This window comes from Leucopleurus acutus (assembly GCF_964270905.1).
Source record: "Leucopleurus acutus genome assembly, chromosome: 7".
NCBI classification, from domain to species: Eukaryota; Metazoa; Chordata; class Mammalia; order Artiodactyla; family Delphinidae; genus Leucopleurus; species Leucopleurus acutus.
In genome coordinates this window covers 74847182-74919270 of record NC_139150.1, presented here as the reverse complement: position 1 = coordinate 74919270, position 72089 = coordinate 74847182, and the positions used below count along the sequence as shown (strand labels likewise).

At 36.2% G+C, this 72089-nt stretch overlaps 3 protein-coding genes across 5 annotated transcripts in view; 2 read left to right on the top strand and 1 right to left on the bottom strand.

The window, feature by feature from the left end:
• Positions 1-28570, bottom strand: part of IFT74 (intraflagellar transport 74) — a 78161-nt gene extending 49591 nt beyond the window's left edge. Inside the window, exons 1-8 of one of the 3 annotated variants that reach the window (XM_082843277.1) lie at positions 28514-28570; positions 23633-23771; positions 20011-20146; positions 17783-17831; positions 16098-16196; positions 15871-15931; positions 13436-13495; positions 11969-12030 (exon numbers count right to left, since the gene is read on the bottom strand). In XM_082843277.1, the coding sequence (XP_082699403.1) occupies positions 11969-12030; positions 13436-13495; positions 15871-15931; positions 16098-16196; positions 17783-17831; positions 20011-20146; positions 23633-23752 (587 nt within the window). In that variant the 5' untranslated portion in view covers positions 23753-23771; positions 28514-28570. The other 2 variants (XM_082843279.1, XM_082843278.1) reach the window with 2 other exon arrangements.
• On the top strand, positions 3225-7110 carry LRRC19 (leucine rich repeat containing 19; the record flags this gene model as incomplete). Its single annotated transcript, XM_082843280.1, has 4 exons — positions 3225-3305; positions 4556-5069; positions 5724-5912; positions 6436-7110. The coding sequence occupies 4 exons, from the start codon at positions 3225-3227 to the stop codon at positions 6762-6764; spliced, it is 1113 nt and encodes a 370-aa protein (XP_082699406.1). The 3' UTR covers positions 6765-7110.
• A 2536-nt stretch (positions 28571-31106) lies between the features above and the next one.
• On the top strand, positions 31107-69588 carry PLAA (phospholipase A2 activating protein). Its single transcript, XM_082843549.1, has 14 exons — positions 31107-31345; positions 37650-37843; positions 46413-46513; positions 46601-46721; positions 48979-49146; positions 49833-49968; positions 52038-52207; positions 55698-55855; positions 56536-56755; positions 58834-58905; positions 61774-61842; positions 64346-64447; positions 65975-66139; positions 67170-69588. Exons 1-14 carry the CDS (start codon positions 31197-31199, stop codon positions 67733-67735), a joined length of 2391 nt encoding a protein of 796 aa, XP_082699675.1. The 5' UTR covers positions 31107-31196; the 3' UTR covers positions 67736-69588.
• Positions 69589-72089: the final 2501 nt, after the last annotated feature.

Genomic DNA, 72089 nt, shown 5'->3' with positions numbered 1-72089 from the left:
GCAAGGCATGTGGAATCTTAGCACCCTGACCAGGGATTGAACCTGCACTCCCCTGCATTGGAAGGCCAAGTCTTAACCACAGGACCGCCAGGGAAGTCCCTATTTATTTATTTTTTAATAGATCTTTTTAAAATTAATTTTTATTGGAGAATAGTTGCTTTATGCAGCAGTTTCTAATGTTGACTTTAACAAAACAGAAATAAAAATAAGAAATATCAAGGTCATGAATAAAATGACTAAATGGAAAGTACTTATAGTAAGAAGAATTACTGAAATAAATGGCAGTTTCCAGTTAAACATGGCATGTTGAATGTACCCACTAACTTTGACTCCTGTCCAAAACCCTACTAAAATGAAAATAAAAGGTAATTTGAAGTATATAAACTCATAAAGACAAAAAGAATGGAAGAGGAAACAACAGCAATAAAATCTAGAAACTAGAAAGCTAACAGTTAAGGGCAAACTGACTGGGAAAGCAAAATTCTCCCAAGCCAGCAGTGGGGAAAGCTGAGAAGCCACTTGATTTACACTGCAGAATCCCTAGACGGCCCAGAGATTGGCAGTACCAGATATTCTAGAAGTAGAAAAGGAGGGGCTGAAACATAGTTGAAAGTCTTTCTCCCTGACACTGCCCAGCCAGGTAAAGGTCCTCTCCTACCTAAGCAGAAAAATAAGGCTTCTGTTTTTTTGCTCTGGGGAAAATAAAACAAACAGAATCTGGGCACTAGGCACAAGTGACTGCAGGGACGTTATGCCAAAAGCAGGGAGAGTAAGTTAAAGTTTACATACTAATTACTGAGGTAAACTCAACTTTTCCACCACTGAGCTCTCAGAATGCTGGCTACTTGGCCTCACCTTTTTAGGCAGATTAAAAATGTCATTTTGGGGAATCCAAGCAGCCCAAGAGAAACAATCTAAAGATAATGACATTTAGGGATTCCCCCAAAAAACAGTCCATTAAGGTCACTCTACAGTAAGATCTAAAGTTAATAAGAACTGGGAATTCCCTGGTGGTCCAGCGGTTAGGACTCCACGCTTCCACTGCAGGGGGCACGGGTTCGATCCTTGGTCAGGGAACTAAGACCCCAAAGGCCATGCGGCGTGGCCAAAAAATAATAGCGAAGTTAATAAGAACCACACAAACGCACAGTTTCCCATCAGCTTTTTTGTTTCCCACTCTTATATGTAAGTCCTAAACCAAATATTAACAGATACACAAAGTTCAAAAGAAAACCTCTAACATAAAGGATACTTATAAAAATAAACTGGAAAAACACAACTTGAGAGTACAAAGGCTATTCAAGGAAAAAGAAAACAAGAGATACAAGAAAAAAACAAGGAAAAAATATATTCATACCACAGTATACTAAAAAAGTAATTTTCAGAATTAAGAAGATGACAGGAAAAAGAAAACTTTAACAGAAGAGTTTGATGATAAAGTTCCAGAAAGCAGAGCAAAAACACACAGAGATGAAATGTGGAAGAGCAAACATAAAAAATTAGAAAATCATACCAGGAGATCCAACAACTAATTAAGGGGGTTCTAGAAAGAGAAGTGAGTTTTTTTTTTTTTTTTTAAATGAGGAAGAAAATTATCAATACCATCAATCAAATAGTTCAGAAAATTTCCCATTGTTTCCAGATTGAAAGTGCCCACCAACTGCCCAGTTTCATGAATGAAAACAGACTCTCATAAAGGATCATGAAATTTCAGAATATCCATATTAAGGCTATATTGTACAACTCAGAGAATATAGCCAATGTTTTATAGTAACTATAAATGGAGTATAACCTTTAAAAATTGTGAATCACTATACTGTACACCTCTAACTATATAATATTGTAGAGCAAAGAAAAAGCTTTGGGGTTAAGAAACGGCAAGTTACATAAAAGGATAAAGAATTAGAACGGCATAGCATGACAGTTCTGAACAGTAATACAGTCATGGTTGGTTGAATCCACAGATGTAAAACCCGTGGATACGAAGGGTCCACTGTATTCATTATATTGCACCATTTTATGTAAGGGACTTGAACATCTACAGATTTGGTATCTGTAGGGACTCCTGAAACCAATCCCCTGCTGATACTGAGGGACGACTATACTAGAAACCCAAAGACAATGAGGCAATGCCATCAACCTTTTGAGGGAAAATTATTTCCTACTTAGAGTTCTATTTCTAGCCAAAATATCTTTCACGGTCTAAAAAAAATTCTCTTCTATGGACCTTCTCAGGAAGCTCCTGCAGGAAGCTCCATGGAAAAAAGGCAGTAATCCAAGACAGGGCATTCTAGAAAACAGGAATCCAGTAACAAGGGCAAAAGGGAGTCTTTACAATGAGGGTGGAAGGAGAGTGGAAGTCAACGGCTGTGTAGAGGGCCTAGTGATCAGCTCATCTAGATCAGAGCATGGCAGCAGGCTCTGGGAGAGACTTCTTCAAGCAAATGAAACAAATTAAACTATCTAATATACATAAACTATTGAGAGATTTGCTAGGGAGAGTTTGGGTATAAATTAGTGAGAAAAAAAAAAAACCCTAAGCACATGAAAAGAAAACCAGGACAATTAATTAGAGGAAAAACAGTGTGCAGGAACAGAATAATAATCCTGTTAACAGGGCTCAGTCATTGACAGCTTTATACATTCCTGATAGTATAAACACTGAGTACTCATCTAAACAAAATTACAAGTGACTATGCTCGGAAAGTAAAGAGACAGTAAGTATATATTTGATGCATTGAAGATGAAGGTAGGGAGTGTTTGAAAGAAAGCTGAGGACTCTCATCTCCCAAAGTGTTAAGTCAAAGGATAGTATCAATAGATAATGCCTAAAATTGAAAAATCAAGAAGTAGCAATATAAGCATATACTTAAACGTGTATATATACATAAATATATATCCTTCTGGACTTGCTTTTGTGCACATATATTAAAATTTTAAAATGTACAACCACTTCAATTGTTTTAAAGTTCCTTTCACTAGATCTAGGAACTAAAAAGACACCCTGAAAATTACTGTCTTTCATTCTCCCCAGGAGCTTTCCAGTTTTTTAAGATTAGAGTGCAGGGAGGGTGAAGGGATATTTACTTGTTTCATATTTTATATATTTTAAGAAAAAATAGATTTAAAAGGAGAAAAATGGAAATCAAAATGTCCTAAAAAATCTCTAATGTTCTAGTCTCCTAATGAGATATAAATACTCTCTTTTCTGTCAGGCTTGCAATATGAAAATCACAAGCATCACAATCTTGTTTTGGCCACTCTCCATGCTATTGTTATCAGATGAAAGCCAGACGTCTAAAACCGTAAGTTTTTACAATCAAGCTAGTGAAAATATTTTCAAAGGTACACTTTGTGTAGATTTAGTAAAATATTGAAGGCAATAAAAGAAAGAAGAAAAAAAATCAAGCTATCAAAACAAACTCTTTAGTTAGCTGTGTATATTCAAAACATGTGATCTCTGAGCCAGATTCTAATTTGACAAAAGCGGTCTTCATTTTTTAAAAAACTGAGTTCTTTAAAAGCTGACAAAAGGAGAAATACGTAAAATTTCACTACAAAACCGGAGATTAGTTAAGACATAAAAAACACACTTTAAAATGTAGGAAACTTTTTAAAAAACCACGTATTTATGAGGGAAATTGCTGTTGTTACATTATTATTATTATTGGGGGACATTTCAACTACAAAAACAGTCAAAACAAGAACTATTTCTTTGGATTTATATCCACATAAGGAAAGCACTTCTTCCTGTTGCCTGACTCTTTAAATTCAACACATGGCTCAATTTCTGTTACAAGATATTTTCTTTTAAAACACCAAATTTTGAGCTGTTAACCCTATAGAGATATATATTGAATATTGTTTCTTAATTATTTAATAGTCCTAGATGTAGTGCTGGTAGCTCTGATTTTTAAAAATTACATTTTTACATTATTTTCTCATTATAAATGTCAATCTTGCACACTGAAATACTAAATAAGTTAACAGAATTATTATTTACCATTTATTTCCACATATATAAATGGTAATATACCAATATTTTCTTTCTGTAATGATTATTTAATAACAGTTGCAAGATACTTGTATGACAAACTACAATCTCCTTCCTCAATTATATATATCAGAATTCCTTAATCTTCAACATTCCATCCCAATAAAAAAAAAAGTATTTGCTTTACCTTTTTCATATTTTAACATAAAAAGATTAGATAGTAGGGCTTCCCTGGTGGCGCAGTGGTTGGGAGTCCGCCTGCCGATGCGGGGGCCGCGGGTTCGTGCCCCGGTCCGGGAGGATCCCGCGTGCCGCGGAGCGGCTGCACCCGTGGGCCATGGCCGCTGGGCCTGCGCGTCGGGAGCCTGTGCTCTGCGACGGGAGAGGCCGCGACAGTGAGAGGCCCACGTGCCGCAAAAAAAAAAAAAAAAAAAAAAAAGATTAGATAGTAGATTTTTTTCTAAAAGTATTTCCTTCTAATGTCTAATTGCCTGCATATGAAAATTTGGGAAATTCTGCTAGCATTTTTCCTTATTAATGCATTTCTAATTTTCTTTTTAGGAAGTCAAATGTAATTTCACTGCAAAGAATTATGCTTTGATTCCAGCAAATATCAATAAAAATGTTACTATACTTGACCTCAGTTATAACCAAATTACTCTGAATGTTACAGATACAAGAGTTCTACAGACATATTTTTTACTCACCGAGCTCTATTTGATTGAGAACAATGTCATTATCCTACATAATAATAGTTTTGGTAACCTCTCCAATCTAGAAATTTTAAATATCTGTAGAAACTCCATCCACATAATTCAACAGGGTGCCTTTACAGGCTTAGATAAACTAAAACAGTTATATCTCTGCCAAAACAAAATAGTTCAACTGAATCATGATATATTTGTGCCTCTAAAAAGCCTGATACTATTGAATCTGCAAGGCAATTTGATAAGCTATCTTGATGTACCACAACTGTTTCATCTGGAATTCATAATTTTATACGGAAATCCGTGGAACTGCTCTTGTAGTCTACTGAATTTGCAAAACTGGTTGAACACATCGAATGTGACACTAGGTAAGCAATCATAATTTAAATTAGTCAAAACCAAAATGTGATTGATTTTGGATTGTTCTACCCCAGAAAAGTCTCTTGTTTCATGTCTAAAAGAAAAGGAAACCTCCTGTTTAAGGGAAACAAGAAGAAACACTGAAAAGAAATTGCTGAGTACAAGCTCTCCCTCTGCCTCTCCAGAAAAAAAGAAAAAGAAGAAAAGAAACTTAAATGTTCTATATATATGAGATGAAACTGTCACTTTGTATACTAAGTTTGCAGTTTCGATATATAAGACTAATTTTTAAAAGCACTTCCTTTTCTTAGGATAGCTTGTCAGAGAGTAGGTGAAAACAGGTGACCCACTTTCTAAACTACATGCCATGTTCCAGATGTTCACCATAATCTAAATCATAACATTTTTACATTACTAACACAGACAAACTAAACAATAAACAGATACTGCACTTAAGCTACATTTATAACATAAACAGAAATGGGCATTTCGCTTGTTGTGTTGCTAGGCAAATACAACAGTTTCTTTTTTATAATACCTTTAATGATGACAGATAAATATGTCAAAAAATTCTAGATAAAAAATTATAAAATGTTAACCATAATAATTAACCATAATAATATTATTTTCCATAATAAATCTTATTCTTTCTAATTTACTAGAAAATGAGAACATCACCATGTGCAGCTATCCGGATACACTGAAGTGCTACAATATCAAAACAGTACCTTACAAGGCTGAATGCTACTCAAAATTTCCTTCATCTATAACTGAAGATCTTTACATTCATTTTGAGTCCATTAGCAATTCAACATTTAATAGTTTTTTGAACAACTTAACAAGAAATTCAGGTAATGTACTGGTTTTGAATAATAATATTGCTGAGGATAGCATACCAAATAAACCGAGATAGTTTTCATTATTTTTTTGTATTTTAAATTTCTAGAAACTATGTAAAAGAACAATTCCTCCACCCAAGAAAAGACTGACAAAACACTGGGTTTCTAAAGTAGGCTCTGCTAGCTATCAGTCAAATGCCGTTATGCAAATTATTGATATTTAACTTCTCTGAGCCTTGGTATTAACTAGTTAAGTCACAATTCTTAACAGGTATAAATCAATAATGTTCCTAGGTGAACGGATAAACAATACCTGCAAAGACAGGTAGATATTTTGAAAAAAGGTATTCTTTCACCACACTATGAAATATCTTTATTTTTGGCAGTTTTAGTAACTTTTGCTTAAAGAAGATTATGTACATTTATTTCTAATACCAATATTGGGGAGTTATTAGGACATGTAATTATGATTATTTTATTTTTGTCAATTTAACAAAACTACCCCCACCCTCTCTTTCTCGGTATTCCATTTAAGAACGTGAATCTCAAGGAAAAAGCTGGACTTTTCTTGTCAGTGTGGTAGTCACTGTACTGATGACTTCACTCCTCGTTTCAATTGCTATCAAATGTCCAGTATGGTATAATTTTCTGCTTAGTTACAAGCATCATCGCCTGGAAGAGCATGAAGCAGAAACCTATGAAGATAGTTTTACCAGAAACCCAAGTCCTCCTCCACAGATACCAGACACAAGCTCCGAAGAAACTATAGTAATATTTGAACAACTACGTCAATTTGTGGTAGATGATGATGGGTTTATTGAAGACAAATACATAGATACTCATGAATTACGTGAAGAAAATTAATTTCTTTCAATGTTTGATTCTTTAAAAAATGTTAACAGCTCACTCACAGTTTAGACGTGGAGATTTTGATACATGACATACTGAACTATAGCTAGTAGACCATCATATTAATTGCAACACACATATATATCATAAAATTATGCTCTTCTCATTGGCATTGTGCAAGTAGGTCCAAATACAGTAACTGCCACTCCTTGTTAGCTAACAGTTAAAATACTAGCATTCTCAGCAGTATTCAGGGGACCATACATAACAGTAGGAAAAGGCCTAAAGTAAATTATTCATTAATTAAAATGAACAGATTTTCATATTAGTCAGATATGTGATGTAATACATATTAAAGTTTTACTGATTGGAATCAGTAAAGAAATAAAGATTATGGAATTTTATCACAAGTCAAAGTGAAGAACAGAGATAGTTTAAACTGACAACACGCTAAGGTTGATTTTATGCCCATAGAATGAATTCATGGAATTGGAAAATGCTTTTTAAATTTTTTTAAATTTCTGAAAATTTAGTAGCGACTTAAAGCACAGGTTCAATGTCCAGGCACAATCTCTTGATTTTCGTTACAAAGAAAGACTGTCATCAAAATGTATGACTGTCACAATTGAATAATATGGTGGCTTCCAAAGTGGGAATCATCTATGAATCTTGTTTTTTAAAATACCTATTTCTGCCTCTCTTTAGATTTTTATTCAAATGATTCTGTGCTGTGGCTGAGGAATCTTCAGTTGGTCCGTGGTCAGTTCTTTGCGATGCTGTAGATAGAGCAATGTTTCCCAAATTGTCTTCTAGAACATTAATTTCCAGAGAGACATTCAGAAGTATTTACAGGGTGGGGGATTAAAAGGTACATGGACAAACTACTATAGAATTACTAGGAAATACTGGGTTTAAACAAAGTCAAACAAGTTTCTTTACTATAGGACCTACCCAAGGCTTTACTAAACTGCTCTCTGCTCTTCAAGAGCGAAATATTAAGAATTTGCCAAACTTCCTTGACAACAAAACCTTTTCTTTGATGTATGGCTGCTAATACCTCATAGGACAACAATGGTCCAAAGAATACTGGCCTTGAGACTATTATAGGAAGAGTCTAAAGTGAATTATTTGCCAATTCCTTATAATCCATTGGCTACAATCATAATTTTAACAACTTAATGCAAATAGTGGCATTAAAAACTGTAACAAAATCTATCATTTTTACCTTCCATATGTGAGGAAATTTAGTATACAGTATTCATATCTTTTAGAGAAAGGAATATCTCTAAAACACTGAAATATATTTATGGATTAAATAATATGGGGTTTTAAATTTTCTTCATCATTATACAGGGAAGGCAACAGTGTCTAGTGGTCTGGATGGAGCAGGGTTGGATAAAAGCTGATGGAGATGGGTGCATAGGGGTATAATACACTATTTAATTTTTGGGTATGTTGAAATTTCTCTATAACATAAAGTTTTTAACACATGTACATACCTGATAATTTCTTAGAAAAAAGAGACTAAAAATAATGTAGATGTACATTATATCCTAAAAATAGTCATTTTTAAGGTTATATCAATAGTAAATTCAGTTCAAATGTCTACTGAGGAAAATAAAAACTGTTTTGGATGATATACCCTGTGAAATAAAAGAACTGACTCATTTGTAATGTGTATTTGTATTTATAGGAACATGTTTTCAATAAAATATATTAAATGTTTTAAGTGTAATATTTCCTAACAGATAATGTAAATTATACGTTATGGTTTTAAATCTCAATTATAAGAGTGAGATAACTTTAAAAATATAAGTCATCTTTTTCTAAATAATCTATCATTTTACCAAAATATCATTTCTTAATTTGAGGCAAATATTCATATTTGAGAAATGTAGTAAAATGAAATATAATTATGAATGAGCAAAAACTACCTTTCATCTCTTACATTCAAAAGCCTCTTATAATTAAATATTGGGTATTCAATAGATATCTGACTAAACAAAGAAAAATAAATGGGTTTAAAATTATAATTTCATATATTTTTAACGGATAAATGATTTTTAGCTAACACCAAACTAGTTAACTGTAGACATTAGAATTGGAAGAGAATCATTAGTTCAAGCAGGCACATGAAACTGAATTAAAGCCACAGGTGTCATAGTAACATATTGAAGCTATATACTATAACCAATTTATTAAAAATAGGTGTTCCATAATAAACTAGATGGTCTCATACCACAGTAAATGGTGGTACTAAAAGAGAAGAGAATAAAAACAAGATTTTTATACCTGCTTTCTCAAGGTATGACATTTCCTGCTCCCTTTGAATGTACAGAGTCAAGGTAAAGTCTCATGTTATTAAGATGTTGGCTATCTGATTAACACATGAAATAAATCTATCCTGTGATGTATAAAAATAAACTTTATAAAAATAACTTGTTATTAATTTAAATTTCCTCTTAAAGGGTCAGTAGAACCTATTTCACTCAGCCTTAGTTACAAACTACAGATATTAAGTTTTGAAACTGCTGACATTTTCAGGAGAAAGTACCTTATTTTAAGAACATTTTCCTTAATCAAATGAACCAAGTAGACATAAAAACCTATGAAATTCTTAAATTTATAATCTGGGAGTTATCTTTTTGGATAAAATATCTATAAAACATGTACATATAATATTTATAAATCTGACCTGGGTATCATATAACTTTTCAGATAAATGATGAAATAAATGAGGACCTAAATGTTCTAAACTATATAAGGTCCTCAACAGGGTATAGCTTATTATTTCTTATTCTTTAGGTACCTAGGAAAGTATTTTATATGTAGTAAATGATAAATATGTGCTAAATGGTCTAAAACCAGAACAACAACAAAAGGAAGTTTTCAAGTAAGTGCTTGGTCACCATGAATATGGAATTTTCTTTGTAAAAGGGAAGAGACTTCCAGTATATTTGTAATTTTTAAGATAGCACTTTAGGGACTTCCCTGGTGGTCCAGTGGTTAACACTCCGCGCTACCAATGTAGGGGGCCTGAGTTCAATCCCTGGTCAGGGAACTAGATCCCAGATGCCGCAACTAATACCCAGTGTAGCCAAAAAAAAAAAAAAGATAGCACTTTACAGTAGCATCAAATGATAGATGGGGAAAATGAGATTCCTTTGTTTTTCATCAATAGAAAATTACATTTATCTTTCAAATAGTTCATCCTTATATTTAAAATCCTATTCTTCATCAAATATTTACTGTACATGCAGAGGTAATATGACAGTATGTTTGATGTTACATAATTTTGGTTAATTATTATCCTTGCTCTCAAGGAAATTGATATTGATAAGTTTATGGAACAAAATGTGTGCAGTATTAGTATGTACAAAATAGCTCATCTTCTGTTTGCACTGCTTTAGACAGTAATTAAGATCAAAAAGTCGATAAAGAATAATTATGTTAACTAATGCTGTTGTCTGAATATTTGTGTCCCTCCAAAATTCATACGTTGAAATCCTAACCCAAAGGTAATGGTATTAGCAGGTTGGGGCCTTTGGGAGGTGATTAGGTCATAAGGGTGGAGTCCTCCTGAATGGGATTAGGGTCCTTATAAAAGAGATCCCGCAGGGCTTCCCTGGTGGCGCAGTGGTTGAGAGTCCACCTGCCGATGCAGGGGACACGGGTTCGTGCCCCGGTCTGGGAAGATCCCACATGCTGCGGAGCGACTGGGCCCGTGAACCATGGCCACTGAACCTGCGCGTCTGGAGCCTGTGCTCCGCAACGGAGAGGCCACAACCGTGAGAGGCCCGCGTACTGAAAAAAAAAAAAAAAAAAGAGATCCCACAAACCTCCATAGTCCCTTCCACCATGTGATGATACCTTGATAAGGTGCTAGGTATGAACCAGTAAGAGGGCCTTCACCAGAATAGGACTATACTGGTGCCTTGATCTTGGACTTCCCAGCCTCCAGAACTGTGAGCAATAAATTCCTGTTGTTTATAAGTAACCGAGTCTATGGTATTTTGTTATAGCGGCCCAAATGGGCTAAGATAACTACACTACATCCATTTATTATCTTTGTAGTCATTACTGTCACTGCCACATTTACCTTATAACGAAACTCAAAGTTACTTGGTATTTGGTCTTTAACCAGGTTATATATAAAGATGCACAAATAATCTACATCTATGATTAGATTACTAATATAACAACTAATTATCAATTAATAATTGAATAATGAAATAACATAAATAGCCCACTGAATAATAATGTGCATTTCATTAGACTGGGGCTTAAATCTCATAATTCGAATTAGTTAAAAAGCTCAGGTTAGGGACTTCCCTGGTGGTCCGGTGGTAAAGAATCCATCTTATAATGCAGGGCGGGAGGGTTAGATCCCTGGTCGGGGAACTAAGATCCCACATGCCGCGGGGCAACTAAGCCTGCGTGCCACAACTACTGAGCTCACGTGCCTCAACTAAAGCCCACATGCCGTAAACTAGAGAGCCCACGTGCTCTGGAACCTGCATGCCACAACTAGAGAGAAGCCTGTGCGCCACAATGAAGAGCCTGCATGCCGCAATGAAAGATCCTGCATGCCTCAACAAAGATCCCGTGTGCCGCAACTAAGACCCGACGCATTAAGCTGGGACAAAGTGAGAGAGCGGCATGGACTTATATACACTAACAAATGTAAAATAGATAGCTAGTGGGAAGCATAGCACAGGGAGATCAGCTCGGTGCTTTGTGACCACCTAGAGGGGTGGGATAGGGAGTGTGGGAGGGAGACGCAAGAGGGAGGAGATATCGGGATATACGTATATGTATAGCTGATTCACTTTGTTATAAAGCAGAAACTAACACACCATCGTAAAGCAATTATACTCCAATAAAGATGTTAAAAAAAAAAGACCTGACGCAGCCAAAAATAAATAAATAATAAACAAATCTTTTAAAAAAAAGAGTTCAAGTTAAAATTGCAAATGGTAGAGATGAAGATGTTCTTATCCATCTTAGATTTTAAACTCCAAGACGTAGAAATTTTATTTCTCTGAATGAAGATACATAAACAATACAATTTGTATTGCAAATATTCAACTTTTTAAAATAAAAAATACATCAGGGAAAACCAATTAACAAAATTGTAAAGAAATAAATGGCTCAGAAGTTAAACTACCTTATACGAGTCACTTATAAATCTGTTTGATTTCTAAACGGAGTGTACTCACGCTTGTCTTTCAGTAAATATAATATCCATACTTTGTGTTTCTCGATCATTTTGAGCTTTAAGCTGAATAAAGAGTTAACACAAAAGTTATTGATAAAAATTACCATTAGGCCAAACTATCTCTTTAAAGGTTGTTCTGATTATGAACCAATTAGAGATTATTATAATAATCATAATGCCACAGGCAAAGTTTTAAAAAATACAGTATGCTTCATTTAACAAACCACTACAAACACCAAATACAAATAAATGGTCTTTTTCACAGGCACTGTAATCTCACACCAAAAATATTCACTGTTTACTGATCTGTCAAGTAATCTAATGTAAACTTCATTAATGTAAACAGAATTTCAAGTTTTTTTAAGTATTCAATAGTTGATTAGTAATATGTTAAATTTACACCCAATGCAAGTTGCATTCTTAAATCATTTAGGATTTTACCTGAGTACTCCTAGTTGACTCTACCTGTGCATATTCAGCCTAGAATTTGGACCCATCCCAAAAAACTAAGAAAACACAAAGATTCTACTTTTTTACATTTGGCATTAAAAATACAGTTTTTAAATTGGGAATTCTCCTGTGTTTTAAAGCTAAGAATAATTTCACTACATTATCATTGTTTTTATTAATAGAATCCCAATTTAGAAAAGTCATTTTATAAATCCTATGCTTTTATAAAATAGTCTTTGATTGTATAAATAAATTATAAACTATGCTATAAGTTGTATGTTATTTTTTTCCAAATATTTATAATCAATTAAGCTAGCAATTATCATTTTACTGTTTTCTACCAAATAATCCAAGACCACTGAACATAAATTCTCATTTACTAATCAAAAGTAGTATTATGTCTGGCATCATATGGTAACTATTCATTTTCTCCCTTTCTAATAAAACTCTTCATTGAGTACTCAGCTCCATTTGCACAAATATTAAACCAGAAGTATTGCAAACTAATTTATATACAATTAGTATATATATATACTAATTTATATAGAAACTAATTTATATACATAATATATATTATGTATATAATATACATAATTATGTATATTATATACATAATATATACATATATATGTAATATATACATAATATATACATATATACATAATTATGTATATATTATATACATAATATATATTATGTATATTATATACATAATATATATTATGTATATTATATACATAATATATATGTAGACGGGACTCCCTAACTAATGCTTAGTGAGAGACCAGTTTAAACACAGCCTTGCAGAAAGACACTGAAGCATCCACTTGGGAGAGCCAATCAACAGGAAGAAATTTTAAAAGAGCAACTAAAGGAACTCAACTATAACAGTAGTATTTAGGATCAGAGTAATACCTATCTCCAAGGTACATAAGGTTTTATCAAATTATTTCTACATATAAATGCTTTGTTTTGGAGGCAATGTAGATCTATTGCTTATACTTATAAATTTTCTTACCATGTTGTAATCATTCATTACTTCTTCCATTTCAGTATTGGTATTAAGTTTATCTACCAACTAAAAAGAAAAGTACAAAAAAACCATATTATATTAGTCTTCATAAATTTTCTCTGTAATCCATAATATAGGTATTCAATCTTACAACTAATGAGTAGTCATTTAAGTATTAATACTTCCAAGTACTTTACATTCTAAGACAAAAACAAATATTGAGCTATCTAAGTAAGCATATACTATGAATTACGGCAATCAATAAACTACGTCTTTAGGGTGGAAAAGTAGGCAGTAATGAACTACTCTTCCTGCCGATCGTACCTCAAAGAGCTTTGTCTGCGCTGAAAAGATGTCTGAGCTTATAAAGAAGGATGTTGAGAAGACAAAATCTGGGGGAAGATCTCTCACTCTCTCTCTTTTTTTTTTCTTTTCAGGGGGGAGGAGTGTTAACGGATTTACAAATTTACACCAGTGTAAATGTAAAATGATTTTCTTGGTCTTCTAAAAATTAAAAAAAAAATTTAAAAAAAACAGGGCAAGGCACAAACAGAACACTAGTTAGCGTACTTCAAAGAGTTAGGCAATGACAGGAATAGCAAACATATTTATCTATTTACCTTGTACCAAACCCTGTTCTGAACTTATTAGATGTATTATTTCACTTAATTTTCACAATTACCCTATGAAGTAGATATTTTGTCCACATTTTGCAGATACAGAAATTTAGCAAGTTGTAGAGCCAGAATCTGAACAGGAGGCTACTAAAAGCAAACTATTTGGATGTAATTGATTTCAAAAGACTAAGCGTTCCTAATGTAATATAAATTACTATATATCACGTTTTCACTTGTGGTATGAATAATAAGTGCTAATGAGCTCTAATATTTATTGAGACCTTACTATATGTTAGATATCTGGCTAACTAACTGCTTTCTCTGTATCAGAGAAAAACCTACAAACAGCATATTTTACATGTTATTAATATTTTTATATTAAGTAACTTACCTAATGCATTCTAGTACAACTAAAAATCCCTTTCATCTAATGTCTTTTTATATTTTATAAAAAACCATTTTTCGGGCTTCCCTGGTGGTGCAGTGGTTGAGAGTCTGCCTGCCGATGCAGGGGACGCGGGTTCGTGCCCCGTTCCGGCAAGATCCCACATGCCGCGGAGCGGCTGGGCCCATGAGCCATGGCCGCTGAGCCTGCGCATCTGGAGCCTGTGCTCTGCAACGGGAGAGGCCACAACAGTGGCCCGTGTACCGCAAAAACAAAAACAAACAAACAAAAAAACTATTTTTCTCATATTTAGAACAGAACATCATTTACAGAATATTATGGATTATAAAGTCCAACAAATGTGAAAATTACAATATACTATAATCAGAGAAATTTTGTTTATGAGTACAATGTAACAATATCAAGTAGGTATATCATAATTTACCTAACCGTTATGGTGGCATGTTTCTTATTTTGCGCAACACTATTTTTTTTTTTTTTTTTTTTTGTCGTACGTGGGCCTCTCACTGTTGTGGCCTCTCCCATTGCGGAGCACAGGCTCCGGACGCGCAGGCTCAGCAGCCACGGCTCACGGGCCTAGCCGCTCCGCGGCATGTGGGATCTTCCCGGACCGGGGCACGAACCCGTGTCCCCTGCATCGGCAGGCGGACTCTCAACCACTGCGCCACCAGGGAAGCCCTGTAACGCTATTTTTTAGTTGGAGAAGTGAGATAAAAGTTTTCAGTAAGTCCAGAGACCACTGCTGCCTAAAGTACCTACAGAGTAGGAAGGAAGAAAATTTTGCCACTAGAAATTTTCATGGGGCCAAGATTACCCCAAAGATTGAGGCAGTAATCAACACTGCCAACGGGATCATTTCTTTTGTAAATCCACATTAGGAATCATCTTCTGGAAGTCCACATTAGGAAGCAAAACTATGTTTATGTTAGATACTCTATTTTGACAGAAGGCAAACACTGTATTTTGAATGAAACATACTGATGAAGGTAATTTGTGGACTAAGTAATTAAATTTTTAAAATTTCATGATGACAACACTCCATAGAAAGACAAAAACATTTTTAAAGTAATGACATTGCTAGTACCCAATAAATTTTATCTACTTTAAAAATTATTATTTTAACATTGTTAGGGAAAAAATGTGTGCATGTTTCTGTATTTTTAAGTATTGATAAATTCTTTTTTTTTTTTTTTTTTTTTAAAGGCTTGAAGAATACTTATCAATCTGTTAAGCCAAATTATTTCTGGGGAGGGAAAGGAGGGAGAAAGCAAAGCGAAACTTTAATATCTACTTTCTATGGTTTCAATCTTTCTCACTACGCATGTATTCATGTATTATTTGGTATTTAAAATAACATTTTTTAAACTGGTAAAAAAACAATGAAAATATTCAAAAGAGATTCAGAAAAGAACAAATACCATGTTGTAGTCTGCTAGTTGTCCTTGAAACTCTTTGATTTCAACAGCTAAAGTCTCAGCTCTGGAAACATAAAATAAAAACATTCATAATTACAGAAACAGGCAGATGAACATTATGAATATTATGTATAACTACAAATTCAGTATTAAACTCCTGATACATACTACATTAAATGTTACTCATAATAAAAACATATCTTGCATACTTTAACTGCAAAATTACTCACCTCTTTTCATATGACAAATATACTGAATTCTCTTGATTGTACATTTCTATTTCTTTCTGAAGTTTATTGATTTCTGTTGTAAGTTCACTTATTTTACTTCTAAGTGAGAAGAAATTAAAAAGTCAGTAATACTTCCAATCCAGAAAACAGTCTCTCTAGTTAAACAAAACAAACTTTTCATAAATGTGTAACAATAATATAAATGGTTTTGTGAAATTTCACTAAAAAAAGAAAAACAATTTAAGTGGCTTATTTGATTAAGGAGGTATATCCCAACTGATAAACTGATACAGGTTCTCTATTCATTAAAAAAGATGAAACAGTACTGGTATGGAAACCTGGGCAAACTGGTACAATCTAAGACAGAAGTAGATACCTAATTGTCACCCTTACAGCTCTTGCTACCCTCTAGGACAGGGTTTCTCAAGAGCAGCACTATTGACATTTTAGGTCTTTGAATAATATTTTGGTAGGGGGGTGGTATTCTGTGCACTGTAGGATGTTTAACAGCATCTCTGGTCTGGATGCCAGTGGCACACCCCCCAAACCTAATTATGACAACTAAAAATGTGTCTAAAAATTGCCAAATGTTCCTTGGGGGGCAAAATCACTGCCAACTGAGAACCACTGCTCTACAGTCAACTACACAAATAGGTAAAACTATTTTTTTAATACAGAAGCACAAATCCTGGAGAAGAGAGGCAATGCAATGATGAGAAACAGCTCTATCACCTTCCCTTCTTTTGATTAAAAAGTGGCTGGATATCAAAAGATGCTATTCAACTGATGGCCTCACTATCTTTCTTACTGATGTCAACTTTGAGGACAGATGGAGAAAACCTACCCTTCTCCTATTGCCTTCTGGAGTTTGAGAATCAAAAGGATTCAGGTAATTGAACAACAAAAGAATTAAGAAGGACTAAGAAAGAAAACAGAGCTTTCAGGACACGATACAAGGATGCATTAAATGGAATGCAAGTCAGAGAGAAAGAAGATATAGAGGATGAGCCAACAAGAAAACAAAGTGTAATGGAAAAATGGAGATAAGAAAGTAGGACACCTGAGCAGAGAAAAAGGTAGGTATAGAAAGAGAAAAGAGTTCTTAATTTAGAGCTGCATACTTAGAGATATATAACAAAGCTTATGAATTAATTAAAATTAGGCCACATTTATAGCAACTGACCAAATACATACCTACTTAAAACTCTGTACTAAATATATTAAATAAGCATATATATTTTATCATTAATACATATATATTAATACATATATGCTTATTATAAATAAGCATATATATTTTACCATTAATACAGATATCATTAATACATAATATTATTCATATATGTATGAATAATATATTTCAGAATAACTAGTGAAAGAAGCATAAAAGATTATTATTATTAAATGAAAAACAGTGAACTTGAAATATATAGTTCACATACATTCAAATACATAAAATTTAAAACCTCAGCCTAACTGTATCACCACATTTTGTGATGACATCTATTTACAGCCAAATTAACCAAAAATGATGTTAGAATACAAAATTCTTAGGAATTAACAGACACCTAATTATCTTTTTTTTCATCTTTATTGGAGTATAATTGCTTTACAACCTAATTATCTTAATAAGTACCGTAGTTAAAACTTCATGATCATGCATAGAAAAAAAGTATTTAACATACCGAAGAAGCCCAAGATAATAAGATTTGTCTAAAATTTGCCTCTGGGGACCTAAAAAACATTTTTTTAAGTATTAGTGTTCAGTTTGAAAATGCCACCAAAATAGCAAATCCAAAGCACAACCAGAATTACACTCAACAGCTCTCTAATAATGCTGACAAATGCCCCAGTAAATCTGAAAATAAGGAAGAAGCACTGAAATAGAAAAGAGAACTAATATCTTAGCATCATGACATAATGGAAGCTTGAATTAAGACCACAAAGAGTGTCAGGACAATGGACTCAAAAAAACAAAAACAAAAACAGTGGATTCTACAGGTCAGGTTGGCTGAATGGAAACTGGGTCTAAGGGGGTCTAGAACAGGGCTAACCAAAAGAACTTTCTGCAACAATGGAAATATTCTATAGCAGCACTGTCCAATAAAGTAGCTGCATGGGAATACTGACCACTTGAAATATGGCTGGTGCTACTGGGAAGTGTATTTTTATTTTACTTAATTTTAATTAATTTAAATTTAAATAGCCACATATACCTATTGGCTATCATAATGGACAGTGCAGATTTAGACTACAAATTTCTCAATGTAGGCAAGATATTATGATTTTACATAATTTTTTCAGAGACTTTTTAGAAAGAAACATAATCTTACATTTCAGTAGGACTAAAAAAGTATTCCTAGGTTAAATGTCCCAAACCTTGAGAGAGGTAAAGTGCCCTGCAAGGCATGAGAGAAACAGCTAGGGAGTACTGACTGAGGTCTATACTGAGAAGAGGGAGAGAATGTCTCACTAGAATGGGAAATGAGAAACTGGAACAGGTAAGAGCAAAAGTCACAGCAGACAGTGGTGCATGATGGTAACAATCAGAACTCTTTCGCACAAGGCTTTGAAGTAGAAAATTACTATCTTAAATGATACTGGTTCTGTTTTAAAGGAGAAATTAATACAGTAATAAAATTTGATGAATTCTCTATAGAATTGTAGTATGTTTCTACCCTTGTTTTTAAATAATATTAAACATAAACACTTCTATGAAGACATTTTTAAAGACTAAACAACTACAAAATTTTGACTCATTTTCCTTCACAGTATTGATAATTATTAAGCAAGCATTTCTAAATAATCAATTGTTTTTTTTTTCTCATCTTTTGGCCACGCCACACAGCTTGTAGGATCTTACTCCCCAACCAGGGATTGAACCCACACCCCATGCATCGTAAGCATGGAGTCTTAACCACTGGACCACCAGGGAAGTCCAGTAATCAATTGGTTTTTAATATTTAGTGAGCTAAGGGTATTATAATACAAGTAAGAAAATTTAAGTCTCCTGAAAGGCATGATATACTGTATTACAGAATATAGTATGACATCTTATAATTAATTTTGTACCAGTAGAGTATCTTCATCCCTGATAAGTCATTTGCACAAATACAGAAAATAAAAAGCTCATTATAAAGCAGTTCACCGTGCTTTGAATTATATATATATTATAGACCAACTTTCTGAATCATAACATATATTATTATGCCTTTCTAAACACAGAGAGGCATAATGAGAGATGCAGTACATAAATCTATGTGTTAGCCTCACTTCCTTACTTAAGCATTATAATGGAATATTATTACCAAAAGTAACAATTCTTGATTCACTACTCATAAATACACAAGTACCTTACCAGTGTCACTTTGGTATAGAAACCAAAAAAAAAAAAGTATTTCAGAATATTTCTATATAGTACTAGAAATCTAATTTTTATTCCTGAGCTTTTCTTTTCTTCAAATTATTTCAAATTTCTTCAAGTTATAGCAAAGTTTACCAACAAGAACCTACTGTATAGCACAAGAAACTATACTTAATATTTTGTAAAAACCTATAAGGGAAAAGAATCTGAAAAGGAGTATATATATACATATGTATGTATATATAACTGAATCACTATGCTGTATACCTGAAATTAACATGACATTGTAAATCAACTATACTTCAATTTAGGAAAAGTTATAGCAAACTTTTATGTTAAGAAAAATGAAGATTAAAATAGCTAATATATGTATATAACTCCCTAGTTCACAATGAATTTTCACATTCATTCTTTTATTTAACCCTTATAATTTTGTGAATCAAGGAATAAGAACTGAGTAAAATAGCCTCTTTCAGTCTACAATTCTGATTTAATAATATGATACTGTAATACTTGTACAAAATATACTCATCTTCTTAAAATAGATACCTTTCATCCCAGTTTTCATTCCACTCAAACCTTGTTGTGTCACAGGACGATCAGCAACTCTGATTTGAGACGACAGAACTCCTACTGTCCCTATGGGACCACCACGAGAGCCCAGTCTTGCTGTTCCAGGTGGCATCTAAATGACAAACAAGATTCAGTTTTAATAAACAAGAAAAAGACTGTGCCTCTAATATTGTTAAGACTGCAAAGAGAATATTAAAAAAAACTAAGATTCTATATAATTTGTAAAATTTTCCTTACATTTTAAATGTCTGAAATATTAAATAAAATTAACCTCTAAAATTCTATGATAATTAAATAATACATTGCTTTAAAATTTAAAATTCTATGTGTAGATGTATTTATAGTACTCCCAAACTGGAAAGGAGCAAAATGTCCACCTATTTGTTCTTATTTAATCATAGGAAATGGTTATAATTCCATTTTTGTAAAGTCTGGAGGATTACATTAAAAAATAGTAACAAAGTTTATCCCTATATAATGATATAATAGTTCATTTTTATTTTATGTTTTATATAATTTCATATTTTCAACATTATTACAGTAAGTATATATTACCATTAAAATCAGAAAAAAATAAAGAAATTTTCATCTTGAGAAAAAAAGATACAATTACATCACAAGATAGCCATATAAGTATTAAAGAGTTTCCATCATTCAGTAAGCATTCATATTATTACTCTACATGATTCTCTACTTCAGGTCTGCAGAATCTAATGTAATATTATACACCCTGAGGAAAGGTCAAAAGACTCCCTTCTTGTCAGTTCATATAGCATGTACAGGCATGGGAAGGTATAAAGGACAGCCTGAAACTGTTCCAAGATATCCTTCTTTTGTTTATCTTCCTTTCCCTCTTTTCTTTTTTCTCACTCTCTGTCAAAGAATAAAGTAGTAGATTTAAATATGTAGTAGAAATTTTAGATAGAGGTTAGATACAACCATTCTGGTTGATTTTGATTGTTTTTAATTCTTTTAGCTGGTAGCCTCAAATTCTATCAGCTAACATAGTTCTCAAGTGACTCTGAGAAGTACTTGGTAATTAATTTGAGTATGGGGGCCAGGAACAGTAACACATTCCAAAGAATACATTGTATACAGGAATACTGTCAACTACAAATTCAAATGAAATGAGTTCAGGATTATCCTGAGTGATCTTTGGGAAGGAATGCTAAATCTCTCCTTGGATAAACCTTCTGAATAATTTCCTCTTTGGCTCTATGCAAGCATAATTATGACAGCTACACAAATAACTATATCACTTAAAAAAAATTTACCAGATGAAAGTATAGAGAAGAAAGCATAAATTAAAACTGCACAGGGCTTCCCCTGGTGGCGCAGTGGTTGACAGTCCGCCTGCCGATGCAGGGAACACGGGTTCGTGCCCCGGTCCGGGAGGATCCCACATGACGCGGAGCGGCTGGGCCTGTGAGCCATGGCCGCTGAGCCTGTGCGTCCGGAGCCTGTGCTCCGCAATGGGAGAGGCCACAACAGTGAGAGGCCCGTGTACCGCAAAAAAAAAAACAAAAACTGCACACATTAAAAAGAATGGAGTAGGTATTCATGTGTTCACACAGAAATATATTTACAATACCTTATTGAAAGAAAAGGACAAGATAAATAAGAATGTATACATATAGCACTGTCCTCATTTTGGAAAATACTAAAACCATACAATTATATATGGATGTGTGTTAGTGTTTGTAAATGGATAGAAAAAGGTCTAGAAGGTTACACATCACACCTTAGACAATGGTTATACCTGGGGTAGAAGGAGGGAACTCTGACACTTTTCCTTTGCATGTTTTACAACAAGCATTACTATTTTAGTAACTGCAAAAATTAGTTAAAGCACCTGGCAAACAGTAGGTGGCCAATATATTTCAGATTCCTTTTATAAATATTTAACAAGCATAAATTCTTACTCTTAGAATAATAGAAAAAGATACCCTCACTCAGTACCATATATATGAAGACTTTAGAAAAATCATTTCAGTATAAGTTGATGATGATGTTGATAATATTACCTAAAACTCTAGAAAAATCTTAAAACTTTAAGAAAACCTAACTTTAACAAAATTATTCCCTCCAAAAATTGCTGCTCTTCTTATGATTTAAACACAGGACCCAACATTATCTATAGTTTGCAATTAGTCTACCGTCCGAGCTTGAGTACCTCACACGCACCTTGAGATAGGCAAAACCATCTCTTGTGAGCATCAGAGAAATAACTATGAATATTTTGGTGTATTCATTTGGTGTATTCATTTCTTTCTATGTAAATGTAAATATATCTTTATGTTAAACGGACACCACACTGCTTTTTTCACTTAATACTGTACTATAAAGATATATTATTTCCTGAAATATTTTTTGAAAATAATTTTTAAAGGCTACTTAATAGCCGATAGGGATAGACATATCATAATCTATTTAAGATTAACCTGTTGTAAGGCCATTTAGTCTGTTCTCAAATTTTCACTATTTTAATTATAATGAAAATGTAATAAATATCCTTACAGGATATTATTCTGCTTAGAATTATCAGCTTATAAAGTTTACCAATTCTTTCTAATGTGGTGTGTTTCTCTTACTGATTCACTGATTTATGACACTCTCTACCTTACATTAAGCTCTTAACATTTACTAGAGTTTGTTTCTAGGCTGCTGTAGCAACCAGAACACTGTTTTACTTCTTATATTTTTATATTAGAGTATTGTACTTTTTCTTATTTTTGCCTTTGTACCGTTCTAAGTGAATGCTAGAATAGTTTTACAATGATATTCCTTCCCCTACCTCAAGAGAAATCTCAAGGAATTTTGATTGGACATAGGATTTATAGCTTTAATACAGAAAGAGCTTTTACAAATGAGTAAACTTTCCTTTTTCATTTTAAGAGTCTGAATTCTATGTATGACATATATGTTGCAAATACTTTTTTTTAACCAGTTTGTCATTTTTCTTTTAACCTTTTTATGATGTTTTCAATTTTTTTAAATTCAAATATATAAATATAAAAATACTTTCCTTTTCAGTACTCGATGTTTCCTGTTATTTTTACAAAGGCCTAGCCTACGCCAAGTTTATACAAAATACTTACCCATATTTTCCTCTAATACATTTATGGTTTCATTTTTTAAATATAAAATTTCTAAAATATCTAGAATTCTGTGTGAGGGAGGGACTTGGTTTTTTAAAACAAATGGTTTACCAGTTATTTGAGTGCACTACTGAATACTCCATGTTTTTCCAACTAATTTGAAATGTCACCTTAATCATTAATTAAATTCTTACATGCCCGATTCCATTTCTGGTCTTTTCCATTTCACTTGGTTTTGGCACCAATACACTATACCACTTAAATTATTGTAGCTTTAAAATAAATTTGAATATCAGCAATGAGCAGGCCTCTTTCTCATAACAGTGTCTTTCAAACATTCTCCCACATTTATACTTCTAGATGTTTTCCAAAATACATACTTACATAATAGTATGTTTTCTTTATAAAGAAAAACAAAGAAGAATCTCTTATTATAGACAAGCTTTCCAAATTCTACCAGGATATATGCATAATAATTCAATTATTTGTTTTAAACTTACTCCAGTTGCCACTCGAATATTTCCTGATGGGGGCCGTATTCCAGAAGGAGGCCTTCCTGTCAATCCAATCCCACCTCGAGAAACAGGCCGAGCTGCTGAAGGTTTGTGATTACTGGCCATTGCTTGCTCACTTTAACTGCTGTTTGGAAACAAGGAATAGGTCTCCTTTGGTATCTTCTGTAGCAAGATAGTAGTGACCTGCATACCCTTCCTTCAAACATTTAATCCATGATGACTTTTCTTGCAAATTGCCATTCCAGGTATCACTACGTACAAGGTTGAGCTTGCTTTAATTCTGTTCAGATTTGACATTAATGTTCTATTTAGAACCATGAAGTCATTTATTACAACATGCCCTCCTCATTTCCCTGTTATCTTATCAAAATGCAAGCCCCTCTTGATATCTTTCTCTCTTGGACTCTCATCCCATACTCTAGAAAGCTTTCTCTCTCCCGGCAAAACCAGTATCTTTCTTCTCTGCCGATATTTTCTCTGTGAGTTCTGGTCTATAATAAACTCCTTTGTATTCTCAATCCTATTATAAATAGTTCCTTTTACACTTTGCCTTAACAGGTTCCCGTCTTCTCCTGGAAATGCTTTTGGTAGTGAAGGCTGTTTTAGCTTCCAGTCCCACAATTCCAAAGCAAAGGAGTACACTGCACTCTCCTTGCTCCACAATGTCACTGTCAAAACATTATTCTTCCAAGTTTTTTAAAAAATAAACAGGATTCTCTTCCTTTGAGGACCAAATAATGCAACTATATTGCCTTGCATCTTTCTTGGTTGCTTTTACCTAGGGACCTCCTAATCTCTCCCCCATGTTTACTAGTCTTTTGTTCACAGTCCTCTATTCCAGTACCACCAACATCCTGGATGACTTCCATATGGATACTGGATTCAATATGTAACATTCTAGCTTCACAGTTCCCTGACCTAAATTTCAATAATCATTTCAACTCTATTTTAGTCATTCACAGCCATGGCCAGAGCTGGAGCTTGTCATCATCTGGAATTGCTTCATCTCAAATATCTTCATTGAAACACTTTATTCTCTGGCCTTAATTTTCTCTCCTTCTACCTTTTTCTCACCTTTATTCTCACTACACCTCCCCTTAAACTATTTCCTTTATTCACTCATTCTCTCCCAGTTTACCAGCCCCCTCCTTTACTCATCAGAATATATTATTATTTAAAGTTTGGGCTAATAATTTAAAATAGCATTTTAAAATTATGGGTCACAACCTATTAGTAGCTTATGAAAACAATTTAGCAGGTTATGACCAATATGGTTTAAATATGAAATAAAATAGAAAATACAAGGGAGTTCACTGCACATAGGAAGAGTACTGTTTCATTAAATTCTTTTTCAGTTATATTTATATAAATTTACACATATGTGTATACTGGTCTATAATGTAAAATATATGTCCTATTATAGGTCATGTTCAAAAGAGTTTTAAAGATACTGAACTAGAGAGAGAATATGGAGAAAAAGAGTGCCCAAGACTCTGGCCTCAGGAATGTCAATACCTAGAGATTGCACAGAAGAGGAGAAACTAGTATGAGACTGAAAACGAAGACTCAGAAAGCAAACAAAAAACCAGGAGTATGTGTCAGAGATGCCAAGAAAAGGCAGGAATGGTCAATGACATTTTCTGCTGGGAATTCAAGTAAGATGAACACTGAAATGTCCATTGGAATCCCCATCCAAGAAACCATTAGTGACCTTGAGGAGGTCAGTTTCAAGGACTCCTTTCCTTCTCAATATTAAATTACTGTCTCAGGAGCACCATCAACAAATTTGCATCCTCGAACTCTTCTTCAACCCTTCTGGCAAAATCAGAAACCATTCTCTACATTCAACCTGGACTGCTGAACACTGTTGATGGAAATCCCAAGACTATACAGACTGGAGAACTGCAAAGCCATAGTAACCAAATTTAGATGGACCCTCATCACAGAAATTATTTTATTAATCCTTTATAAGCTACTCCGTCCTTGATGATTCCAATTCTTAACCACTTTTCTAATTAAGTCTGCTCCTGCCACTCTCAGCAGATGACTCAATTTCATAATTGAGAAAATTAAGACATGAAATCTATCACATTTGGAGCACATATACTTTCCTATATCCACCCTGACCTCCAATCTCAATAGCCATCCTTTCTTTCATTCAAGATCAGTCTCTATTCTGATTTATCCTCTTGATCCCATACCTCTGGGACATTAGCTTCCCTCTCCTTACCAACCTCCTTCTCCCTCACCCCTGACCCAATTTCCTTTGGGGCATTATCCAGCTCTTACGTATGTCTTTAAACTTTCTCCTTTCTTTCAGTCTGTTATCATGTTCCATTCTTTCCTAACCTTAAAAACTAATTTCTTGATCCTGAAACCACCTTTAATACAGTCTTATATGTCCTTTTTCTACACAGGCAAACTCTAAAAAATAGCTTATATCCATTATTCTCTACTTTTTCCACTTCCTCTATCTCCTGGATTCCTACTCTTCCATTCAAATGGTTCCTGCCAATGCAGCTAGGAATGTAAATGTCATCTCTCTGTTACTGGTGTCCACTCCTACATGAAACCATCTCCATGACACTCCCCTCCTCTGCTTCTCCTTTTTCAGTCTCCATCTTATTCTACCTGCCTTTATTAGCAGCATTTCTCAAGATATCATCCACAGTCTATTTTTCTTTTTCCTCTTTAATCTCTCATTGTGCCACCTCATCTACACTCAGGGTTTTAACAATAAGCTAATGACTCACAACACCGTATCTCCAGTCCTGACTTCTCACACTCTAAGGTGTTTATATCCAAATAATTACTTGACATTTCCACTTCAATATATCATCAGTATTTCAAAATAAATATATCTAAATGTAAACTCATTGTCATCTCCCCCAGATTTGCTCTTCCTCTTGGTACCAACTCCTAGCCACACAAGTCAGAAACGTAGTCCTTGATTTCTCCCTCTCCCTCATTTCCCATAGCTAATGAAATAATACTACTGATTCTATGCCTAAATGCTTAAAATCTAACTTCCTCTCCATTCCTATAGTACTGCTCATGGCCTCATGGACTCAAGTGGATTATTATACTGGCCTCCTGAGTGGTCCCCTTGCATAACACACATCTTGCCTGTTATCCTCCCTAGGAATCCTTCAATGACCAGACCATAACCACCCCCACCTTCTTCAATTTGAATTTACAGGGCTGACCTAAATGCTACGATGGATCCATACGCATCTCTGTCCCAGGACCTATCACACCAATTGAAATAATCTGCTTAAGTATTTCTCTACCTTGAAGGCAAGAGCTGGATCTTATTTATCTTTATATCCCCAGCATATATCTCAGGGCCAGGCAAAAACTTTCTGTTCTTTTGTACCGTCTGAATTTCCTCCCACATGAAGGCATTGCCAGTTACAAAAATTTACTAAATTATTAAAAAGGAAATAAATCATTTCTCAAACTAAAATGGTTTCTCAGTTTCTATAGCCCATGCCCAGCACTTCTTCCCTGGCTTTCCTTAGCATCATTCATGATCAGTCCTTGGATTACTTCTCGTCTCTCCATAATATTTCATCCTTTTCTTATAACTTGAATTGGGCTGTTTACTCATAAATCAGTATCTCCTGTTCTGTCCTTTAAACTGGGCACCAATTCTAAGTTTTCAACTGTTTATTGGGAATTTCTATTCAGATATCCCCTTATCACTTTATATTTAATAGGTTCACGCCAAACTTACAACATTCCCATTCCAACTAGCTCCGTGATTCTATTTTCTTGCCATTTTGAACTTTTCGGACAAAGTAGTAAAATTACTACTATTATTATTGCAAATAGAAAAGAGAGTTTCATGAAACAACTTTTTGAAAGGCAGACAAGATCTGTGGTCAAAACGGTTTCTCCCAGAGAAAGCTAATACAATAAACCTGTTTCCAACAGAATTAGTCAGTGTTAATCCAGCTTTCCTGAGGAACTTTAAGAAAATGTACGATATACAGAATTTCCACCTGATTTTCTTTGCCACTGCTTTACTATCGCGGAAGAAGTTTAGTTAGCATTAGATCAGTTCCACCGGGTAAAATAAAAAGGAGAGGCACTAGTAACAAATATGCCACTAACTCCGGGGTTAGTCATTCAAATGTTCACACAATCGCTGGGGTTATTCACACAACCAGAGAGGTTCCAGCAAGTTTAGGGATGCTAACGGAGCTCCGTCAGTTACCTGCCATATTATCCCCTCTGGACGTGTTTCCCTATCTGCAGTGTGGAAGCGAGCTCTAGCTTGCACAGCCGTTGTGACAATTCCAGATACTTCACATGAAACATCTGGCTCCTAATTATTACAATCATTATCCTCCCCGAATCAACCATTTTAACATATAGGAAGAAGTGGAAAGTTGCTAAGTCCCTTCCGCTCTGACCAACAGACAGAAATTTATTATTACTTCGAGTAAAATCCCTCAGCCCACAGTGAACTTTATCTTTGAGGCGCTCGAATCGTTCCCTCTGGTCTCGCCTTGGCAGGTCTCCACAAGGGACTGTTTGAGGTCTCTCCTCACGCTCCGCCGGACTAAAAATGGAACTTCCTTGGCGGAGGAGAACAGCTAAGAGCTGGATTTATTTTGTTTGAAGCGCATCAGCATTTCCAAGGCTAAAATAATCGGCAAGGGAGGCAAAGAGGAACCGGGATTTCTCACCTCCGCCAGCGCTGAGGGCGCGTAAGGAGGGAGGTCGCTCCGCGGCGGGGCGCGGAAAGAGCGAAGTCGCACGACTCAAGGGCACTCGCACTTCTTTCCCAGCCCTCCACCATCGCGTAGCCCTCTAGTCGGGCCCGCGAACCCGTTAGCTCACCCGAGACGCCCCGCTCACCTGCGCGCAGCTTTCCTGGGCCCTCAAGGCCTAACCCCTAGTGGCCGCTCGCCTTCGCGTCTCCCGGCAACGGGGGCTGGTCGCGGTGAGGCCCCCTCCTCCTGATTGCCCAATCCTCGGCCTTCGCTCAGTGAAGCGAGAGTGAAATGCTCTCGCGAGGTTTGAGGACTACCTTCTGTTACCTCGATACCTCTGGAAGACAGGGAAAAAGGCGAGTTGGCTAGGGAAGAATATTTTATTTAAAAACCTTGGTTTTCTTTGTAATCAGAGTAACCTCTCTTGATTGTGTGCATGACCTGAACTCACTCCAGCGAGTTTTATCATATCGCTGTGTAACATCATTTGTAATACATCAGACTTTTTAATAAGAATTATTTGAAGTTATTCCGTGGTAGGCAGCATTCATTGTACAGTCTTTTTGTTTTTCATAAGTAGTAGTTTCCTTCCTGTTAGAAGGAAGGAATACAACATAGACGATACAGCATTAAGTATTGATGCGATTCTGGTACCATGTTTCATTTCATTGAAAGTTTTATACCTTTAGGCTTCCTTTCAGAGTTATTTTGTGAGGGCTGAATTAAAAGCAAAGTTGTTTTAAAATAATGTTTTTTAAACATGTTTTTTTAAAAAATGAGAATTACGTCGTCTCAAATCCTATTTCTCTAATAAAAGTAACTTGCAGTTTGTTTTTTTTCCAGTCTTCCAATAGACAGCTTAAATACGATGGGAGTTCAAAAAAAAAATGTGATGGGATCTCTAAGCATACATACATATTGGACTTTTAACATTTTCACATTATTCCCATCTTGCATACTTTTTTTTTTTTTTTTCCCGGTACGCGGGCCTCTCACTGCTGTGGCCTCTCCCGTTGCAGAGCACAGGCTCCGGACGGGCAGGCTCAGCGGCCATGGCTCACGGGCCCAGCCGCTCCGCGGCATGTGGGATCTTCCCGGACCGGGGCACGAACCCGTGTCCCCTGCATCGGCACGCAGACTCTCAAACCACTACGCCACCAGGGAAGCCCTTGTATACATTTTTTACGCCCAGATTTATTCTCTTGTATACCTGCCTTCAAGTGGGTTAAAACCAGTGCAATACAAAATGAAATAATGTCATGTGATTGAGTTCTCAAAGTTTGTAAAACATTTTCACGTAATTATTCCATTTGAGACCAACATATTTGTAATGGTCATTTGTTATACTTATGGTCGTTGCAGTGAAGGGTGGTAGAATTTGCCATCCCAAAATATGCCACTTTGGTATTATAAGGATTACTTGGAGGGGAAGGCAAGTGAAAAGCAGGTACAGGAAAAGTTCTCTACTATTCTGCTATTTGCTTAAAAGCAGAATATAAATTTTCAAAAGTGCCCTTCCTTGCTTCTTAACCAGGAAGGACAAAAGTTAATCATTGGAGACAACTTCAGACCTTTACCATCCTGGAGACTGCACCAGAAGAATCTACATAAAAACTTTACTAATTAATTAGCCTTTAACTACTGCTAGTTTCCAATATAGTCGGCTTCCCATAATTTGCTGTCTCTAAAGATTTAAAAGTTCTTTTCTTTTATCGCTTGTGTAAAAACTTATTGTTCCTTTGTTAAGATGCCATATAAGCCCAAGCTCTCGTCACCTCTTTGAGTTATTCATCTCTGAATTTCTCCCTTGTATATATGACATACACGTTAAAACACCTGTTTTTCTCTTGTTACTGTCTTTTGCTACAGAGCCCCAGCAGAAAACTTTTCTGCTAGAAGAGTAGAAAGAAAAAAAGATATTTCCTCTCCTACAACCTCTAACTGTCCAACTATTCCGTATGTTGTCTCACAAAGAAGCTACTGACATTTCTCCCTTAGTGTTTTCAGACGTTAAGGACCCAGCATTTGCCATTTGTATAGAGATGTGACAGTTTGAGAGAAAATTTTAAATCTTTAACACGTAAAATAAAACTTTTTTTAAAGTACCAAAAACCCGGCTTAGTATTCACAGAATTCAAGGAAAGTGACTTGTTTCCAACTTGACCCCAAGCTCTCTCGTTTTAATTTAAAAAAGTTTAGATTAAAAAAAAAAATCTCGGGGAACTACTCAGAGAAGGTTTGGGGAAATCGGCGGCGTAAACCTGCCCCCACTCTACACGCGACGCAAATTCACTCAGCCACAGAACGGCCCTCAGCACAGCGGACTAAGATTTAAAATATCCGGATTGGCGCGCCTACGACTCACGCCCCGCTAGCGCGTGGCATTGTGGGATTTGTAGTCCGGCCCACATCCGGCATCACAATAAAAAGCTCAGCCGGGGCTCGGTGAGGACGCGGGCTCGGGAAAGTCAGGGATTCGGGCGCCCACTCTGAGGGGCTGGACGGTGGTATCTCTTTCTCCGTTGGCGGTCCAGCGCGCATGAGGGAATCGAGCCTCAGTTCCTCAACGGCCTCAGCAGTCGGGACGCACACACTCTGCGTCATGGCGGGCTAAGGCCGATGATGAATTCCGGTGCGCACGTCAGGGTTGCTGTGTCACTCGGCTCGCTGGGCGCGCCCCTTCCCGGCCGCCCTTCCGCACCGGCCTTCGGGCTCTTCCGGTCCCGACGCCTCTCACCTTCAAGGCCCTCTCCTGCTGCACGCCCGGCATCTCAGACGGACTGATCTTGCGCGGTGCTCGGGCACCGGGCGCCGGACTTCCTAGGGCCATGGCGGGTGGCGCCGCCAGGTACCGGCTGAGCTGCTCGCTCCCGGGCCACGAGTTGGACGTGCGGGGCCTGGTATGCTGCCTCTATCCACCGGGGGCTTTTGTGTCCGTGTCCCGAGACCGCACCACCCGCCTCTGGGTCCCAGACAGGTGAGCGCTGCGAGTCCCGCTGTTACCCGGCTGTGCTGCAAGCTTCCTTCTCTGGGAAGAGAGTGACCCTTCCCTGCCCTATCCTGCCCTTTTCCTCTTTTCCCGGCCTTTCCGACGGTCCACGCTCCCTCCCAGTTCTTAGAGCACTGGCAGTCTGGGCACGCGGTGTAAGAAACTAGTGAGGTTTACGTGGAAAGAGCACCGGGTTGGGGGAACAGAGACCTACTTTCTTGTCCTAACTTGACCACTAAACGACTGAGTGACCTTGGACGAACTTCTTATTTTTTGTGGCTTCAGTTTGTGGACGATGATTTCCTGTGTTTCTTTTCGATTTGAAAAACTTTTGACGCCAGGTGCACCCTCCTTAATGAGGCCGTGTGAAAGCATCTGGCATGTGTAATTTAAGGAAGTCCACTTCTTTCCCTGGAATTTGTTCTGTAGTCTTCCCTCAAATTTGAGAATTAAGGTTCTCAAAAATTGCATTGCAAAAAGTTGTCTTGGCCCCTCTCCACGTTGTCCAGCTCAGACTTTCTTAGTCTGGGGTATGTGATGGACTTGGGCGGAGGGGATGAAACCTCTCAAATGTCTTCTGGATGTGGCGGAGTGTGTTTTCTTGATGTGGCGGAGTGTGTTTTCTTGCGGAGAGAAAGCCCATTGCCTTTAAAAGATTTTCAGAGAGATTAATCAAAAAAATATTAGGAAACAGAAGGTTAAGCTCCAGTCCAAATCAAGTTCAAGGGTTTAGCCCTGATTTAGTTGTTGTAACAGGAAATTTAAGACCTGGAAGACAGATTTCAGTTCAGATAGGGAAAAATTGAGGTAAGTTACTTCAGGTAGTAACTCTCCCATCACAGGTTTCACTCATTGAAACCATACGTTTTCCTCCATAAATTCAGATGACAACTGTTTATTGAGTGGCTGCTATTTGTTTGTGATCCGGAAGAAGAAGAAAAGGACAGACAAGTTTCCTGTGTTTATAGATCCTGCCTACAGTCTGGGAGGGAAGATGGATGAAAAAACAACCAAGTAAATAATTACGCATTGGCATGTGTACTATGAAGAAAACAAATATAGATATAACATACAGAATTGAGTGGAGGGTGATGTTAAAGAAAGAAGCCTCTCTGAGGAAGATGTTTTTGGTATTTGTTTTTTTTTTCTTAAATGATACTGAGTTTGAGCTGGTCTAGGGAGTGAGGAACCAGAAGGGTTGAATTGGAAGAGCACTGTAGACCGTAGGAGGAGCAAACACAGTGGCCCTGGATTGAGAAGGAGGAAATTCCCAGTGTGCAGGAGGGAATGAACTGTGAGGTGAGGGCAGGTCTTAGAGGCTGGCGGGAGGCAGATCATGCCCTGGGAAGAGGGCTGAGGAAAGAAGTTAGTGGGTGGAAGCCTTCAGAGTTTCAAGCAGAGGACAACATTATTTGATTTACCTGTGGAGAAGTTTCTGCTAGCTTCAGGTGGAGAATGAATAGCAAAGGGATAAATGTGGAAGGAGACCTGTTTAGAGGCTTTTGCAGTAGTGCAGCCAAAATACGACAGACTAAACTAGGGATATTGTAGAGGAAACTCCTATATTGAATTAGATAAGGTCTTCTCTAATGCTTAAGATTCTGTGATATTCCAAACCACTTGGTAACATTGATACATAACTTCTGTGTATTTGAGTACAAATTACTGATTAAGCTTGTACATTTAAAATTTTGTTCAGTAGAAGCACATGCCCAGTAGGATATGAACATTGCAGTAAAGAGTAGCTAAAGGATGCTTGTTGTAATAGTTGAATTCTGTTGAACAGCTAAATCCTCAAACTTTTACAGTGGAGGACTGTGGTAGGTTGACGGGAGCTTAAATCACTGGATCACAGGAACTTGACAAACTTTGAGCTGCAATGACCCTCTCTTTGAAAACTGTTTTTTTTTTCACTTAGTTCATGTTGTCTTTCGGTTTTGTTTTTTAGAATTCATGTGGTATTCAATTAACACTGATTGAGAGCCTGCATTGTACCAGGCACAGGACTCCATAGTGAGGGATTGGTGAGATAAGGTTGTTTTCCTCTCATTTCCAAGTGCTGTGGTAGAGCATCTCATAGTCACTCTTAGGCATCCTAACAAGTGTCTCAGCCATACCTTTAGTGTGATAAAAGTGTCCTCGAGGCTGACATCCTGACAATTTCTATTTATTTCATGGTATATTAATAAAATCAATGAAGTGCAGTGAAATGTTTGGAGCCAAGTAGTAAACATTTTTATTTTCTCATGTACATTGTTGATAGGGCTCTGAATTGGGGTGGATAATGTAGGGGTGGACTGGTAATGATGGGGGATTTAATTTAGTTTCAAGGAGGCAAAATAGTTCTATTCTAGGGTGGACTAAACCAGATATTTCATCTTTCACAAGAGCCCACTGAAAACCCAGAAAGCCTCCGGGTCTTCTGAAGGCACTTCAGAATGGAGATGCCATTTTTTGGTTGTAGATTGAACTGAACCAGTCAATATGCCTTTGTTGCAGACTGCTTCAAGCCTCTAGAAGCCCACCTCAGAGTAAACTGGATTTCCCAAGTCTGTCACCAACGATTGCTTTGCCTTTTGAAAACTACCCATATTTGAAAGACGCCAACTTCAGATTCAGCATCATGTGTTAAATTTTCCCTGACCATGCCAAGGCTGGAGTGACTTCTCCCTCATGTAAACACTCAGCACCTTGGGTCCTTAGTCAAGTAGTTATACAGAGTTTAAGAAATTAGAGCCATTCCCTTCCTACCCTCCGACCCACTATTCCCTTTTCTTGGAGGCAAAATTTTCATGTCTTTTAATGGCTTATTTTTGAATTTTGCTTCTGTATCTGTATATAAAGTGCTATACTACTATTTCTTTTCATTTAAAATTTCTTTTAGTTTTCTGTTTTAGCATTTTCTGTTAATTCTTATTATGGAATATGAAAATTTAGCTCTCATTTCTACCCTCTACCAACCCCCATCACTTATGCATCCTTTCTATGTCCTGATCCTTATAACATAGTTTAATTTAATGTAGACTAAATCAGTGTTTTGTGACTGTACAGAGTCTATCTACACCTGAGCTGTGGAATAAACTATGATAACTTTTCCTCAACAATTTTATGATCTCCCTATAGCTAATAATTGTCTTATTTTTGGTTTTCATTTGTTTAATTTTCTATGTATTTATCATTAATTCAACTTCATATTGTTTGCTAGTTGTCTAACTCTCCTCTCAAGACCTCTAGACACATTGAATATGTAACAGTTTCATTTTCCTGATGATGAAAACTTTCTGACCTGGTCTGTCTGCCTCTGGTGCACAGCTGATCCTGGGATCTCCCTTCACTGTCTTCTCAAGAATCCCTTTTTGGACCTCTTGTCTTAGATTTCTGTTATCAGTATCCTTTAACTTTCTTGGTTTTCTTCCTTGATACCTTATTGGAGCACATCCTCCAGGAGCTTCCTGAAATACAGTGCAGTGATAATAAATGTATTAAGACCTTGCAATTGGAACATGATTTTAGCCTGCCTAGCTACTTGAATAATAATTTAAATGTTTGTAGCATTGTAGTTTCCAAATTTTCTTCAGAATTTTGAAGCCATTGCTCCACTGTATTCACTGTGTTACAGTTGAGAAGTCTGAAGCCATTCTTATTCTTGACCTGTTACTTTTACTCTCTGGGAGGTGGTCTATATTCATTCATTTTTCACGTTCATTAAGTGTGGTCCCTTTTAATGTCCATAAGTCATGTCCGTAAGTTCTGGGACATTTTCTTAAATTCTTTGGTTTTGTTTTATTTTCTCTGTCCTCTTTTCTGGAACTTTTTATTCATATATTGAATTTGTTTCTAAATTGCTTTTTAATTTCTCTCTATAAATTTCTTTCTTTCTCTCTCTACTATACTTCCTCAGAAGTTGCCTTAACTTTTTGTGAAATTATGTTTTTGTTTCATGGTTGCAATATCTTATACCTAAGGATGGCAATGCTGATTTTTTTAAAGTTATCTTCTCCTTAGTGGTCTGTTTCCTCCAAATTGGTTATTTACCCTCCCTGTTTGTTTTGGTCACTATTTTACCCCAAATGTCTGGCAATTCTTATTCTGTGCTTTCCATTAAGGGTGGAGAACTAAAAAACTTGAAAGATCTGTGTATCCGTGGAGCTTCATGGCTATGAGCTTCACTGTAGGGTTATCTGGCTGGACTGTTTCATAGGGCTGATCTCCTGCCCAGAGGATTGCCTGGCTTCTAGATTTTGTCTTTGGTGGTCTTGGCCTCTATGGTGAATGTACATGTTTCTCAAACCCCAAGGATCAACTGTGCCTTGTGTCTACCCCCAGCCAAAGACTTTCACCTTTTCTAAAGAAAAAACTTCAGACTTTTGCTGGGTACAAGAGGGGCAGTTGTCTGGCTGGGGTGTCTTGTCTTTTTTTTTTTTTTTTTTTGATGCTTAAAGCATTTTTTCACTGATTCAAGAAGTACTTAATGATTACCATGTACAACATTGTGCTACAAACTTGGGCAGAACCGGCTCTGGATTCTGCCATTAAGAGCTTCACAGATCATTACAGTAGATACACACAAGCATCCATCTGTACTGGGGAGTGCTAAGGGACACATTTAGGTAGATTTAGTGGTTTATATACTATAGATTTTTAAACATGTCCTATCTTTTACATTTCTTTGGGCTTATTGATGAAATGGTTTCTAGGGCTTCCCTGGTGGCGCAGTGGTTAAGAATCCGCCTGCCAATGCAGGGAACATGGGTTCGAGCCCTGGTCCGGGAAGATCCCACATGCCGCAGAGCAACTAAGTGCGTGTGCCACAACTACTGAGCCTGCACTCTAGAGCCTGCGAGCCGCAACTACTGAAGCCCGCACTCCTAGAGCCCGTGCTCTGCAACGAGAAGCCATCGCAATGAGAAGACTGCACACCGCCACAAAGAGTAGCCCCCACTCGCCGCAACTAGAGAAAGCCCGTGCCCAGCAACAAAGACCCAACTCAACCAAAAATAAAAATACAAATAAAAAAAAAGTTTCTAAAACGACACTTAAAAAAAAACAACACCAAAATAAAGTAAACAAGTTAAAACTAGCTACTACCAAATACCTTCCTTTGAAGATTTTTTGATATGATTCTGTGTCCGATTCCAAAGACTTTCAACTAGTCTTCCTAATTCTAGTTTTTTGTTCCCATTTCCTAGAGATACATAGTGCTGCTAATTCTTGAGCCTTCTGCAGATTCGTTGGTAAATTGGGCCTCTTACTTTCCCTGATGCCTGCTTAGAACTCATTTTTTTCAAGTATCCTAAGGCCTTTACTACTTTTCTGTCAGCTTTCAGTATTCAGTTATATTTCTGTTCTTTTTTTTCTTATTCTCTCTGGCCTTGTGGGTTTATGCCTTTCTTAAAATATACATAGATGGATAGATAGATATAAAATATACATTATACATATTGTTGTAGTGGTGTTTGGGAAAGGAGTAAATATAGATGAGCATGTGTGCAGTCTTTATCTGGGAATCTTCCCTTTTATGTACAGTTGTTTTATCTCCTTCAGCTAGATCACAAACTCCTTGATTTAGCTTGAATCAGGGATATAATTCTTTTATCCCCTTCTACAGCTAACTTACTGCCTTCCACATATAGTATGTCATAATCTGTTGTTTGACCTGTTATGTAAGGGAGTGGTGCTAAGTGAAGGATGTGTATAACAAATTGGTAATCATTCTAATTCCCAGGCAGTTATTAATATGCTGTGTCCCTAGAGCAGTCATTTGTATGTCCTGTATTAGTTCCTTTAGTTTGCATATTGAAAGTGATTGATAGTCTAGCTATTTAGATACACATGCTATACTAATGAGTACTAAGTTAACGTTTCAGAGTGTGCAAATGTCCTCAATGTGTTTACGGCTTATTGATAGTAGATTCCATTATCCTAATTGCATGAATGTTTCACTTCACCAGGGATTTCTTAAGGTAACAATCACTGATAAGTAGAAATGCAGATGGAGGAAAAAAAAAACCCACTTATGATATTTGTCTCCTTTCCTTTCCTTCCTTGTTCTTTCTGTTAATTAACATACTCTTAACAGTGAAACACTAATTAAACTTCTCCTAATCTGATTAAGCCTCTGTAGTAGCTAAGACAAATTAGGTCTTTAATATTTAATTTAAAACAATAGATTCTTAAAGTGGTATATAAAGTTCAACCTAGATACTAAAAGAAAATGAGTACTTTGACAACGTCTATCTTAGGCTAACTCAGAGGACAAATGTATATCTTATGAATTATCATGTCTTTCCAGTCCTAACAGGGGCTTTACAGAAATGCACTGTATGAGCGGCCACTCCAATTTTGTCTCTTGTGTATGCATCATACCTTCAAGTGACATGTACCCTCATGGACTAATCGCCACTGGAGGAAATGACCACAATATTTGCATTTTCTCACTGGAGAGTCCAGCACCACTTTATGTACTAAAAGGTCACAAAAATACTGGTGAGTATAATGCTTTGGTATTTTTCTGTTTGAATAAGTTTCATCCTTTTGAAGATAAAATTCTTATATCTGCTTTCCCTAGTTTGTTTTTTTTTTTTGCGGTACGCAGGCCTCTCACTGTTGTGGCCTCTCCTGTTGCGGAGCACAGGCTCCAGACGCGCAGGCTCAGCAGCCATGGCTCACGGGCCTAGCCGCTCCGTGGCATGTGGGATCCTCCCAGACCGGGGCACGAACCTGTGTCCCCTGCATCGGCAGGCGGACTCTTAACCACTGCGCCACCAGGGAAGCCCCCTAGTTTTTATTATTATTATTTTTTACCTATAGCTATGGCTTAATAGTGAAAACCTTTTGGATCATCATTGTTCTGCAAATTCTCTGTTACAGACTTAATGTCATCAGTAATGGTTGACATGATTATATATGTAAAAAGGAAAAGATTATGGTTTTATATACTTTGTAATTTTGGTTTTTTAGCTATCTTGTGCAAGAAATTCATTTACTCAGGAAAACTGAGAGCATTTCTTTATCTTTGGGCTGTTATGTCTGTATTTATGCAGCAAATTAAAGCCCCAGAAGGAATGTATTTAGGGTTCTGGTATCATTATTTGAGAGTATTTAATACTTTTGAACAGCATTTTCTGTGATTTGTATTTCTGATTCTTTTATATTCCTGGATTTGTGTTTGCTTAACAGCTCTTTGTTATAAAATGATATACTTAATCAGTGCAGTATGTATACTACTTTTTTTTTATGTATCTGGAATAGTTTGGGACATCTGTAAGCAAATAGTATGGCCCATAAGCACTCTAAACTTAATTTCTTTAAGGAGTTTGTAAAATGTTTTGTGTGTAGGTATGGGAAATCTTCAATACAGGGTGATACAGATTTTTTTAAACTTTTTGAAGGAAATCTTCAAATGTATACAAAAGTAGAGACATAGTATTTTATAAGTTATATATAAACAAACATAAAAGAGGATAGTGTAATGATCTTTTCTACTCATGTATTTACATAGCTTCAAGGATTATCAACACAAGGCCTATCTTGCTTCATCTTCTGCTTCTTCCAAAATATTATTTTAAAGGAAATTTCCAATATACTCTCTCATTTGTAAATACTTCAATATATAGCACTACAATAGGGTTTGGCAAACTTTCTGTAAAGGGCCAGGTAGTAAATATTTTAGGCCATGCAGGCCATACAGTCACTTTCACAACTGCTCAGCTCTGCCATTGTGTGCAAAAGCAGCCACTGACAATAAATGAGTGAACATGTCTGTGTTTCAATAAACCATTATTTATGGACACTGAAATTTGAATGTCATAATTTTCACATGTCAGGAAGTACCTTTTTTTTTTCTCTCAACCACTTGAAAATATAAAAACCATTCTTAGTTTGTGCACTGTACAGAAACAGATGGCCTACAGGCCACAGTTTGCTGACCCCTCAAAAATATAAGGATTCTCTTTTTTTTTTAACTAATTAATTAATTAATGTTTGGCTGCGTTGGGTCTTCATTGCTGTGTGCGGGCTGTTTCTAGTTGCGGCGAGCGGGAGCTACTCTTCGTTGGGGTGTGCGGGCTTCTCATTGTGGTGGCTTCTCTTGTTGCAGACAACAGGCTCTAGGCGCATGGGCTTCAGTAGTTGTGGCACGTGGGCTCAGTAGTTGTGGCTCGCGCGCTGTAGAATGCAGGCTCCGTAGTTGTTGCGCACAGGCTTAATTGCTCCACGGCATGTGGGATCTTCACAGACCAGGGCTCGAACCCATGTTCCCTCCACTGGCAGGCGGATTCTTAACCACTGCGCCACCAGGGAAGTCCCTCTCTCTTTTTTAAAAACAATATCATTATCACACCTAAAACAAAACAAAACCTAATTTCTCGTTACCAAATATCCAGTGAATGTTCAAATTTACCCAGTTGTCTCAAATGTTTCTTTTTACAGTTTGTTTGAATTGTGACCCAAAGGTCCACTTGTCTTTCCATCTATTGGTTTCTTTCTTTTTTTAAATCCCCTCTCTATTTGAAACCAGCTTATTTTACCTGTAGAATTTCCTGTAATCTGAACTCCGCTGGTTAAAGCCTCATTTCTCTAGCCTCATGTTCCTCAGTCCCGTAGTCTTGTAAGCTATTAGATCTAGAAGCTTGATCAGATTCAGATTCAAGTTTTGAGCAAGAATTTTATACTTTCTGTTGTAGCACAACAGGAGGCATGTAATATTTCTTTTCATGATGTTAAGATTCATCCATTCTTTTTTTTTTGCGGTACGCGGGCCCCTCACTGTTGTGGCCTCTCCCGTTGCGGAGCACAGGCACCGGATGCGCAGGCTCAGTGGCCATGGCTCACGGGCCCAGTCGCTCCGCGGCATGTGGGATCTTCCCGGACTGGGGCACGAACCCGTGTCCCCTGCATCGGCAGGCGGACTCTCAACCACTGCGCCACCAGGGAAGCCCAGATTCATCCATTCTTTATAAAATTCCCTTCAGCCTTTGAAAATAAGTCTTTAACATCTACTGATGATCATTGCATAGATCCAGTATTTCATTAAAATTTGCAAATTATACTCTAATTCTACCATTATTTTTGGATTTAATAGCTAGCATTTTTCTGTAAAGAACTTTCCACATCAACTCTTTGGTTACCGTGTGAGACACACAGAGAAGACAGGATAAGCACTTTTCTTGCCCCTTCTCTCACCTCTTTTACTGGGTTTCAAAATGAGTTGATTCCCTAACATCTTTTTTTTTTCCTTTTTTGATTCTCAAATTGTCCCATATTTGATTGGAAACCTCTTTTAAAAATTGGCTCCTGTGGCCTCTTGATAAGACCTTCAGAAGTCTTCCTTGCTTTTGGTAGTACAAAATGTTCTAGACCTGAAATCAGCCATTTTGCCAAGAAGCCTTATGTTTTTCTTTTAGTGGGAGATAGTATTTAGAAACCTCAATTTGAGTTGTAGTGGTGCTCACCAGGATTTTTTTTTAACTTAATTTTGTTTTGTAATTATATAAAACATACATAGTTGCAAAGAAAAAACTATTCAACATGGTGCATTCAGAGAAATCTGGATTCTGTCTGTATTGCCTTCTCCCGCCATCCTTATAAGTAACTAATTGTTTATTAACTTTGTTCTTTCTGAAAAAAAAATTAGCAAATATGTATGTATATTTATGTTGCCCCTTTCTTAGATAGAAGGTATCTTACTGCAGTTTTCTGCCCTGGCTACTTTTGCTTGATAATACAGTTCTAGGGATTACTTCATTGCAGTATATAGAAATCATCATTCATTTTTACTATGGCATTGTATTTCATTGTGTAGCTGTACTATAGCTACTTTAACCTATTTAGCCAGTCCCCTATTGATGGATATCTAAGTTTCCAAATTTTTGCTAGTGCAAGTGTCTTTGTGCATATGTCATTTTGTTCTTTTGTGAGTGTAACTTAGGTATGATATCTAGTTCTGGATCAAGGGGTAAATGCATATTTAATTTTGTTATTGCCAAATCTCCACATTAGGTGTTAAAACTTTTTTTGCATTTCCAGCAGCAGTATATACGTCCGTATTTCCCTTATCAACAAAGTATGTTGTCAGACTTTCAGATTGTTGCCAAAATAAGTGAAAAATGATATTTTAGTATGGGCCAATTTTCATCTCTCATTATGGAGGGGTCATTTTTTCATATACAGAAGGGCTGTTGGCATTTTTTTTCCTGAGAACTATATTCTTGTCCATATAATGTGGGGTTATTGGCCATTTTAAAAGTCCTTTATAAGTTAGAGTTTTTAATCCTTTGATACAAGTTACAAATAATTTTTCATTTCATTATCTTTTTTTAACTTTATATATATTTTTGTTTTTCTTTTTGTAATGCAAGTTTATGTAATCATATTTATCTTGATTTTTTTTTTTTTTTTTTTTTTTTTGCGGTACGCAGGCCTCCAGCTGTTGTGGCCTCTCCCGTGGTGGAGCACAGGCTCCGGACACGCAGGCTCAGCGGCCATGGCTCACGGGCCCAGCCGCTCCATGGCATGTGGGACCTTCCCAGACCGGGGCACGAACCCGTGTCCCCTGCATCGGCAGGCGGACTCTCAACCAGTGCGCCACCAGGGAAGCCCTATCTTGATTTTTTTTTAATGTGTTTCTCATAGAAACCTGTGCAGTAAAAATACTGCTTCACATTTTAGAGTATTTTTTCTGCCTGGTTTGTTTCTACTTTATCATAAGGTCATCTTTCGTTATTTTGTTAAGTTACTTGATGGTTTGAGGCCAAATGTCATTTCTTCCTTCCTTCCTCCCTCCCTCCCTCCCTCCCTTCCTCCCTTCTTTCCTTTCTTTCTTTCTTTCTTTTTTAAATTTAAAACATACCACATTAGTGAGTAGGAAATAAAGAAATTAATGATTGACATCTTTATGTCATGTCATTTTTCTGTTAGCTTTCTAGCCCAAATTTTATTTTCTAAATGGTAGAGTGGTACTGTTTTTTAGTCAGTGTATATATATAACACTTTCCAGTTACATTACAAGTTGCGGTTTTAGGTAATGGAGGAGGAAAGTGCCATCCCACGCTTCGGGGCAAGTGCCAGGGCCCATAAAGAGAGCTACCACAGTTTGCCTCTGGTCACTAGTTATTCAGCTTGCTCTCTCTTCTGCAGGCAAAATATACCCACTTCTCTCTCAATGTCAGACAAGCCCAAAGTCCCATCCAGTTGCAGCATCAAGTTCAAAATTAAGAATTTCTGGATGATACATAGTATTCTGAATATCAGGGAAATGATGCTCAGGTGTTTCTACATCAGGTCCAGACATAGTTCCTCTTAAATTTGGAGATCCGTGGACCAAAAAACACAAGTTATCTGTCACCCATTCACTCAGTATACAACTGTGGAATATTGAGGGTAGTCAGAGGAAGCACTCCCATTCAGAAAAGGGAGCAATGCGAGACAGCAGTTTCTAATCTGTAGTCATCTGAAATTCAGATGGGTGGCTGTTTCAAGGACCCCCTACTCTGATAGTGATAGATAGGTTTTTGTGATCAGTTCCCTCTGGTCTCCAAAAGGGGTTTCCCAATCCATTGTTCTTCATGGCTCTCCTTTAACCCTCTGGGATTCTTTTCTGTTATTCTCCTTGGTCACATTGACCCTCCTTGGGGACTACCAACTTTTTCAATTTGCTTTCTGCTTGTGGGAGCTAGGTGCACAAGGGTCGTGTTAAGTCTTGAACAGTCACGGACATTTTTAGTTATTGGCAACATAACTCTCTGAAAAACTTATGTTTTTTACCTGTTTGATTTCCAGTCAGATCTCTTTGTCAGTAGTCATACCTCAGCTGTAGTCTAGATTTGCTGTATTACTCCCCATCTCTCCTTCTTTCTTTCCCTGTGTGCCTCTTCAGATTTAGCTACTGAAACCTTGTGCCTTTCAGACGTTAGTTGGAAAGCTGAACCTTTAGGTTCTTTTCCCTGAGCTCTTTTCCGAGGTGAAAGCATTTATTTTCAGGGCAACAACCTTAATTTTCTTTGCTTTGAAAATGCTTTAAATCCATTTGGAAGTTTTGGCACTGTGCAGGATGGATGGCCATGTTTTTGATTTGTTCCTGTTGCATGGCTGGGTTTCAGTTGTCCTTTGCTGCTGAAAGGACTTCTCGGGTTTACATTTTTCATTTGGGCTTGAGAAGCAGTTGGCTCTTCCAACTCTGCAAATCCCTAAGTTTGGACTCTTCGTTTCTGGCTGGGAACCAGCCAGTTCTTGATCTCATTCCATTCTTTTAGTACCTAGCCAAATGTGGCCAATAGTAAGCGACACCCATCACTGAAGTCCTGTTTTCCAACCTCTTTCTTTAGACTACAAGTTTGTCATGTCCTGAGTTATTGCTGGTAACAGCTTTATCAAATGTTCCTTACTACATGATAAGGAGCACCAGCCTTCTATTCTGTGGTAATAGTCTCCTCATTACCTGCTTGTTAAACCGCCGCCATATATTTCAGCTTTTTGCTTCAGCAGTGCCTCACTTTTGCTACTAATTTTGAATCGGTCAGGTAGGCTAGGTGACGTTGTGGTAACAGACAACTCCAGAATCACAGTGGCTTAATGCAATAAGTTTGCTTTGCTTCTTATAGATCCAGTGCAGCAGGGGGCTCTACTCCTTGTGGGATCCGGATGACAGAAGCTTCACTGCAGCATGTGCTTTCACAGAGATTGGAGTAGTGGGGAGGGAGCATGGCTTCATTGTGCACCTATCCTTAAAGCTTCCACCTGAAAGTAACATTATTTCTGCTCATTTTTCAATGCCAGAACAAGTCATGTAGCATACCTAAAGCCAAAGGAACTGGGGAGTTCAGTCTTACCATTTGCTTAGAAGGTGAAGAGCAGAAAATATTTGATGAATATAACTAATGGCTACCACACACGTTAAAATATTTATATGTTCCATGTATTTCCTGGAAACTTCTCTTGTAACCTTCTAGCCTTTTGTTGGATTGGTACTACCTGGGCTAATGTCATCCTGGATTTCCCTATTTCCTAGATCCCGTGTTTTGTCATTCTTAACTTACTCTTTCATTTTAGTGTATTACAGCTGTTGCAGCTTCCTAAGAAAGCTGTGACATGGGGGTTAAATATATTGTATTTGCATATTGGAAAATAGCTTTATTCTAGTCTTACTGAATATTTGATTTTTTGGCTAGACGTAGAATCCTGTGTTAAAACCATTTAACCTCAGAATTTTGAAGGCATTGCTCCATTGTCTTTAATGTATAACGTTATTTAGAAGTTTGTCCCGTAGAAAAGATGGGGAATCAAAATAGCATCACTTTTCTGGTCCCCTCCCAAACTTTTGGAGTCTTCTCTATTTCTAATGTTATAAAATTTCACAATGCATGTCTATCTCTGTTTCTCAAAGTGCCTTTCATTGGGCACTTTTGTGGGTTCATTCAACCTAGATATCATGACCTTCATTTTTAGGAATCTTTCTTGTACTATTTCTGTGTTCTTTGCCTCATCTTTCTCCTCCCCCTCCACAATTATCTCTTTCTGGAATCCCTGTTAGATGTTGGACATTTTGAAATTACTTTCTAACTTTCTTAATTATCCTTTCCTATTTTTCATATATTTGCCTTTTGGGTCTAATTCTCAGGAGACTTTTCTCCCCCTAGTTTTTTAAATTAATTTTTCAGTTTGGTTCTTCTATTTTTAGCATTTAGTTTTCTTGTTCTCTCATTAGTTCTTTTTTTATATAATATCTGTTTGCAAATAATACTGTATTGAAGATTTTTCTTCTGCTTCCTGAAATTGGATTTGTTTCTTATGGGTCCCCCAGACCCCTTCCCCCTTATTTTTCTGTTTCTTTGTTTTGGTTTTTCTCTTTCATGTAGGTGGAGCTTGATGATTGGTGGGCTTCGTTAGAGGGTGATCTGATGGTCTGACTTTTTAGATGGAAACCCTCTCGAATGTCTGCATCTGGAGTTCTTTAACATTATTCAGTCCTCTAGAAAAGAGTCCTCCTGCCTCTTACTTAGGTGGAGTGGGATGTATGCCTGGCTGCGGATACTGTGGGAGCAGGGAGACTGTAGGTACCACATTTCAGGATGGAGACTTTCTACTTATTCCCCTTGTGTTTCTTAGGGTTCCTTATTCCAGCCCTTTATTATGCCTGGTGACCAGAGTCTAGAAACTCTGCTTCAGTTCCTCCAGAGAATAAACCTCCAGTCTCCTTCCTGCAGTGGATAAGGATGTACTTTCCTGACACTGTAGGCTGAGAGGAGAGGTCTAGTGTTTCACTCTGTTGTGTGCAGCCTTTGAATCACTGTTCTCATTTTTCAGGTCCTCTGCTTAGCCCCATCCTCTATGGAACCTAGTGGCTGGATACTTAGTCTCAGTTTTGTGGGGCCAGTTACTCTGCTTCTAATCGCTTTCTGTGTAACCTCCTCCATTTTGCTAAGTCAGTTATGTTGTTTTCTGTTTTCTTTGTCCTTGTAGATTAATACCATTTATAGCATTACTGTGGATAATCTGCCATTTTTAATCAGAACTCTGTCTTTTTTGTTTCCATGTTTTTAGATAATTTTTCATACTTATAATTTTTAGCTTGTACAGTGTTACATCAAGATCATAAGGCATTTAATTAACCATTTCACTACTATTGAGTAATGAAATGAGTCAGCTTGACTCTAGTTTTTTCTGTCATGTTAACTAAAGTGACCCTAAATAACTATATAAATAGCGTTTGAAAATCATTTGCATTATTTTCCTGTGTAGTTTCTTAGAACTGGAAGGGATTGTGCAGCCCACTTAATCCTGCTCCCTCATTTTACAGTCTAGGAATCTGATGTTAAGTAATATCCCTGAGGTCAGACAGCTCCTAAGTGGTATAGCTAGGACTTGGACCCACTCAGTCTGGCACCAGAGTCTGTGCTCTTGACCGCTGCACTCTTCTGCATTTCCATTGAGTTGAGCCTTAATTAGCTAATACTGTCACTTCATAAAGTGTTTTTAAAATTGTAGTGTTTTAGTAACTAGCAAGGTTGAGCATTTTTCTCTATGAAAATGTGTTAATTAACGCCTTTTTCCCCTTTAGTTTGTAGTCTTTCATCTGGAAAATTTGGGACATTACTTAGTGGCTCATGGGACACTACTGCTAAAGTCTGGCTGAATGACAAATGCATGATGACCTTACAGGTACAGTAGTTCTATGTGAATATTCGAGAAAATAATTAAAGATGATGATTCTGTGGCAATTTAACTTAATACCCATTTTTCTCACAGGGTCATACAGCTGCAGTATGGGCAGTAAAGATATTACCTGAGCAGGGCTTAATGTTAACTGGATCAGCAGACAAGACTATTAAACTTTGGAAGGCTGGAAGATGTGAGAGGACTTTTTCTGGTAAGATCAGAGTAGACAGCTTTTGTAATCTTTTTGCTTCCTATTTGCACAGGTGATTTTTTTCAAAAATTTAGAAGTTTTAAAGTGGTATTTGAAAAACATCAGTGTATTTGAGCCATTTAACTTGGGTGAATGTAAATTTTCTGACAGTTAATATGTAATATCTTTTTTTGTTTGAATTATTTATTTATTTTTGGCTGTGTTGGGTCTTCGTTGCGGTGTGCAGGCTTCTAATTGAGGTGGCTTCTCTTGTCGCGGAGCACAGGCTCTAGGTGCGCGGGCTTCAGTAGTTGTGGCTCACGGGCTCTAGAGCGCAGGCTCAGTTGTTGTAGTGCACGGGCTTAGTTGTTCCGCGGCATGTGGAGTCTTCCCAGACCAGGGCTCGAACCCGTGTCCCCTGCATTGGCAGGCGGATTCTTAACCACTGCGCCACCAGGGAAGCCCGGTAATATCTTTTTAAAATATGTACTGAGACCTCTCATAAAACAACCAGATATGGACTAATAAATAGCTACAATATGAGTATGTGCTTCTGTGTATTTTATATATGTAATTTTCGGTACTCAGTTATGTTTTGGTTGTCATTTGAACAAGTTCAGCCTGAAACTTCCAAGCATAAGTCTTATTGAGGGTGGGTCAGTAGTGTTATCTTCATATATGAGGAAAACATCAGTCGTGCTTTTATTAATATTGAAGTACATTGTTTAATAATAACAACTTTCAGGCTTTGTTTATGTTGTGGTTTCAGGTGGGTAGTCTTTTAAAACCTCAGCTATTAAATAACTCCTAAAACGAGGCATCTGCTGTCTAATATTAGAACTGATGATTTATTTGTGGGGCACTTAACATTTTTGGTATGATTTTATTTGTTCGTTTTTCCTTTTATTTATTCCTTAAAAGTTGATCAGCATCCTGGATAATACTTCAAGAAGTCCCTTTGTGCAGATAAAACTAACTGTAGGTGGAAAGTAGACAATGAGTTGTAACTAAACATCCCTTTGTTTCTGCTTCCATACATACAACATATGTGTTAAGTTTTTATTAATCTGCTATAGATAATCTGAATCAGCATAGGAAATACTGAGCATGGGAAAGGTTTTGACTTCTGGTCTCCTTTATTAGATCACAAACTTCTGCGAATGTTTTGTCTTTTAAAAAAAATTGTAGTGGCATCTACAATGCCTCAATTAATATTGAAAAAAATGGAATCTTATCAAGTTTTTAAAAACATTTAATATCCTTTGATGAGAGGAATAAATACACACACACACACACACACACACATATATATATACAATCAACATAACACAAGTTTTCATTCCATAAATTCTTGCCCTTTTAAAAAATCAATAGTCATTAATTTTTATTTTATCATTTTAATGCCTGCATTTATATAAATTATGAAATATTTCCCTTGGTAAAGCAACAATGTTTGGCTTTATATTTATGTTTTGGTTGAATCGAAAGAGGCAGGAATAGGAGGCAGGAAACTTGAATTCTTGCTTTAGCTCTGCCACTGATTGTGTGGTTTTAGATAAATTAATCTCTCTCAACCTATTTCACATTTTAATAAAGTTTACTTTTCTATGATATTTTATTTCAAACTCTTAAATAATTGAAATCTTTTTTGTAATCTTAGTTTTTCTTTTCTTGGTGCTTTATAAATATTAATCTCAGTATTATGTGGTGAGAAATTTAGGGGATATTTACTCTTTGTTATATATCTGTTTATATTTTAATATTGTGTATGTTATGAATTACTCTTGTTATTGGGGAAGAAGAGTTGAAATGAATTGTCAAGTAAAAATTGGAGGACTTCGCTGGTGGTCCGGTGGTTAAGACTCCGAGCTTCCACTTCAGGAGGCACGTGTTTGATCCCTGGTCGGGAACGAAGATCCCACATGCCGTGAAGCCAATCAATCAATCAATAAATAAAGGATTTCCTTTAAAAAAAATTGTGGGGATCAGAAACTTATTTCTGGAGGGGTTTAAGAAATTTTTAAGAAATAATTTAGAGAAGATATGGTAAATATAGAACTTCCCAAGACTGGTGATAAAAAATACTGCCAAGCCTACAGTACAAATTTTGGCTATCAGGTTTTTCTACTGGAAAAAAAAACAGTATTTCTCTAACTTGAAAATCAGTTTTTAATATGCACTGGTATGTGTTTTATAATGTTAATAAAATACATAGAGCCATCAACCAAATGATCCATTTTTATTGATTTATCATGTTCTTTTTTTTTTTTTAATACAGGGCATGAAGACTGTGTAAGAGGCTTGGCAATTTTGAGTGAAACAGAATTTCTCTCCTGTGCAAATGATGCTAGTATTAGAAGGTGGCAAATCACTGGCGAGTGTCTTGAAGTATTTTATGGTCATACAAATTATATTTATAGCATATCTGTCTTTCCAAATTGTAAAGGTAAGACTGTCTTATACTACATATTTTAAATTTTGTATTGAGCATTGTTCTATTCCATCTTGAGGTGGGGGGCGGAGGGCTAATGATTTAAATCAATTTACTAACTGTAACTTGAGTAATTTAGTAACTTTATTTCATAAGTATCTTTTTCCTAAAGGAGGAAACTGTATGATCATCTTTATATTAATTCAGACTTGATGGTGTGTTGTAAAAAGTTCTTGGGCGGGTTCCCTGGTGGCGCAGTGGTTGAGAGTCCGCCTGCCGCTGCAGGGGACACGGGTTCGTGCCCTGGTCCGGGAAGATCCCACATGCCACAGAGCGGCTTGGCCCGTGAGCCACGGCCGCTGAGCCTGCATGTGCGGAGCCTGTGCTCCGCAACGCGAGAGGCCACAGCAGTGAGAGGCCCACGTACCGCAAAAAAAAAAAAAAAAAAAGTTTTTGGGCATCTGAGGAAAGACTTCTTATAATTTATTGGTATAAAGTATAGTGTGTAAGATGTTAAATATATAAAAATGTGATTCTTTGAAGTTGTATATTGTATAAGTGACAAATACATAAAATTTAAAGCTATAATTTATAAATACTTGGGGTTTAAAAATCAGTATGCCTATTTAGAAAGGTGGTATATATAAATGTACTTAATTTTATATATTCAAACTAATTTTTCCTGTATTCATTAATTTTAGATTTTGTGACAACAGCAGAAGACAGATCTCTGAGAATCTGGAAACATGGGGAGTGTGCTCAAACGATCCGACTTCCAGCTCAGTCTATATGGTGCTGCTGTGTGCTAGACAATGGTGACATTGTGGTTGGTGCGAGGTACTCATGTTCTAGTCAATCTATCAGTAATATGTGTCTAGGCCTTAGGTAGGTGTTAGGGTGCACAGAGATAAGCCATAGGAATTTCAGGTGAATTGGGGAGACCACAGGCACATTTGTGTTACTAAACAAAACAGTAGTAGGTATAACAGGTTTTGCACTAATGATACATGATATATTACAATAGTATTGCACTGTAAGTTCTGCAGTCGAAACATGAAATTAGAGAAGTTAAGAGATTGGTGTGGGCAAACTTTCTGGAGAAGAAGAAATTTGAATTGGGTTTTGAAAGGTAATGAAGGAAAATGGTGGAGGAACAATGCTGGGGAACAGTGGGTGACAGGGGAAGATGGTAGCGTGGGGCTTAATTATGGAGAACCTGGAATGCCCAGCATTTGTTAGATTCAGTGCTTGGGGTTAAAGGGTTGTAGCTCTTGAGCAAGAAGTGCTGTGATTAAAGCAGAACTTATGAATTATTAAATACGTAGGTTAGATTTAACTAGTGGTGACAATGGGCAGGAAACCAAGTTGGTAAGCAATTGCAGTAGTAGGTGTAAAGTTGTGAAATATTGACCCTGCAGTGCTAATGGATAAAAGACCGGAAAATGAGATAATGCGGAGGGAAAATGATCAGAAGGGGGCGTGTCAGAAAAGGATAGAGTTTCAAACTTTGGATGATTAGAAGTCCACATTAATAAAAATGGACAAGAGTGAGAATTGGTTTGGTGAAGAAGGTGATAACTTCCTGGGATCCAAGTGGTGATAAGCCACACTCATGCAGATTGGTCATGGGCGTTTGGAGTGGGTCCTAGTGTAGCAACTGAGACTGAAGATCAAGATTGGCACAGAACTTCCAGAATCAAGCAATAGGGCATCTTTCTCTGCGGGAAGAAACATAGAAGGGGAGGAACAGAACTAAAGACTGAACTTGTGATACACTGTGGGTAGAAAAAGAAGCCAGTAGCCTAAACAAAAAGCAATCCAGATGTTGAAATTCAGAGATGGAAAAGAGATTTTGGAGGGAGATTGTGATCAGTGTCAATAAGTACATGAGGGGTTAAGGAATGGAAAGTTAGGAAAGCTTTTGGATTTGCTTTGAAAGATGTTAGCAGTGACTTTTTTGACATCACATTTTCATAGAAAATGATAGAAAAAGGTAAATGAGAGGAGACAGATAAAGAGATTTTTGAAGAAATGGATGAGGGAAAGGATTATAGACTACTGTGGCACTGAAGGCAAGAGGAAAAAGGGCGACAGCCATAAGGGACACAGTGTCTAATAAAGCGGATATATTTTACTCCTTGGCTGGGCCAGAGGTTGATTTGTTGGTTTAGTTATTTTCACCCTAAAATCATTTAAAGTTGAAGAAAAATAAAGGGGTAACACTGCTGTTAGTAGGTTAAGTAAGAAAGTTTTTCTGCAGAGTTGAGTAGGATTAGTACAGTTGAAAGTGGCTAACGTGTCTCCCCTACCCCAAAATTTCACAAAGAGAAATTATGGAAATGAAGTCATTTTTCTGAGAATAGAGGCTGGGACTGTCATCCAGTCCAGAGGTGAAGCTGTTTTTTTCTTGATTCGGGTTAGGTTACATTGCTAGTTAATGGCATAGTAAGGACAGGCTCCATGCGTTTCTAATTAACGGATATCAAGCATCTAGTATTTTCTAAGCCCTGTCCTGGGTATTTGAGCCCTTTATAAGTTAAGCAGTTTACTACCCTTCTTTATACCATAATACCTATGTGTGTAATGTTCATTTTAAAAGTGTATGCTATGTCTGTAGATTTTTATGAGGGTAAATATTTAATTTGGAATTGAAAATTGTGTTAAATATATATTTCTTTGTTCTTTCCCAGTAACTTTTTCCTTAGTCTTTTTCCACCCTTTCCATTGCTTTAGAAAGTAATAGAGGGTAGTGTGCTGAAATCGGCATAGTTCTACACTCAGCAATAAATACATAGTAACATTTCTCGTATTCACAAATACAGATTATTTTTGCTTTGGATCACTGAAGTGTGATAATGTTAACCTACTGTGGCAGTGACTTAAAATCACTTTCTGTTTCCTTATAGTGATGGTATTATTAGAGTGTTTACAGAATCAGAGGATCGGACAGCAAGTGCTGAAGAAATCAAGGCTTTTGAAAGAGAACTCTCTCAGGCAACCATTGATTCCAAAACTGGTGATTTAGGAGACATTAATGCTGAGCAGCTTCCTGGGAGGGAACATCTGAATGAACCTGGTAAATATTTCAATGTATCTAGTAGTAAAAAATGCTGCCTTGTTTGCCTTTTGGAATAATGAGTGACAAGAAAAAAAGATTGTTTTGTTAAGTCATTCAGTATTATTCTCATTGCCAGGTACTGATCTTTGAGACTTTTTATTATGCATAACCACAGTGAAAAATCATGTTCTTTTTGCCTCTGCCTCACAGTTGTAAAGACTTGGAGCTAAGTTCCCATAAACAGGAATCTTTTTCTTTAAATAAATCACCTAATACTTAGCTCATATATAGTAGGTGTTCGGAAATCACTCATTTAATACCTTTTGGTTGATTGGATTCTCTGAGAGGTTGTAGAGACTAAAAATAAAAATGAGTTTAAATAAAGCAATGTCTGCTTAATGCGTTAGGGATCATTTGATTTTAAAATCAGAGGACAGTAGTTGTCTCAAATGAAATCTTAGGTTGGATATGTCCATGATCCCTTGGTCCGTGGACCCCTGGGGATTCTGAGATCCTTTCAGGATATCCATGTGGTCAAAGCTAGTTTTATAATACTAAGATGTTATTTGCCTTTTACACTGTGTTATCATCTACATTTATGGTATAAAAGCGGTGGTGGGTAAAACTGCTGGCTCCTTAGGACGTAGATGGAGGCAGTGGCACCAAACTATTCAGGTAGTCATGGTGTTCTTCACTGGTATGCAGTCGTCATTAAAAAAGAATAAAATGCCATCTGCCCTTAGGAGTGTCCCTGATAAAGCATTAAAAATTAATTTTGTTACATTTTGGCCCTTTAGTACGTGTCTTTTTTAACATTCTGGATGACAAAATGTAAAGTACACATACAGTTTACCGAAGTACCATGTGCCTCAGGGGTAAGTACTTCTGCAGTCATTTGAGTTGCAGGCTGAACTCTCCCTTTTTTCAGGGAATTCCATTTTTATTTCAAAGAACAACTACGGTTATTCAGGCTTAGGTATTTGGCAGATATTTTTTTGAAAATGAACAAAGCGAGAATGTCACTTTAAGGAAAACAACTGACAGCATTCGTTGCCAAAGATAAAATTCAGACTTCCAAATGAAAATTGAATTTTGGAAAACTTGTGACATTAGTGGTAATATTAACAAATGCAGTTTTTTTATATTAAATAATAAAATGTGTAATCATATGGAAGATCTGCATAGCTCAGTGAATCAGTATTTTCCAAATGACCAGTTCATGGTCTTACAAAATCATACATGGGTAAAAGAACTGTTCAGAGTATAAGATCAATGGATTTTAGTATAATAGAGCATGAAAAGTTCATTGATACAGTTTCAGATTCTAAATTTGTAACCTTTAGGATCTACTACTTGTAGAATATCCACATTTTTCTGAAAAGGCTATTAAACTAGTCCTCTGTTTCTCAACTGTATTATCCGTGTGATGCTGGATTTTCTTTGTATACATCAACCAAGCAACAGATTGCAACAGGTTAAATGCAGGGGCAGGTATGATAATCCAGCTGTCTTCTATTAAGAGAGACAGTAAAGAGATTTACAAAAATGTACAACAATGCCAGACTTCTCACTAAATTTTTAAAACTATACTTATTTTCCATTGAACTATTACTTATTCAATATGTAATGGATCTATTACTGTTTTCCATGAAGTAAATATACTTTTTGCTCTTCTCATTTTTAATTTCAAATTCAGTAAATCAACTGATATAACCTACATAAAAAAAAGCTGTTTGGGCTTCTGAATAACATTTCTGACTGTAAAGAAATATTGAAACCAAAAGTTTGAACACCACTGTATTATTTCATGTTTTTAATATTCTTACAGTTCTTTGCAAAAATGTAATCTTTTTGTCTATATATACACAGTCAATAAATATTTACTAGGTACCTACTGTCTGCTCTGCATTGGTCTAAGCTCTGGCGAATACAGATAACAAAAGGGACAGAAATCTCTGTTCTCACAAATTTATGTTGTACAGGAGGAGACAGATAATTAAAAAGTTAATAAGTAAATATACAAGTATGTCAGATAAGTACTATGGGAAAAGTAAAGCAGGCATTGAGTTTTAATAAAAAATAAAACAGGAGTTTGAAATTCAGTGGTCAGGAAATGTATAATACTTAGGATAGCACTGGTTGCTGTAACAGATAAATCCTAAAATGTCAGTGGCTTAACACAAGAGAAGGTTATTTGTTGCACATTTAAAGTTCAGTTGACAGCAGGGTATGCTGAAACATGTTCGTAGAATAATTTTACTCCTCTAGGTCATTGAGGGACCCATGCTGAAATCACCATCTTCATCATGTGCTTGCAGGGTCCCCCTGAATTATAGATATTCAGCCACTAGACAGCATAAGAGGGGAGGGTAGAAGATGATGAACTAGGCCTAGAACTGGCATTTATCACACCTACCCAGATTCCACTGACCATTACTCAGTGTGTAATCTAGGGACTACAAAATGTAAGGGGGCGGAATAAGGTAGTCTTCGACTAGACAGCTACAGCTCTACCCATTGGAATAGGAGCAGGAATCTCTGGAGGACAGCTAGCAGCCTCTGCCACTGAAGGCCTTGCTGAGAATGTGGCTTTCAGGTAAAGTCCTTAAGGAGACAAGGGGGCAAATCTTGCTAACATCTGTGTGGAGAATGTCGTAGGCAGAATAAACAGCCAGGGTTATAGACTCTAGGGGGCTCCAGGGCCTATAGTAGGAGGCCACTGAATCAGTGCAACCGAGAAATAATGGTGGCTTGTACCAACGGGTAGCAATGGAGATGGTGAGAAGAGGTAATCTTTTAGCTATATTTTAAAGATAGAGCTGATGGAATTTGCTGAAGGATTAGAATTGAGAGAAAGGAATCACACTCTTCTATTCTTTTTGGCCTGATCAGCTAGAAGAATGGAGAATCATTTATTGAAATGAAGTATTGTCAGAAGATACTTATTAATAAAATTTGTTTTATTTTCGATCAGCCAGCTGCTTTTTAGTAGAATCACATGTTTTTAACCATCCTTTACTTAATAGAGTTTTTTTTTTTTAATTAATTAATTTATTTATTTTTGGCTGCATCGGGTCTTCATTGCGGAGCACGGGCTTTAGGCGTGCGGGCTTCAGTAGTTGTGGCACATGGGCTCAGTAGTTGTGGCTCACGGGCTTTAGAGTGCAGGCTCAGTAGTTGTGGCACACGGGCTTAGTTGCTCCGCGGCATGTGGGATCTTCCCGGACCAGGGCTCGAACCCGTGTCCCCTGCATCAGCAGGCGGGCGGATTCTTAACCACTGCGCCACCAGGGAAGTCGCAGTAGGGTTTCTTTTAAACTGTTATTTTCTTTTTGGCCAGTTTCCAGTAGAATTACATTTTAAAATATTTTGTTTCATAAAATTTTCTATTAAACCAAAATACATATTTTCTTTTATATATAAACTTTAATGTTAAAACTTTTTGATCTAATGTTTGTAAAATTTACTCTGCCATTCTCTCTTTGATTCTTAAAATTTTTATTTTAAGGTACTAGAGAAGGACAGACTCGCCTAATCAGAGATGGGGAGAAAGTCGAAGCCTATCAGTGGAGTGTTAGTGAAGGGAGGTGGATAAAAATTGGTGATGTTGTTGGCTCATCTGGTGCTAATCAGCAAACATCTGGAAAAGTTTTATATGAAGGGAAAGTATGTCGACTTCTTTCTAATTGCTATTATCTTAAAGCATTAGACAAATTAAAAGTTTTTGTTTCCCTTTCCCCATGCTAATAAAATTTTCTTTGGTGTTTTGACATTTAAAAATAGATTTCAATGGGGAGATTCTTAGTCTTGAAGTAGTTTTTTTTTTTTTTTAATATCTGTGCATGTAGAGAGAGCTGCATTTGTGATGGATACTGCCATTATTTGCCTTTTGGTAGTTACATAGATAAGCTGTTCCCAACCATTTTGGATTAGGCGCTTCTGTGTCACCTTTCATCTAATGCTTTGTGCCTAGTTATATTTAACTTGACAGGCCATGAGGGACCCTGCAGGGCTGTGCTTATAATGCCAGCATGTTTTCATGAGTAGGGTAAGGTAACAGCTAATACTTTTGGCCTTGAGATCAACTAATTGGAAACCATCCTTTGGTCTTACAATTAATATGTAGTAATAATCCATCCCCCACATCTACCTGCCAGTGAACTACTATTCTTGCACCACATGCATATGGTTGATATTAAACATTATTTGCCAAGTGGAAGATTTTAAAATTGTGCTTTGGAGAAAGTTTAGCACTATAATTATTAACATAAATCTGTGTTATGTATGTCATTAATTTATGTGAACAGATAGTAATCACTTATCTCCTTTTTATATTCCTATTAAAGGAGTTTGATTATGTTTTCTCAATTGATGTCAACGAAGGTGGACCATCATATAAACTGCCATATAACATCACTGACGATCCCTGGTTAACTGCATACAACTTCTTGCAGAAGAATGATTTGAATCCTATGTTTTTGGATCAGGTGGCTAAATTTATTATTGATAACACAAAAGGTCAAATGTTGGGACTTGGGAATCCCAGTTTTTCAGATCCGTTTACAGGTAAGTTAGGGTTTGTATTAAGTCTTATATACTTCCACCAATGTTGATTATTTTTTTTTCTTTATTTGTTGTGTTTAAACACCTATTATGATTAGCTGTTTAAATAAAAACCAAGATCTACAGCAGGTTTTTGCCGCAGATATATATTTTTGAGGCTCAAATTATATAGTAATTTTGTATTTATGGAAACAGTTGTAAATTGTTCTCTTTCAAAAATACAGCCACACTGTAAACTAAATAAAATTAAACTGAAACTAATTCAGTCACTTGAAATGAAAAAAAACCTGTAAGTTCCTTCATGTTATTGCTTCTTTTTAAAATATATATTTTGGTGAAATTTAGTAAATAGAAATTCTGTTTTCACATGAGGCTAAACTAGTTAGTTATGCATCAAATCTAGAACTGAACTATGGGTAGTTTTAGTTTACATGTTATTTGTATTCCACATGTTCATTTTTTTTTTTTTTTTTTTTGCGGTACGCGGGCCTCCAGCTGTTGTGGCCTCTCCCGTTGCGGAGCACAGGCTCCGGACGCGCAGGCTCAGCGGCCATGGCTCACGGGCCCAGCCGCTCCGCGGCATGTGGGATCCTCCCGGACCGGGGCACGAACCCGCGTCCCCTGCATCGGCAGGCGGACTCTCAACCACTGCGCCACCAGGGAAGCCCTCCTCGTGTTCATTTTAAGTCAGTTGTTTATAACATAGTATACAGCGTCTAAAATGTTATTAATGGGATTAGGTTCTCATGCCAGTAGTATTATAATCCCAGTAGTATTAGTTTGAGTCTGGGATCCTTGGAAATGGAGTTTAATTCTAGAAGTATTAGCCTGAGCTCTGGGCCCTGGGAACTGAGGCCATGATATGGGATAGATATAGAGCTGGCCCTATATCTATCTTTTCTTAGATATAGGGCTAGTTCTAAATAAAAATTTGAAATTGACACTTTATTGTTAATGGGTTCCTATTATTTCTGACTCTATCTTTCATGTGCTAGTGCTCTTCCTCGTATTGCAAGGATCCCATATCCTCTTCTTGTCTCAGGTCTTTTTTTTTTTCTTCTTCCCTCACAGATGCTTCATGCTCCTAAATTATCTCCTCTCCTTCTAGTTCAAAATTCCATTGTTTGTTCACATAATAAAGTTAATCTCACCTGCATGTTGACTTAAACAGATTATCAGACTGATTCACTATGAACTATAAATGATAGGACCCTCCCAGCAGATGCACTTGACAGAACAAGAAAAAAAAAAGTTTATTACCTGTATATTTTTGTTGGTTGGAATATCAGTCTACAGTACAAAAGAGTACTGTATTTCATAAGCTATCTTGTGGGATGGAGGACCGAAAAGCAGCTGGCTCTGTCTGGAAATCTAACAACAATTTGACTTTTTTGCTCCTCTGAAACTCTGTTAGCATCCTTAGATATATCTTTTTGTAGACACCTCTGATTATTTCCTTAGAGATACTAACAAAACATACTCACACACACCACACATTTGTAATTGTATAAATGGGAAGTCTGTTTCCTTTGAACCACTCATCCCCTTTGTGATTTTCTCCAGTAGGTTGTAAGCTTCAGTGGATACAAGCAATCTTGTTCCCTGCTAGATCTCAGCACTGAATGCACTGTTTGACACATGAATTAATGAACCCAGGGGTTCTCTAAAAGATTCACAGTTGGTGCCTGTGGTTTGATAGCAACAACAGCAGCAGGAATTCTAGTGAATTCGTATAGGAACAGGAACTGATTGTATGTGTATATTATTTAGGTCAGAGACCAACTGCAATTTATCTTTTTGTATTTGAATTCCTAGTTATTTTAATATTTAAGTGCAGAAGCTAAGATATAATAAAGGATTAAAGTTAACAAAAGCAAAACTTGGAGAATCACTGAAATTTTAGTTTCTTACTAACCTTTCCAACTATAAGACTTCTGACTGTAACTCCTCTTATTCTGTCATGGGACAGCCTTGCTCTTTTATTTCTCCCCAAATTTAGAGTCTTCTGATGTAAGCAATGTGCCATTTATGAAATGCAGGATTCTGGCATACTTGAGACTTTTCTTTGTTTGCATGCACAGGTGGTGGTCGGTATGTTCCAGGCTCTTCATCAGGATCTTCTAACACACTGCCTGCAGCAGATCCTTTTACAGGTGGGAAGCAGTTTTGATCAATATGTCTTTCTTCACTAAATGTATAACATTTTGTATTATACAGCTTTACATTTTGAAGATATTATCCAGTAACTGATAATTCCCTTATTATCTGTGTTTCCAATTTTGATGGATCTCCTTTTCTTTAACTTCTAATTTTTTCTTTTTCCTCGAGTACTTTTATAGCTTTCCTCATGACTTTTAATAACATATTATTAAAATTCATCATTTTCTCCAGTGGTCCTTCCTGGAAGGAGAGCAGAGTCATTAAGATCATAGATTTTAGAGTCAGACAGACCTTGGTTCAAAATCTGGCTCTACCACTTACTTGCTATGAGAAGTTGGCAAGTTACTTAACCTGTCTGAGCCTATTTTTTTTATCTGTGAAATTAGATAATAGGGGAATCCACCAACCAAGACACAGCATGAGTGCTATCACTGGCGAGATGCTACTGATCACGAGCAGAGAAGGAGCCATGTGAGTCCCTGAGATTGGATGGAGCAGTGCAGTCAAGAAGTTTGCCCAGGCATAATTTGCCTTTAGCATGGAAGGAGACAGTCCACCCAGCTACCCAGGATTAGTCTTCCTAATCTAAGTTATTAATGGCCTTCATGAAGCCCTGGAGGTGTTGGTGTCTCTTCAAAGTGACTTTATTTACCAAAGGTATGCATGCCTCAGCATCAACACTACTGGAAAAAAATTGGACTTTAATACAACTGAAGAAATCTCTGTTTTCAGAATAGCATTTGATGTATTTTATGATGCTGTTGTTGGATCTTCAGCCAGAGTTCCTGGACAATATACCAAATTTGGGAAGAAATTCGTAGTATTTATGGTATCTATTGGCCTTGCAGACTTAGTACTGTGAGCTCTAAAAGTGACCGTATAGTCCTTTCTAAACCATAGATGGGACCAACACACAACCTTGGGTCAGTATAATGAAGTTGTGAACTGCTCTCAGTGAGCTTCCCTTCTCCTAAGAATGCATTGGTGGCCCAGATGCAAATAAATAGCTGTACCCTGTGCAGTGTACCAGTGTACTACAGAAACCAACTATCAAGCTAAATGTTGTGATAGCATGATGGCTATTAAGGAAGTCTTTGGTGACCCTGAAAAGGCAGTAAAGATCTGAAGAGTAGATAAGATGATAACTTTCTCTATCCGCATATTCAGGCACAGTGATGCTCTGAAACTTAGAACAACAGAGTTCCTGAATCTCATTAGCAGCTTTTTTTTGGAACAGAAAGAATATACCAAGCTTCAAACAGTACCAACAAAATCAAGAGAACAACTGGGGCCATCGTAACTGGAGCATGTCTCACTGTTGCACAGTGTCAGTAACTCAGAAGATGCACTGATTATGGAGATATGCAAGATAGCATACTAAAAGTCCAAGAGAATTATGGAATTAATAGGTTAACTGAACCACACTGTTATAAAAGATAGGTAAAAACGTTTGCCGTATTGAGATATTATAAAAATTAAGTGGTATAGTACATATAAAGTGTTTAGCAAAATGCCTGGAATATACTTAAGCCCTCAATATATGTTAGCTATTACTATTGTTGATGTTGTTCCTCCAGTTTTACCAACAGCACTGGGGCCAAAACATTACATCTTGCTTCTCACTTAAGGTCAATCTTAATTCTTTTTTCTTTTCCTCATTTATATGATTCTCAAACATTTAATGTCAGTTAGAATCATATGGGATGCTTGTTTAAGTTAGTTATTGCAAGGTCCCACCCAGAGATTCTGATACACTAGATTAGTGAGGAGGTTAAAAATACTTAGAGTCGGATCCCTTCCCCAGGAATTCTGATTATATGGTCTTGGATGTGGTTTGCTGTTTAGGTAGTTTTAAAAGCTCCCTATTGGTTTCTAAAGTGAAGCTAATTTGGAGAACTAGGCTATTATGGGCAGGCCCTGGGAGTCTGCATATTGAACCAGTGACTCTCATTCAGGTGGTCAGAGAACCACATTTGGAACAGTGTAGGACTACTTTCTGCCTCATAATAATGCCTTGGGCAAATTATTCAGCCTTCCTCTTCTGAAATATTATATAATAATGATCTCTAATTAATATTTAAATGATTCATGCATATAAGATGCTTAACATGCTAGCCAGCATATGGTAAAAACTCAGCAAATCCACTTATTCTGTGTTCTTCATTATTTTAATGAATCCTGTTCACATCTGCAGTTTTGTTTTTTAGTTTTGTTTGCTTTTTCTGTATCTGTTGCACTGGTTATACCAACTCCTGAATATTAAGCTTAGAGGGGCTAGAACAATAGCTCATCTTTCTTCTTCCCACAAAGGCTGATCCAGGACTCCGAACATCTCCAAATCCTGCTGATTCTCTCTCTGCACTTGTTTTTCCTGTTTCTTTCTTTCTTTCCATTTTCAATAAAGCAGCTACAAGTATTCTCAAATTTGAGACTGGGCTATTATCATAGCATCCCTAACTCTTACCTAGTTTCTTTTCTATTTGTCTTATGTGCCAACTAATCCCGTCTCTATTTCAATAAAATAGTGTTCACATTTCATTATGGAAACATTTGACTTTCTTTCTCTCCAATCTATTAATGCTTTTATAATTCATTAAACTTCTATAATTATCGTATATAAGGCATGTAATATTTATTTTATAACTTGAGAATTACTTTTCCGGCTAATTTTATTGAGATCTAACTGCATGCCAGATACTGTTCTAAGCATTTTGCTGTATTAAATTTACAGCTGTTTTATTAAGATGTCATTCTGAAGTGTGACTAATAATGAAAATAAGTCATTCTGTGTAAAGAAGGAGCAGTTTGAACTTTATCATTTGCTGTTACCTATGCTTACTAGGAGTATTATTGCATTTTAGGTGGTGGTCGGTATGTACCCGGGTCTGCAAGTATGGGAACTACTATAGCTGGAGTTGATCCATTTACAGGTACACATTTTTCATTTCCTCTTTTTTTTTTATGTAATGAAAGGTTAAGGAAATTGGCATCTTCTTCTTGCTGGAAAACTTTTTATACAGTAAATCAAGACCAAACTTTTGACCTGGCTTTTAGAGTGTTCTCAGAATTGTGTCATTACTGCACATTAGAATCATCTGGGGAGCTTAGACAAACTACTTCAACCTCATCCCCAGCGATGCTCACTTGATCTAATGTTGCTCTGGGTTGGGATCTTAGCAAGAGTAGTTTTATAATTTTCTCATGTGCAGCCAGGATTGAAAACTGCTGTTCTGCTGTGTTAAGGCTGGTTTCCTCACTATCCTTACAAAATCTGAGTTATTCCCATCTCTTCCACTTCATTCTTACATACTTAATGTGTTTAGAATATTATTTACACATTGAGAGGACTCAGGAAAGAATTTGCTTTTACGATTTAGGCCTGGAATATTTGGCTTTCCCCTGCGCAACTAACTTTTTTTATTCTTAGTATCCAGCCTAAACCCTGACACATCTTACTTGTTTAGCATTGTTGAATATATGCAGGCATACTTTTTTACTCTCTATAGGCTGCCATAAAATGCAGAACTGAACTTGTGGTTCACCTCTTGTAAGCTTGACAGATCTCTTGGCATATATATTTCCCTATTATTTTATACAAGAGAATATGTGTGACATATATGTTATTGAGCATAATAAAATATTCATAAACCCACCACTCTACTTGAGAACTAAGTTGGTATGTGATTTTTTAAGCTATTTTTTCATTGTGAAAGTAACATTGGTTGGCAGTATTGAAGTTTAATGTAGTAAGTAATTAAGATTAAGGACTCTGGAGTGAGAATGCTTAGACTCAAATCTCAGTTCCACTACTTTTTATGTGTTTTACCTTGAGCAAGTCATTCTGTTTCTGTGCCTCTCTTTTTCTCATTTGTAAAGTTATATCTACTTCCTAGAAATAAGAGTTTAAAATTACGAAATATATGTAAATCATTTTATACGGTATAAATTCTTAGTAATGTTATACCTGTTGTATTACAAAAGAGTCTTAAAGTTAACAGTGCTTCCTCTCATTTTTAAGAAATTAAAGTTTTTAACAGTTTGGTGTATGTAATGGACCTTTGTATACCTTATCTAAGCCACTGTCATCTCTCACCTAGCCCAATGAAATAATGGCCTCCAAATTGGTCTCTCAGTCATCCTCTGTTTATGCCCCTCCCTTGATTAAAACCCTGTAATAGCTTCCCATTGACTATTTTCTCTTGCCTTGTATCACATTCCTCTCTGCCTTTTTTCTTCCATACTGGCCTGCATCAGTGTCTTGAGCATGGCATGCAGTTTTCTACCTCAGGAGTTTGGTACTGCTGTTCTTTTTGGGAATACTTGTGCCCTCTACTTTGCTATTTTGACCAGTAATTATTGTTTGGCTTTTTCCCTCCTTTTTCTTTTTTATTTAATTTTGCAGTATAGTATTTATTAAATGAATTCAGTGAAACTTCCTGGATATGCACATATACCTCTTGCTAGATCCTCTAGTCTATCATAAGCTCTCAGTGCATCCTATACTTCTCCTTCAGAGAACTTTTCATTGTATTTAATTGTTTGGATGATAATTTGATTTGCAGTCTCCTTACCACAACTAGACTCTAACAACCAGGAGTACAGGCAGTGTCTTTGATCATGTCAATAAATATTTTATGCTTTGTAAGCAATTAGAATTAATTTTGTGCACTTACCTCATTCTTCATTTATCTACCTTCCCCCTTTCTATTCCTAATATACTCAGAAGATTAAAATGTTTTATTCATATTTTTGCAAAATACCTTCATTTTACATCAGAACAAAAATGTTGTATAAATTAAGATTTGAAATGAAAGACATAAATGAGATTTAAATTATGCTTTAGTTGAAGTAGCTTATACACTGAGTATTGTTGAATTTTCATCTTGTGGCAGTTTTTTGTTCATCATCAGATACTGAGTTAGTGTTACTATAATGGGGACTTAAGAAGTAAATACATATGCCCTTCAGGAGCTTACAACTTGGGAGGGATTTATAAAAATGATGTAGAAAATGATTGGAGAAAATGACAATGCCTACTACATGATTTGGAATGAGAAAAGGGAGATGAGTATGCCTGGAGAAGAAGGAAATGGAAAGTTTCATAATTGTTTTGTGTTCTTTGATCTTTTAAAAACTTTCAATTTAGATTGAATCTTAAAAATCTTAAAAATATGAGAGAAGTAGAAAATATGAAATGGAAAGGCTTTGTTTTACAATGAAGCTCCCATTCCAAAAACTAAAATTTATTATATTAACAAATATATACAGTATATAAAATCTTACGGATTTATTTTCTTTTTTTCTGAAGTTGGTTGTTATTTTATTGCATGCACTGAATAGTTATCTCAGTAATTTTGAAAACAAAAATCAGTTAGAAAAATCTTGCTCTTGACCACTCTGAATGACTTTCACTTTCTTCTATTCTGTAAATAGGGAACAGTGCCTACCAATCAGCTGCATCTAAGACAGTGAATATTTATTTTCCTAAAAAAGAGGCTGTCACTTTTGATCAAGCAAACCCTACACAAATATTAGGTAAGTGTATTTTAATTAAATAGTTTTCTCACATATCCACAGACTCCTTGAGTTGCTCTCAAGGCTGTTTCTGTCCTAAGCATGTGCTGGGAACCAGGTGCTTACATGATAGAGACTTGTATTTTGGTATTACACAACTGAGTCAACTAAAAATACACGATCTGATAGTGGACATTAATACTTTATAAGAAACCTTACACAAATATAAGTAAATGCTTTTTGATGACTTTAATGAGAAAAAAAATTAAAGGGGAAAAATATCAGTCACATTCCCTAAGCTCTTAACTGATTTCAGAAAAAAAATAATGAAAACAAATGAGTAAAGCGTTTAAAAAACAAAGATCTTGTCTCTAAAAATGAAACTGCTCAGTTGGCTTTCATTGCTTTTTCTGTTAATGTTTTCCTCAAAACAAAATGACTAGGTTTTGTTTTTTGTTTGTTTATTTTTGACTGAGAGTATTACTAGCTCTGTTTTCCTCAAAGGTTATGGTGAGAGTCTGTTGAGATAAGATAACATACATACCTGAATATATGACAGGGGTGTTATTGTTTTGGGGAGGTTTGTTTTGTTTCTCATCATCCTTCATACTGTCTTTATAAAAATCATTCATAGGTCTTTTCTTAATTGCTTTATTTTTGAACAATAAAGAAGTATATACACATTTTTAGACAACTTGACATTTTTAAACTCTTGTACAAGTATAAAAGATCTCTTTTTGTATTCCCTTAATAAACTGTTTTAATATTCTGTTAGTGTTAAGCAATTTTTAATGCCAAAGAATAATGAAATAGATCCAAGTTTCCAGTTATGATAGATAAAAATTTGTAAATTTGGACATTGTATCTTCTTAAACCTTTTGTGATGGAAATTTGGCCTTTTTTATTCTTTGAGATGAAAATTTTTGAGGAAATAGTGTTAGATGACTCAAAGTAACATTAATGATGACAAAGATGCTGATATTGAAGATGCATGTGAAGAGTTTGAAAGAAATAGTTTCATGAAATGTCAATACTATGGGAAGCAAATTAAATGTTTTTTTTAAAATGTGATGTCAAATGTACAGATGAAACTAAGTCAATAAATTAAATATACACATTTAGCTTTTTGACTATTTCATTGGCAGTCATAGAAGTTGCCATAAGTTGGCTAAAAGATGTTATAAATTTTCTCTCTGAGAAAGTAGGGGATTGACTTATATATGACATAATATTACTTTGAAAAGCATTCAAAATGATAACAAATATGGTATACTTAAAAACTTATTCAAAGCAAAAAGCTTTAGAAGATCTTAGAAGACAACGGGTAAAATAAAAATCATAACAGTAATCTTTCTTTTTCTATACTGTACTCAGCTTAAAATTACTCCCAGGCCTTATTCTTGTTTTATGGTCTTTGATAATTGCTGTGAAAAGTCTTACCTCCCCATGGTGTGTGGTAGAGTACTCTTATTGAAAATGTTGGCATTTATGTGATATATCTGCCTAATTACAGTTAGAGAAAATTGAAGGTTTGGATTTGGGTTCTAGGTAAACTGAAGGAACTTAATGGAACTGCATCGGAAGAGAAGAAGTTAACTGAGGATGACTTGGTACTTCTTGAAAAGATACTGTCTCTAATATGTAATAATTCTTCAGAAAAACCCACAGCCCAACAACTTCAGATTTTATGGAAAGCTGTTAACTGGCCTGAAGGTACAGAAACACTCTTTAAAATGTAACTAGAAAGCAGAAAGTATATCTTTTAATTTCATACTACTGGTGTTTCTGGATTAAATAAAAGTTGACATGTTAGTTGAAATTCGCATTGGGAAAAACTTCACAAAAAGGATTCACTATACCACTGTAACTCATAGTCTTGCTTTGGTCACATACCTTAAGAGAATCTGAAGGTAATGTAATGATCCCATACATGGACCATTTTGTATACTCTTTCAGAGCATTTGTGGGTTCCCTGCAAGCCATCCACGAAACTCTATCTGACCTGTTAAACATAGGCTACAAACATTTGCTATAAGTATGTTTTCTTTTATTTAGTTAATTAACTCTTTTTTATTCTAAAAGTGTCCTCTTCCCCGTTATTTTTTCATGTAATTGATTTATTGGAGAAAAAAATCATTTTTCCTGCAAAATGTCCTATATTTTGAATTTGGCTGATCACTTAATGTGTTCCTCTGTGTTTTTCCTGCTAGACATAATTAGATTCTGGTTCAGTAGTTTTTTTCAGGTGAATATCCTTTATAAATAATGTTGCATACTACCTTTATATCACAGGGCCCATAATTTCTGCTTTCCTCATTTTTAATGATGTTAAGATTGTTCAGCGCATTCATTTACATGGTGTCTACCCAGTCCCTTAAATATAAATCCTTCTACCAATGTGTATAATAAGCATCCTATTGGCATTTGTGAACTGGAATTCTCCTATAAAGAACTTTCCCTCAATTCTTTGGTCTTGTTTTAGAATTTTTTAAAAGCAAGGTCCCAATCCTATTCTTTGCACAAAGATTTATTGAATACTCACTGTATGTCAAGCTATTTTAATAACCCAGGAGAGTTACCATATTTTTAAAGTAATGTGATCTTGTAGCAATAAATACAGTTTCTATAAATATGAAAAATCAGTTAACACAAGTTTCAGAAGTATACACATTTTGTAAAGCAGGCGTATGATTTTTAATGTTTAAAATTTTTTTTAACATTGATGAATTTTTCTTTTCAATAGATATTGTCTTTCCTGCACTTGACATTCTTCGGTTATCAATTAAACATCCCAGTGTGAATGAGAACTTCTGCAATGAAAAAGAAGGAGCTCGGTTCAGCAGCCATCTCATCAGTCTTCTGAACCCTAAAGGAAAGCCAGCAAACCAGCTGCTTGCTCTCAGGACTTTTTGCAATTGTTTTGTTGGCCAGGCAGGACAAAAGCTCATGATGTCCCAGAGGGAATCACTACTGTCCCATGCAATAGAACTGAAATCAGGGAGCAATAAGAACATTCACATTGCTCTGGCTACATTAACCCTGAACTATTCTGTTTGTTTTCATAAAGACCATAACATTGAAGGGAAAGCTCAGTGCTTGTCAGTAATTAGCACAGTCTTGGAAGTTGTACAAGACCTGGAAGCCACTTTTAGACTTCTTGTGGCTCTTGGGACACTTATCAGTGATGATTCAAACGCTGTACAATTAGCCAAATCTTTAGGCGTTGATTCTCAAATAAAAAAGTATGCCTCGGTATCAGAACCAGCTAAAGTAAGTGAATGCTGTAGACTTATCCTGAATTTACTGTAACAGTGGGCTTGGGGACTGAGATTTTAAATTGATAAGTTTTTTTTTTTTCCTCACATTTCACACGTCTGATTACAGAAGATGAAAAGAATGCTGTGGATTAAGTAAAATTTCAGATCTTGTAAAGTGGGCGGGGGAGGGGAAACAAAGGAGAAATAAAATTTTTGCACTGGTGAACTGTGAAATTTTCCTGGGTAATGGGGATAGGTTTTTTAATAGTTCAGATATAAATTAAGAATGAGCTATGACCAACAGCAACACAACTACAGTGGTGTAGTTCCCTTACCTTAGCCAACTAGGAGAAGACAAGGGCTTTTATTTATGTAATCTGCTTTACTACTTATATACCCTAGACTGTTACTTGTTGGTGGTTGTCTTTTATTTAATTTCTGCTCTACTCATTTTCATTGCTGGATTCTTTCAACAGCACTGATTGATTTCAAGGTTTTGTTTTAGGACAACTACTTTAGAATTTTTAAAATTAAGTTTGTTATAAATTATTCCATATATTGAAAAGATATAAAATAATTTCTTCATTTAAGTCCTCTGTAAATAGAAAGTTTGTTTGATGGCTTATTTTTAGTTGAAGTAAAAGCAAATTACTAAGCTGTGTTATGTGTATCAGTTCAGACAGATGAAGCCCCAAATTGACTACAGGCTTATGATCCAGTTTCTTTCCCCCTTCACTATTTGAGGTAACTTCATTATTCATTCCAATTTCGATATCTGATTGTCTATTTTGGTCATTTCCATTATATCAAAGGGAATTTGGAATGTGTTGAATATTATCAGGCAATTGAGCGAGCAAGAATACATCAAACTGGTACTTGCAAGTCCAGAGACTGTCATGGGAAATTAGTATTTTTGAGCCTCTAACATGGTCCCGGTATAGTGCTAAACACTTGGATATTTAATTCCCAAATCCTGTTAAATGTAGGGTGATGTTATCTCTATTTTCAGAAGTAAAGATAGTGGGATGAATCATGATGGAAAGAAGGAAAAGTACAAACCATGCCATACTTCCTAGAGAGGGAGGGGTCACAAATTTGTCTATGAACATCCTAGCAACTAACACCAAGAAGGAACCAACCCATTAATTATATAATTTGTTGTGTCTAAGAGAACCTTAATTTCTTAAGAGAAGTGTAACTATTCTTAATCTAAAATAGTGAGCATCATTCCCAACATTTATGATATTTAGAACCATGAATTTCCTGGCTTAATGCCAAATTGCAGTCTAAGAAGAACAGTTCCTCCCCAATAAGAGAGGAATGGTTTGATTGTCTAGATTAGTCCAAGGAAAAACTTTTGGAATATCAAAAGAGAATGGGTAAAATGTAAATTGAGGGGATATGTATTTTGCTAAGTATTAAATTGGAATTTTCTGGTGTGTACCCAGACGTTAAATATTGTTTGCTGGTTCCATTAGTTACCCGTGCTTTGCTTTTTGTTGAATTGGGATTTAGGGGGTTAAGTCAAAGTTAAATGACTGCATTAAGAGTGTAACTGGGTCAGCCTGGTTCAGTGCTTACAATACAGTGCTTTCTTTTTAACATGTCATGTTTAGCATGCAATTGTAAGTACAATTTATCTGCAATATTTTGAAATACTAGGTACCTTTGAATAATGGTAGGATGTAAAGTCTTCGTTAAGAATAGGAGTTTACTCTTCAGAATGTAAGGGGTGGCAAATGGTAAACACTGTTTGCTTCCCATTAGTGTGCAAGTGTTTTTATAACCACTTTTATTATACTGTTATGTTTATTGAAGAAAAATTACAAAATACAGTTTAGCAAAAAGGAAAAAAAATCCCACTTGAAAGATAAGTGATAAGTGGTGATCTAATTGTTTTAAAGATTTTTTTAAGTTACTTTTTTCCATGATTCCCTTATTATTTTTTTCTGAATAGAAAAATGCACATTCATTGAATAAAACACACACACATTAAATAAAAATTGCCTATAATTCCACTACCCAGAGAGAATCATTCTTGACATCTTGTGCCATATCAATTGGTATGTAAACATGTTTTATTTTTTAAAAAAAAGGATTGTATGATACACATTGTTCAATAACCTGATTTTTAAACTTCACATATAGTACACACATTTCCACCTTAATAAATATGTTATATCGATGTGCCCATTTCCTATTATCTGACATTGTTTCCTATTTCAGCTATCAAGCAATGCTATGGCAAATCTCACAAGTTTCTTACTAATTCCTTCGGATACATTTTATACTTGGAATTGGTGGGTCAAGGTAATGCACATTTTTAAACTTTGATAAATGTTGCCAAATCACCTCCAGTGGTAAAAGTCTTGGAGTTAATGTCCTTCATATTTCATTAGAAACAGTTGCCTGCAAAAGAGCTAAGTTATCATTGTCTCTAATTCATTAACTATTGTAGTCCCCCTCTGGCATTACATTTTTAAAAATGAGCATTTTAGGGAATTCCCTGGCTGTCCAGTGGTTAGGATTCCACGCTTCCACTGCAGGGGGGCAGGGTTCGATCCCTGGTTAGAGAACTAAGATTCCCCCATGCCACACGGTGTAGCCAGTAAATAAATAAATAAATAAAATGAGCATGTTATGATTTTTTTTCATGACTAGCTGAATTTATAACTAAATAACAATGTGACAAATTTTTTTTATCTACCTCATAATCTTCTTAAAATAATGGAAGAAGCATAGCTAAAAACCTTCACAAAGATAACTGGGGATAAGACTGGGTTATGGCTTCCTTAGCAGTTATCACTGTATATTATGGTTATTTTGTGAAAAAATAATAAAATGTATAGAGGATCATTAGTGATGTATCATCCTTCCTAGAGGTCTTGAGATATAAATTACCCACCTGAGAATAGGGAATGTTATTCAATCATTAGAAAAAATAATTTATAATTACTCTAAATTCTAGTGCATTCTTCTGTAGAAAATTATACACAGTATCTCAGTCTGTTTCGGCTGCTACAACAAAAATACCATAGATTTGGTGGCTTAAACGACAGACATTTACTTCTCACAGTTCCAGAGACTGGAACGTCCAAGATAAAGGTGCTGGCATATTTGGTGTTTGGTAAGGGCCCACTTTCTGGCTCTTAGATGCTGTCTTCCTGTGTCCTTGCATGGCAGAAGGGAGGGGGGAGCTCTCTGGGGACCCCTCAATCCTGAGGGCTCCACTCTCATGATCTAATCACCTCCCAAAGCCTCCACCTCCAAATACCATTACGTAGGAGATTAGGTTTCAACATATTTTGAGGAGGCACATTCAGTCTGTAGCACAGTGTAGTTGTCATTATAAATACAATTTTGAAGGCTCATTTAACATTTTTCCATGTGTTTCCTTTCAATTTTTTAATGAAAATGTTCATACATACAATGAACACCCATGGACTTGCCAACTGGGTTCTGCAGTTGTTAACATTTTGCCATATTTGCTTTATCTCTCTTATTAATACTTCCATTTGAAATTATTTTAAAATAAGTTACAAATAACACACTTATCAACTAAATAATTCATTATGCATCTTTTAAGAAAAAACATTTTAAAGAATATTCTTATTAATAACCACATACTAAAAGAATTAGTAATTTCATAACGTCTAATATCCCGTGTATATTCAAATTTCCTCTTGTCCTAAGAATGTTTTTTATAACTTTTGTTCTAAAGGCTCTAATCTAAAAAATCAAGGTTTATGTATTGAATTTAGTTATTTGGTTATATGGCTGTTTGGTCTCTTAATCTACAACAGTTCATCTCTTTTTTTTTTTTATCATTGACTTGGAAGTGTGTTGGCCAATCCAGAATGTTAACTACTCCCGTTTTGTATTTGTAAAAAACATTCTTATAACCCTACTGTATTATCTACTGTTGCTTAATAAATTACCTCAATACTTAGTGACTTAAAATAACACACATTTATTATCTCAAATTTTCTGTGAGTGAGGAATCCTGCCACAACTTAGCTGGTTCCTCTGCTTCTTTGTTTCACATGAGGCTGCAATCAAGGTGCCCACCAAGGCTGGGGTCTCATCTGAAGGCTGGACTGGGGAAGGATGCATTTTTTTAAGCTCACTTATGTAGTTAGTGTTCAGTTCTTTTTGATTGCTGAGTTAAGGACCTCAGTTCCTAGCTGGCTGTTCGCTGAGGCTGCCATCAGTTTTGCCTGGTGGGCCTCCCTGACATGGCCAGTTCCTTCATCAAAGCCAGGAAGAGACAGTCTGCTAGCAGGACCAACAAGAATCTTTATAATTTAATCACAAACATGACATCCCATCAACATCAAGATACTCTATTGCTTGGAAGTAAATTACTCAAAAAAAGTGGATTACACAAGGTTATGAATACCAGGGAG

Bases quoted from the DNA above. Each gene is read 5' to 3' on its own strand.
- PLAA (XM_082843549.1), top strand. From the start codon at position 31,197: ATGGCGGGTGGCGCCGCCAGGTACCGGCTGAGCTGCTCGCTCCCGGGC. The intron at 31,346-37,649 runs GTGAGCGCTGCG...ATGTCTTTCCAG, and splicing joins CGCCTCTGGGTCCCAGACAG to TCCTAACAGGGGCTTTACAG. The intron at 37,844-46,412 runs GTGAGTATAATG...TTTCCCCTTTAG, and splicing joins AAAAGGTCACAAAAATACTG to TTTGTAGTCTTTCATCTGGA.